This window comes from Pelobates fuscus, chromosome 5, assembly GCF_036172605.1.
Source record: "Pelobates fuscus isolate aPelFus1 chromosome 5, aPelFus1.pri, whole genome shotgun sequence".
NCBI lineage: Eukaryota > Metazoa > Chordata > Amphibia > Anura > Pelobatidae > Pelobates > Pelobates fuscus.
In genome coordinates this window covers 123,499,626-123,571,714 of record NC_086321.1, presented here as the reverse complement: position 1 = coordinate 123,571,714, position 72,089 = coordinate 123,499,626, and the positions used below count along the sequence as shown (strand labels likewise).

The 72,089-nt window shown below is 40.6% G+C and overlaps 2 protein-coding genes across 4 annotated transcripts; one reads left to right on the top strand and one right to left on the bottom strand.

Moving 5' to 3' along the window:
- Positions 1-14,908: 14,908 nt before the first annotated feature.
- Positions 14,909-18,737, bottom strand: RPL6 (ribosomal protein L6). The gene is made up of 6 exons (XM_063454219.1): positions 18,564-18,737; positions 18,371-18,469; positions 17,945-18,088; positions 16,996-17,044; positions 16,206-16,390; positions 14,909-15,101 (listed from the first exon to the last, which is right to left on the bottom strand). The coding sequence occupies exons 1-6, from the start codon at positions 18,711-18,713 to the stop codon at positions 14,949-14,951; spliced, it is 780 nt and encodes a 259-aa protein (XP_063310289.1). The 5' UTR covers positions 18,714-18,737; the 3' UTR covers positions 14,909-14,948.
- Positions 18,738-19,835: 1,098 nt separating this feature from the next.
- On the top strand, positions 19,836-69,288 carry PTPN11 (protein tyrosine phosphatase non-receptor type 11). Of its 3 annotated transcripts, none has more exons than XM_063454218.1 (16): positions 19,836-20,147; positions 40,831-40,953; positions 41,792-41,986; positions 42,115-42,307; positions 44,613-44,729; positions 44,833-44,946; positions 47,007-47,103; positions 49,648-49,727; positions 50,020-50,178; positions 50,291-50,422; positions 50,778-50,932; positions 51,569-51,636; positions 59,395-59,546; positions 64,994-65,118; positions 65,649-65,747; positions 67,441-69,288. In XM_063454218.1, exons 1-15 carry the CDS (start codon positions 20,134-20,136, stop codon positions 65,713-65,715), a joined length of 1,791 nt encoding a protein of 596 aa, XP_063310288.1. In that variant the 5' UTR covers positions 19,836-20,133; the 3' UTR covers positions 65,716-65,747; positions 67,441-69,288. The 3 variants fall into 3 exon arrangements, with proteins under 3 accessions (XP_063310288.1, XP_063310286.1, XP_063310287.1); XM_063454216.1 differs by having other exon boundaries at positions 49,990-50,178; XM_063454217.1 differs by lacking the exon at positions 19,836-20,147 and adding an exon at positions 20,191-20,206 and having other exon boundaries at positions 49,990-50,178.
- Positions 69,289-72,089: the final 2,801 nt, after the last annotated feature.

Here is a 72,089-nt window from a genome sequence, read left to right as displayed (position 1 = left end):
CGGATCGATCTCTTCTTAGCCAATGCAGTGGGGATGCCCAGGATAGTCGACTCGAGAGTCGGTAACATCTCATGGTCAGACCACGCCGACGTGACCATCACTTTGGGCAGCCTCTGCGTGGCCTCTCCATGGAATTGGAGGTTAAACATGTCCTTATTACAGGACCCCGCCTTGAGGGAACAGATCCGACTGGAAATTCTTGAATATTTTGACACGAACGATACCCCGGATGTTCCTGCGACCACAATCTGGGCAGCTCACAAAGCTGTCATCAGGGGATCTCTCATAAAGCTGGCTACCAGACGAAAGAAACTGAAACATTTTCGATTGGAAAATCTGCTGGAACGGCTGAGGACCCTTGAACTGAAACACCAAACGGCCCCTGATACGGTGACCTACGAACGATTGGAGGTGGTTAAGAGGGATATCCGGACTTTGCTGTTAGACGATGCGGCGCGCTCCATGGTATGGTCGAGGCGGTCTTTTTACGAAAAATCCAATAAAATGGACTCGCTCCTTGCCAGGACTCTGCGTCCCAGACAGGAACGTTCTCATATAACAGCCATAAGACACCCAGATGGCACGACCAAAACGAGGCCCGACGAGATCGCTCGGGTGTTTGAAAACTTCTATAAGCAATTATACAACCATACGCCGGATCAGCAGACATGTGATGAAAGTGAGGAAAGGACCATACTCGAATACCTCAATAAACTTGGGATGACTAAACTCAAGAGGGAGGCAGTGAGTACTCTTGCGGCTGATATATCCGAGGAGGAAGTATGTAAAGCCATTTCCACCTTGAAAAGCAATAAGGCACCGGGACCTAATGGTTTCGATGGCTCCTATTACAAAATATTTAAGGAAGAACTAGTGCCTCCACTGACCAGGCTCTTTACCGATCTCAGGCAGGGAGGCCGGCTGGATCCGACCATGGCCCTCGCAACAATCGTACTGATACCCAAACCCGATAAGGACCCACTCGTACCGGAAAACTACAGGCCTATCTCGCTGATCAACCATGATCTTAAGATCTTGGCGAAAATACAAGCAGACAGACTGAATCCGTTACTGACCTCTCTGGTCCACGCCGACCAAGTGGGCTTCATTTCGGACAGACAGCTGTTTGAGAACACTCGGAGAAATATATCGATCTGATCTGGCAGCAAGTGACCTCAAAAATACCGACGCTGGTGGTCGCTATCGACGTAGAAAAGGCTTTTGATAGGGTGCGGTGGCAATTTCTGTTCACGGTGCTGAAACACCTGGGGTTCCCGGACGAATTCATAACAACCACGAAGGCCATGTACCACAACGTACAGGCACAAGTGCGGATCACAGGAGCCCCTATGACGCCATTTCGGCTGTTTAACGGAACAAGACAGGGTTGCCCACTCTCCCCCCTCCTATTTGTGCTGGCGCTGGAACCTCTGCTCCAAGCTATAAGGCACCATCCAAACATACGGGGAGCACGGGTCAGAGATAGTGATTTCATCGTATCGGCGTACGCCGATGACATCCTCCTTACCATTACCAACCCTCTGGATTCAATGGCTGCTCTACAAGAAGTCATCAGTGAGTATGGCGCGACGTTGGGTTATAAGGCAAGACCAGTGCAATGCCGATTCATTTGCCAGATACCGCCGTTCACCGCATTCGAGAGACCTACGGCCTTAAAATAGAAAGAGACGCTTTGAAGTATTTGGGTATACAACTTACGGCTGACCCTCTACGCCTATACCCAGCTAATTATGACCCCATGCTTCGAACATTGACCAGAGACTTGGAGAAGTGGACGGACAAGCCTATTTCCTGGATCGGACGGATTAACTCGGTTAAAATGAACGTCCTCCCACGTATCCTGTTTTTATTCCAAGCCTTGCCGATCCGAGTTACAAAAACCCAACTGATACCGTTACAAAGATCGATCGGTGCATTTATATGGCAGAATAGGAGACATAGGATATCTAGCCAGGTCCTCTACAGACGTAAGGATAGAGGGGGACTGGGCCTACCAAACATCTATTTCTACTATCTTGCAGCCCAGTTGACACAGGTTGCGATGTGGCACTCGTCGACAGAGGAGAGGCGATGGGTGGAAATAGAATCCAAGATGACGGGGTGGGACGTCCCCCACTTTACCATGTGGGTCCCGAAGGAATACAGGCCTCCGATACGGGCACTTTGCCCGTCCATCCAAAATTCACTCCGCATTTGGGACGAGAACAATCGCAAATACGGACTGGCATCTTCCCCCTCCCCCTTAACCCCGATACTCCGGAATAGGGAATTTCCACCGGGTATGGCTCCTAGAGATTTTCGGAATCTGGAGGGAATAGGGTTACGGCGGATTCACCAACTTTACCACAATGGGCAGATAGTCCTATTTGACGACCTTCAACGTGATTCCCACTTAACACCAACAGACTTTTTTCGCTATCTTCAGATTCGTGACTTCGCTAAAAAAACCCACATAAAGGGAGCTGCGCATACAGGGTTGACTTTCTATGAGAAGCTATGCCGAGCGGGATCCGTCCCTAAGGGTATGATAACACTCTTGTACGCCCACCTTAGCACGGAGAACAAAGAATGGGCCCGTCTGGCCTACGCCGACCAGTGGGAGGCGGATCTGGGGGAAGTTCTGGAAGGAGTGGACTGGCAGGACATATGGGAAGCTAACAAGAATTCCTCCGTCTGCGTCACTCTCCAAGAACAAACATGGAAGACCATGTTCCGCTGGTATACCACCCCTGTCAAACTATATAAGATGCACAAACTGGATACAGATGATTGCTGGAGGGGATGTGGTAACCGGGGTACATATCTCCACATGTGGAGGGATTGTCCGAAACTACGTAGCTTCTGGAAGGCAGTTGAAGACCTATTGACACAGACCTTTCACAAACCCCTACTACTAGATCCGTGGGTATACTTACTGAACAGACCCCTTGACGGATGGACCAAACGGGAGCAGACTTTGGTACACAAACTAACCCTTGGGGCTAGACGTACTATTGCCACAGCTTGGCTCTCTCCTGAAGGTGCGGAGATCTCAGGCGTGATATCAAGGATCTGAGACTGCCGATTGATGGACGATCTGACAGCACGGGTGAAGGGTACGACAGAGAAGTTCATAAAACTTTGGGAGCCCTGGGATAATAGTGTAGCAGGATCTGCGTAAATAGACCATATCCGCCAGGAAGATGGGGTATGGGGGGCCCTTGTGTTTTTTCCCGGTCCCGCGATACCCCTGGCTGGTTGTCCCGCTCTCGCCGCGTCCCGGTTCCGACACCTCACCTCTTCCTCACTTCTCTCTCCCTGCACTTTTTACTCTTTCTTCTACAACCACACGTTTCTCGGTTTCCGGGGGTAGGGCTTTCTTTTTATCGTAGGTCTTATTCTCTTTGGTTCCTCATTTTGCCTGTCTAACCAACATCTCAGGTGCGATCAGTGTGATAAGGGAAGGTGGAGACCTGGTATTCTCCGGATACCTTTTTCCTGACAGGTCCCTTATAGGACAAATTGTGAATGCCTGAGACTTATACACAGAAAGGAGGAGGATGAGTGCCCAAGTGTAATTAATACATAACTTTTAATAAAGCCCTTAAAATCAAAGTGGGAATCACCACCAACAGTGTAACAAACTTGGTAAAAGAGGAACTGTTCCAACGTTTTCAGTATCCTCAGAACAAAAATCTATTTGCGCAAAAGACAGATATTTACCCAAATCGGAGATATGAGTAAGATTGTATGCATAAGCCCTCAAATTAACGGCAGCAGTGCAGTTATTTATTCATAATGACATATCTGCAATGATACTTAATTTGATCCTAATATGGTATAATAAACTGATGTGGGTATAGCCACCGTAGAGGTAATCAAAGTTATGAACATTAGTAAATGAGGGACTGTGCAGACGTTTACAGTGTCCTCAATGAAGAAATCTATTTGCGCAAAAGACAGATATTTACCCAAATCGGAGATATGAGTAAGATTGTATGCATAAGCCCTCAAATTAACGGCAGCAGTGCAGTTATTTATTCATAATGACATATCTGCAATGATACTTAATTTGATCCTAATATGGTATAATAAACTGATGTGGGTATAGCCACCGTAGAGGTAATCAAAGTTATGAACATTAGTAAATGAGGGACTGTGCAGACGTTTACAGTGTCCTCAATGAAGAAAACTATTAGCGCAAAAGCAGTGTTGCCCAGTAGATAACTGTTTATAGGATAGTGTGCTCGTACCTATACGTTTTTGCTGCACAAACAGTTAATCATACATATTGTCATAGAGGCTATACGCTTATGGCTGCACAAATAATAACTCATACATATTGTCATAGAGGCCGAAGATGCACGGGGACAGCGTGATCTTATTAAATAGGTAGTAATGAAAGGCTGAGACCTCCTACACGGAGATCGCTAATCTGCCCACAGCTTGTATATAACCCCTTAGTTGACAATGTATCGATATGCTAACAGAGTTCGTATAGCACAGCCTAAATAGGTAGTAATGAAAGGCTGAGACCTCCTACACGGAGATCGCTAATCTGCCCACAGCTTGTATATAACCCCTTAGTTAACAATGTATCAATATGCTAACAGCGTTCGTATAACACAGCCTTGGATGGTGCCTGGTAAAAGCCTTCTATGTTCAGAATATGTCGGGGATCAATCACGGTCATAAGTGAACCCAAACAGCAACAATTGTTAGAAGTATGAGTAGTAATTAGCTTTTAGTATAATGTTTAAGTTCGATGTGTGGATCGCCACCGTAATAGTAGAACGTAAAGTACGGGAGGAACTGTTCAAAAGTTTTCAGTGTGCTCCGTATAAAAGTCTATTGCGCAAATACGATTTTTGCTCAAATCACTAGGCGGCCTTAGATGGTGCCCAGTAGAACATCTTATAAATAAATGAATATATACCGGGAAAGGTCACGATTGACGCAAATTCCCAGTGACAACAGTTATAAGTGCATAAAATAAACAGACTAACAGCTAAGTGAGAGGGACATGTATACAGAACCAGCAGGGTAGCCTGTAGATAGTGAGATGGTACGGCTAGTTTGTAACCGGAAGAACTTGGCCGTGGGTTCTTGTCCCTACAACAAGCAGCTGGAAGTCAACTCGAGAGCCAGATGCCACATAGACCGTGGTGCGGAAAGGTAAGATGTAGCAATAAATGGCAGCGGCAGTGGATCATCGAGAAGCCCCTGACGCGCGCGTTTCGCCCGCAGCTCATCAGAGGGGAGCCGATGTGCGGGAACTGAACCAATATTTAAAGGTGAGTAACGAGGATTCATTGGTGGAGTCCCCAGATACGTCATAAGTGATTAGCCTATCATGATCCGGCTACGGCGTGATGTAGCTGAAATGGTCCGACTACGGAATAATGTAACTGAAATGGGGTTAGAAACCAATTAACCCCTTGGAGGAAACACTAATAAGAAACATAGGAGCACGGAACAAGACAACATTTATGCCCCGAGAGACAAATGAACCCGGGCATATAGTTGTTGTGGCTTATCCTATATATTTGATAGTCCATTCTGTGTATAAGTATAGAGAATGAACAATATTACTGCTTGTATCATATAAAACAGATGCCCATAATATGTATCGGTTATAGCTGTCAGGCACATAATAGCTAATAAGACGAACTGTAGTGTACAGAACTTCCAACCTAAGCAAAAGATTGGGGTGTGGAGGCCCAAGCAAACTTAGTGGATAAATGGGGTAAAATTAAATTCTTCGTTCATACCCCGTGGGGTTAAGGTTCTGAACTCATAGATCCATTTGGATTCTTTTTGGAGGAGAGTTAAATTAAAATTCCCTTTCCTAGAATTCAGAGTGATTTTCTCTAGGGCTTGGAAGGACAAATGGTTGGAATTGCCATCGTGGAAGTGGCGAACATGGTTCGCTACAGGAGTACTTAGATTGGGATTTGTGACGGAGTTGACATGCTGGAGGATACGTCTCCTAAATTCTTGATACGTTTTCCCAATGTATTGGGTACCACATGAACATGTTATCACATAGACGACCCGAGTGGTGCTACAGTTGATAAAATGTTTTACTTTGTATTCTTTAGAAGTTTGGCTGCATCTTACTACTTTTGAGGTTTTAATAAATTGGCACGCCTTACAGTGGCCACATTTATGAGTCCCCATTGGAGCAGTCAGCCAATTTTTTGAAGGGGTTTTTCTTTCCAAATGGCTGTGTACCAATAGGTCTCTTAAGTTCCTTGATCTACGTGCCGTGATGTTTGGGTAAGGAACTAAGTTGGTATCTAGATCTTTATCATATTGCAAGATAGGCCAGTGTCGAGTAAAGATGTCCTTAATAGGTTGCCAATTAGCGTCAAACGTTCCAATGCATCTGATCATTTTGTTAGTGGAGGTTGGTCTAGTTGACCTGAGGCTGGTACTTCTATCTTGTGTAAAAGCTCTTTGGAAAGCTTTTTTAAGGATCCGGTTAGGATATCCTTTATTTTTAAACCGGATTCGTAGTTTGTTGGCCTCAGATCGAAAGGACTCATCGCTGGAGCAGTTTCTTCTTGCTCGCAAGTACTGGCCATATGGGATCCCGGCCTTGAGTCGGTGCGGATGAAAACTTTGCCAATGTAGGAGGCTGTTTGATGCAGTACTTTTCCTAAAGAGCTCTGTGTCAACTGTTCCATCTAGATGGAGTAGAAGCCTAAGATCTAGGAATTCCAACTGTGTCGCATGGATTACATATGTCAGTTTGAGTCCAATTTGATTGTCATTCAACTCATTAACCATGTTAGTGAAAGTTGGAATAGAGCCAGTCCAGAACAACAGGATATCGTCGATGTATCTAATCCACTTGTGGATATACTGATGATATTGGCAGATATCTTTAAGTGTTGTCTCTTCCCACCACCCTAAATATAAGTTCGCATAGCTGGGAGCACAAGCTGTGCCCATCGCTGTGCCAACTAGTTGCAAGTAGTAGGTGCTGTCAAAAACAAAATAATTATGGGTTAAGATGAACTCCAAGATTTCTAGTATGAATTTGATTTGATCAGAGTTAAATTTACTGGATTTGAGTAGAAAATAGGATGTGGCATGCAAGCCTATTTCATGTGGGATGTTGTTGAATAACGATACAACATCCAAACTTGCAAGTAGAGTGTAGGGAGGAACCACTAGGTTTTCCAACATTAATAGCGCTTGTTTGGTGTCCTGAACGTGTGATTCTAAATTGATGACAAAGGGATGAAGTAGTTTCTCAATGACCTTGCTTGCTTTTTCCGTCAGGGAGTTGTTACCGGAAATAATTGGTCTGCCAGGAGGATTAGTGAGACATTTGTGGACCTTCGGAAGGCAGTAGAAAGTTGAGATGGTTGGATAGTTGTTGGGAATCATAAATTGGAATTCTTCCTTCGTAATTATGTTCATTTCTAATGCTCTAGTTAGCATAGTTCTTAGTTCTGTAAGGAACACGCTGGTTGGATCCTGAGAGAGTACTCTGTATTGGTTAGTATCTTTCAGGTGTTCCATACACATGTCCAGATACATTGTTTGATCCATCAGCACTATATTTCCTCCTTTGTCGGACGGTTTTATAATTAGGTCTTTGTTGCCAGTGAGTTCCCTCAATGCTTCCCGTTCTACTCTGGTCAAGTTGTCCCTGATTTTCTCAGGTGGTGGAAGTGATTCCACACATTTGGTCGTCATCTGGACAAATAAGTCCACACTTGATACTTCTTTGAAGTTAGGGGTATACCAGCTCAGAGGTTTGCAGTTAGTAAGAGGCTGTTTGTCATCTTGTTCTTCAAGGAGGGACACCATTGTTTTGAGGTCTTGATATTCTTCAATAAATTTGATTGGCGGAGTTTCACTTTTTTGGGTATAGAACATGTGGACCCATATTGGAGAGGAGGGGATTTGACCAAAAAGCTCTCTCAAAGAGAGACTTTTTGGATCAATAAATTAAAAACACTCCAACCCCTTGGCCTAAATTTAGATATCGATTTATGGAGTTTTTTTGAAGACTAAATGCACCATCAATTTCATATTCTGTTTCTGTGGAATGCTTGGGAATCATTGCACTTTTCTCTCATTCAAAAATCAAGGATTTTTATTTTATTATATATATATATATTTCATTTTTCATTTTTATTCCTAATTCTATTTTTAATTCTATTTTTATTTTTATTTCTATTTTTAATTTTATTTTTATTTTATATATTTTTTATTTTTATTTTTATTTTATTTTCATTTTTATTTTTATTTTTCATTGTTTATTTTTATTTTCATTTTAATTTTAATTTTTAATTTTTATTTTATTTTATTTTATTTTACTTTATTTCTTATTCTATTTTTTATTTATTTTCTTTTTTATTTTTATTTTTATTTATATTTATTTTTATTTTTAATATAACTTAACATTTTTTCGATTATGGTTATTTAGAGACACATATACCTTTTTCCTATAAGAAGAAAGAGACAAAGGTGCAATGGAAATGGGTTTCACCAACTACAGTATCATCTATATAAGCATAATGTATATTATATTATAATTGTATGAGATGTTAAGTTATAGATTCCTTTATATAGCTTTGGGTATATAAAACATATTTTTTTAGTATGAGTTATATGAATTGTATATATATGTAAAACAAGTATAAAACATATGTCTCTATATAGATTTGCATTTTTAATTTGTGAAAATGGGTTACACACTCAGAGATTTATAAACTCAGACCGTATTGTAAATATATATTTTCCGTTTTTTACTTCACATTTACTTTGTGAAGGTAGTGCCATCCAGAGAACTCTTTTAACTGTTTCCCTTTCCCCCTCCCCGTTTTGTCCACCCACTTGTATATACTTTGAGTCAGTGTAATAGAACCAGTGAAATAGACCAACGATCGCGACCCACTTCCGGGTCCGTGAAACGCACGCAACGTACGCGATGACGTCATCCGGTTCCGTGAAACGCAAAGTGGAACGCACGCAACGTACGCGATGACGTCATCCGGTTCCATGCCGCGAAAATGAAAATTGAACACCAGCTGAAAGATCTTCAACACTGAATGGGGATGTATAAAAGGACTGTGGGAGGGATATATTTATTTCTGCTATTGTATTTTACTGCACTTTATTGACACCAAGTCCCTGAGGAAGTCCAAGCTAAGGACGAAACGCGTAGGATGCTTTATGGTGACATGCTGTTTGTTTTAAACTTGAATGTAAGTCATTAAATACTTTTTTTATTCATACTCTGGAAGTGCACTACATTCTTTGTATATATATTTTCCCTTTCTTGAGATATATACATCTATGGATTGATGAATTTGTGAGGAGGGACAACACTCTGGACACTGAAGGAAAAATATATCACTCAAGGCTGTTTTATCTCCACAAATTTGTGAGTGACCAATTATGAATACATAACAGTGCCAGTCTCCACACAGTTATACGCTATGTTGTTTTGTTTTATTTGTATTTAGCAGATTGTCCCCTATCCTATTTGCATATACCTATTGAAGACAAGAGGAAGTCTTCGGGGATCTACCTGGATACTCCACCTAAAATATTGGGGAAGTCCTGGTTTGCTTTTATTTATATTTTCTTTTCACTGGGTTGTGTTCACATATCTTGTTGTTTTTGTCTTGATATTCTTCGTAGGTGAGGCCCAACTCTTTGGCTGATTTGATGTCTTTTCTTTTATGTGTGACGCTCAAAGCCAATTCACCCAATCGAATTTGTTGGTAGTGGGAGATGGGACAAAGGACAGACCTTTGTTAAGCAGGGATTTGTGCTTGTTTTCTAGATTAAATGTGGATACATTTATGATCAGGTTATCATCCATTGTATTGTGGTTCATTGGTTTTTGTATCCCTCCTTGTTTATTTTGTACCCCCATCTTTTCCTGTCTCTGAGTTTGCCCCGTTGGGGTTGGGGCCAGTCCTGGTCTAAAAAAGACGCTCCTGTTTGAGAAGGTATAAAGGGGGTCGGTGTGTTGCTGGCTAAATCTGAGGTATGGGAGGGTTGGGTGTCTGGAAAAGATACCGTTTTATCGGCTGGTTTCAAAATACTTTTCCTTTGTTGGTAGTTGTAAGTGGTTCTAATGTTACTTCTTCCTCGCCTTTGGGAGCTAGAGTCAGAAGTAGACCAGTCACTTTCATCTGATGTAGAGTTATTTTTGCTGCTGAATCTCTTCCTGTAATTATATCTTGGCCTAAAGATAGTGCCCTCCTTGAAGTCCTTATGATCTCGTTGATACTTTGTGTTTTTTTTCCCTGATATGTTTCTTAAAGCTGTCCAAATTATTATTTAGTTTAGTCTCCATAGATTTAAAATCAGAATGAGTGTGAAAGGCTTTAATATTCTTAATTTCAGTTTGAAGGTTCTGATTGACAGTTTCAAGATGGGATTCTTCTAACTTGATTAGAAATTCCATTAATCTAATAGAACTGTCAATTAGAATATTGTTCCATTCTTGGATTTGAATATCGGTTTTAACTTTTTCTGGTCTTGAAATGTCGGACCTAAGCCCTCTGGGGACTAACTTGTCCTCGACATATTTGCGTAGGCTCGTAATTTCCCAATGTCCTTTAATCTGTTGTTTGTATAAATTTTGGATATCAAAGAAACTATCGTTGATATCATTTGTATTGTGTTTGATTAAGGGTTCAAGGGAAAAGACATTGTCAATGTCTATAGTGCTTAGATTAGGGTTAATGACATTACTCAGATAGGAGGTCATATCACAGTTTGGTGATTGTGTTGATTGCTTCCAAAAAGAATGGGTATTGAAACCCTGTATGCTTAGAAAGGAGAAAACAGAAGAAACCTGGAAGCCTGAAAGGGGCATTCACAGGCAAGGGGTTAACCCTAAGGGAACTACAAAAGTAGTATACACAGAAAGGAGGAGGATGAGTGCCCAAGTGTAATTAATACATAACTTTTAATAAAGCCCTTAAAATCAAAGTGGGAATCACCACCAACAGTGTAACAAACTTAAGAAAAACGTTACCTGCGCTTTCTCCTTAATCCCTATGTATATTTAGACAAATGGAGGTCATTTAGTTGCTCCAATGGCCATTGGAGGAATGCCCGCCTGCCAACGTCAAGGCAGACCCCCCTAAGCGGGTCCTAACACTGACCCTTCAGCCTGCTTCCTTTAGCTTCTGGCAAAGATATCTCTAATGAGACAGAAAGGGGTATTTTTTATATACACCCCTATACTTATTAACCCTTAATAGGGAACACATGGGATGGATAGCAGCATTGTAACCAGGCTGTGTGATGCAAAGTAAATACAAATACAAAAAGATAAGTCCTGCGCTTAAGCAGCAAGGACTACAACACACATCAGCCCCAATATATAGTAAAAACCAAAGAAAAGAAAAACGTTACCTGCGCTTTCTCCTTAATCCCTATGTATATTTAGACAAATGGAGGTCATTTAGTTGCTCCAATGGCCATTGGAGGAATGCCTGGTTACAATGCTGCTATCCATCCCATGTGTTCCCTATTAAGGGTTAATAAGTATAGGGGTGTATATATAAAAAATACCCCTTTCTGTCTCATTAGAGATATCTTTGCCAGAAGCTCAAGGAAGCAGGCTGAAGGGTCAGTGTTAGGACCCGCTTAGGGGGGTCTGCCTTGACGTTGGCAGGCGGGCATTCCTCCAATGGCCATTGGAGCAACTAAATGACCTCCATTTGTCTAAATATACATAGGGATTAAGGAGAAAGCGCAGGTAACGTTTTTCTTTTCTTTGGTTTTTACTATATATTGGGGCTGATGTGTGTTGTAGTCCTTGCTGCTTAAGCGCAGGACTTCTCTTTTTGTATTTGTATTTGTATTTACTTTGCATCACACAGCCTGGTTACAATGCTGCTATCCATCCCATGTGTTCCCTATTAAGGGTTAATAAGTATAGGGGTGTATATAAAAAAATACCCCTTTCTGTCTCATTAGAGATATCTTTGCCAGAAGCTCAAGGAAGCAGGCTGAAGGGTCAGTGTTAGGACCCGCTTAGGGGGGTCTGCCTTGACGTTGGCAGGCGGGCATTCCTCCAATGGCCATTGGAGCAACTAAATGACCTCCATTTGTCTAAATATACATAGGGATTAAGGAGAAAGCGCAGGTAACGTTTTTCTTTTCTTTGGTTTTTACTACATATTGGGGATGATGTGTGTTGTAGACCTTGCTGCTTAAGCGCAGGACTTCTCTTTTTGTAAGTGTAACAAACTTGGTAAAAGAGGAACTGTTCCAACGTTTTCAGTATCCTCAGAACAAAAATCTATTTGCGCAAAAGACAGATATTTACCCAAATCGGAGATATGAGTAAGATTGTATGCATAAGCCCTCAAATTAACGGCAGCAGTGCAGTTAATTATTCATAATGACATATCTGCAATGATACTTAATTTGATCCTAATATGGTATAATAAACTGATGTGGGTATAGCCACCGTAGAGGTAATCAAAGTTATGAACATTAGTAAATGAGGGACTGTGCAGACGATTACAGTGTCCTCAATGAAGAAAACTATTAGCGCAAAAGCAGTGTTGCCCAGTAGATAACTGTTTATAGGATAGTGTGCTCGTACCTATACGTTTTTGCTGCACAAACAGTTAATCATACATATTGTCATAGAGGCTATACGCTTATGGCTGCACAAATAATAACTCATACATATTGTCATAGAGGCCGAAGATGCACAGGGACAGCGTGATCTTATTAAATAGGTAGTAATGAAAGGCTGAGACCTCCTACACGGAGATCGCTAATCTGCCCACAGCTTGTATATAACCCCTTAGATAACAATGTATCAATATGCTAACAGCGTTCGTATAACACAGCCTTGGATGGTGCCTGGTAAAAGCCTTCTATGTTCAGAATATGTCGGGGATCAATCACGGTCATAAGTGAACCCCAACAGCAACAATTGTTAGAAGTATGATTAGTAATTAGCCTTTAGTATAATGTTAAGTTCCTAACCCCTTGCTTGTGAGTGCCTCTTTCAGGCTTCCAGGTTTCTCCTGTTTTCTCCTGCCTGAAACTTATAAACTACCTCCAATTAGAGTCAGTTGACTAAGATGACCTGTACGGGGAAGCTCGGGGTGGTTTTGCATTTGCTATAAGTTGACATCTTGTATCACCACCGTTGGCTACTGCTAACCGGACCTTTAATCGAATCGAAAGACAAAACGTATAGCATAATAGCAAATCCCCGATGGGGAGCAGGTGTCATGGAACTTAGGGATAGGCGTGTCTAGGGGACAGATGTCGACTAAGATTGTTTTCTTAAGATTGCTCTCTTACACTAAGGCTTCTGTGCAGGACACACAATCGTACCGTTCCTGTTCTGACACCCTCGGGCAACAGTGAGGAATTTAAATACTGATGCTGTATAAACAATATAAAACCCTCGATGGGGGGGCAAGTTGTATAGAATTTCCAAGGTGGCTTGTACTATGTGCTGTTTTTGCATTTACAAAACTGTTCGTGTGTATCTTGGCTTCTGCGCAAGCCTTCAAGTTGTATGATTCTTGCCTTAACTATCGTGTGCAAAAATAAATTTAAAAAAAAAAGTTACAGTCTAATAAATAACCCTCTGTGAAAGTACATCAACTACTTTATGTAGAAAGTAATTCCAGTCAACCAGATAAAAATGTGGCCTCAATTTTAACAGACAATTGACAGTACCTTCGCAAAATGAGTATTTCATGAAGATAAAATCTGAAATATATTCATACTGACTGTTTGAACAACCCAGTCAAAAGATATGAGACAAAATAGACTACGTTTGTAAAGAATTAAATTGCAGTGCTTACATTGCTGCCTAGTAACACCTATAGTGGCTGTCCCTCAGATGGCAACTAGAGGTGCTTCCTAGTCTACTGCAGCTTCATTGATTCAATGCATCTCCACAAGGAGGTGCAGCATTTTGCTAAAGAAAGCATTTGAGATCATTAAAATGCCAGGCTAGAGAGGTGAGTAAACACCTTTTTGCTGCTCAGAGGGGTGGGGGACAAACAGTTTAACACTAGTGTTTCTTTAACTTCAAATCTTGCAAATTAAAGGGACACTATAGTCACTAGAACTTCAGCTTAATGTTCTGATGTCTACTGCCTGACCATGAAGGCTAACAAAAATGCAATTTTTGAGAAAGGGCAGTGTTTAGAGTGCTGCCTAGGACTAGTGGCCTTGACTGCCAGTAAAGGTGCTTCCTGGGTCAGTGCTGCACAATGCTCGGCCTACAGACTGAAAGTTCCTCAGATACATGGATTCAAATTTTAAGATTGACAATATCATGATGCGCGGTTTAAAAATATTTAAATCATTGTTCAGCGTTCTTTCTCCACCCAAAAGTTTAATACATGTAGTGCCCACTCAGTCTCATTACTAGCCATTCACAAGATTTCACTGTCACACATCTGCTGCAGAGCAGTCTTTCAATCAGAACAGGTTTGCGATAGTGGTTAACAAGCAATGTCTCCTCCTAAAAAAATAGATTTATATCGATATCCATCTCTAGGAGCTCAAAAATCTATAAAGTGTACAGTTTTATAAATTTTACTCTGTACTCCCATTTTCATTGTCTACTTAACTTTCATTTGTTGAAATTACATGCTTTGTTAGGTCTCCATGTGTCCTAGAACATCAGCCCTTTCACCCATACAGAGTACATGCAAACTCAGCATTTCATCTCATCAATAGGATACTCTGCATTGAGTCACCACATGTTTGAACAAATGTTAATACAATTGAGGAAAAGTCCACGTATTACACATTCCAAATATACAGGTTGGGTGGGAACTTTCAATTAACATGTATTATACACAATCACAAGTAGATCGCCCTTGAAAATAAAAGGTCTTATCTATTGAAGTAAACGACAACACCATACAACTACAGTTTTACAATATTTTAATAGGTCTTTGTGAATCTGATTAGAAGACCAGTTTGTGAGGGTACATTCCATTTGACAAGAAAAATACTGAGTGCAGGTATCCACGCAGCTGGGGCTCTTTCTTGACCAATGGCAGGAGCTGGGAGTCCACGAATTTCTGATCTGCTTTGCGCTGTTGTGTGACTGCATATTTCTAAAAATAGAAGTTGCATATTAGTTCACTCTAAAAGTAGTCTGCCGACAATTACTTTATTATAGTAACCTACAGTACTTTCAAGAGCAAAGTGAAGACTTCACATATATCCTGGAGATTCAGGTCCATTGTTTCATACACCTGTGTTAAAAGTTTACTCCCAATGAGAGGAGTGCATTTTAGCTCACTATGAATCTGTTAGTGGCTATCATTTAGTGTTTATTCACTGAACACTTAACGATTGGAAAAAAAAAAATGAAAAAAAAATTCAGAATGTTTAGGCAAACAAAAAAATTGGAAAGTTTCTAACTATACTATATATAAAGCTTTGCTTTAATACACCTGTTCATTACATATTGCATACTGAAAGCTTACAGAAAGTTGATAAGGAATGGCATGCTTCTCAATTATTTGGAGCAACTGACAAAAAACTAAACAAAAAACAAACCCCTTTCAATAGAAGTCTGACTGTAAATTCAAAGGTATGGCAACCCAATGCACCCTAAAGTAGCCATTTTGCCCCAAATTATCCATTATGAGAAAACTAAAAGTGGTTTGAATTTATGAAGCACTATCAAATCAAATCTTTTAAAATGGTTCAATGAGATTTCTGGCCAACAAGGTGCTCCAAGGCTAGCCTACAATTAAAGGAGCCATGGACCCAAGCCACTATCTAGATTTGTTTAAAAAGGAGAACATAAGATATTTGAGAAGATCAGAGTTTTTCCAAATAAGCAACCAAGTACTAGGTTTCCAACACAATGTTTCAATAAAATGTAGCGAGATGGAAGAGTTTCATTTCCAAAATAATTTAGAACAGTAACTGAATATGCACACAATTAAAATGTATAGTTGTGATTACATTTATAAAAAGGCAAAAAACACAGTACCAAGTCTCAAAACAGAGTGTATTTTTGTAAAATATTTTCTTGGCAATTCGCCAACATGTGAATTTGAAACATTAACCTAAATATATACAAATTTCAAGTGTAGCTGAATCATCCACCCCTCCAAATAAAGCTAGTTTGGTGTAAAATTTGGATAATGGGAAAATAGAAACTAAAGACAAAGTGAATTAACCTAGACTTTGCGATAATGACTTACTTCCTTCTCTGTGTCAAAAATCTCTCCCTCCTGGTGCTTGGGTCTGCGCAGCCTCTTCTTCTTGAAGTAAGTATCATTCAAATGCTTTGGAATCTTAACAGTTGAGATATCAACTTTGGTGGAAGTGGCAATTACAAACTTTTGGTGAGCCCTACGCAGAGGCACTCTGTTGACAGCCAGTGGTCCTAAGTTAATGGTGAAAAGAAAGCTTACATTAGAATGTATTAGCCTTACTAAATTTCAAACTTTAAATCCACAGCTCTTTAATTTGTTCTCTAGAGGTAGAAAGTGCACATCAAATTTTTACATGCTGATGAATCAGTTACTCTCATTATGGCAATGCAAATGTGTGTTAGAACAAAAAACACACCACACACAACCAAGACATTAACTGGGATTAATTTTGTACCCCCCATTATTCAAGCAAATCTGAAAATACTGGATTTGAAATCAAAATTCACCTTTCATAACAAATATGCCAGTTTCTAAGTCATAATATGTAATCTATATATTGCACTAGCCATACAGCTATTACATTAACAAGTTACTTTCCCGTTATTTGTTAGGGCTTCAAAGACTACCATAAATGGTACTGTAAATGTCAACTATTATCAGGTGATGTCGAATTGTTTACTTCCTAGAATGCCCATCGGATGGGAGGGATAGTAATCCAGTAGCTATGAATCCTTTATAAAAAATACATGGCTTAATTTCAAGCCCTGAACTACTAGCCAGACTTTGAAACAGACAAACTGATAATTTCAATAACCTTCAAATGCTCATAACTTACCTGTTACCAGCAAAAGGCCAGATTGAAGCTGCTTCAGGAAGACCACACGCTGCAATTTAAGAAACTGTTTTAAAATACACTACTATACAGATCTACTTAAGGACAAATCTACTTTCCTTTAATAACTATTCCTAAACTTCTGTATTGGGAAAAAAAAAAAAAAAAAACACAAAAGACATTGGTACATAATTTTACTGGATCACCGGAAGTATTAACAACTTAAAAGGTTACTCGAAGCTACACAGCCACCACAGCCTGCTGTAGTGGTTATGATGCCAGGAATATCCTGGCCTTGTTCCCCACCATGGAGCAATGCCCCATGGTGGTCAACATTCATCGTCTGAGAAAGCCAGCCGATTCAACCTCAGCCAGTGGCTCATTGTGTTAAATAGAATTAGCACAAGAGACATTAACCAGGCTGCCTCGTGACACCCTTATTACGCTTCTGGAGTTGGAGTTACACATCTGGCAGCAGAAAGATTAAACTCCAGAGTTTCTCAGTTAAGTGAGATTTAAAATTGATGGTCAAAATAGCCATGCTTTCAATTCAACTACTAATTTCCCACTAGAAACGCTGCACATAAAGTCTCCAGGCACCATGACCACTTTATACCACTGGAGCTTTCGTGATTCTTAGAGAAACCATACCAGATATATCTTAGAGAAATCCTTTAATGACAGATGGTATGCAGATTTCTACACTCCGTCCAGGCAAGTATTTTGCCATAAGAGACTTAAATGAGAAAAGCAGACATACAACCCAGTTTTATTCAAGTCTAGCTGAATTCTAACTATAAACCACATCAACTCCTGCAGTATGACAATTATAATTTCTTTTTAAATCAGTATCTCTTGCATGCACCATTCCATTTCTTGTGAAATGTGACACTGCTAGAAAGAAGGTGCATTTGATTGCATGTTAGGCTTTGTGAACCCCATCACACCATACCTTTCCTCGGTGACGTCCGTTTAGAAGGATAAGCACAGTCCCAGGAGTAATTGAAGAGCGCAGATTGCGCTTGTGCTTACTGAAAGGTTTCTTTCCGTGGCTCAGAAGTTTGCGTGGAACATCTTCAGTTGGATAGTAACGGGGCTGCAAAAAGAAGTTTAACACATACAGTCAAGAAACTTTCTATAAATAAAAATAAAATACTCAATATAATCTTTGCATTGCTTCTCATTAACAGAGTAACCTTAAGAGGTATACCAAATCACAACAACAGTCATTTAAAACAACGGCTACAGAGAATGAAGCTCAAACCCCACTTGAAGTTACCTTACACAATATAGATTAAATAGAAACTCTCAGGACCATAATTATGCCAATTTTTGTTATACAATAAACCCATAAATTGGTTTGGTGTACATTGCTTACCATTTTGCGGAGCTTGGTCACACGTGTGCCACCATTCTTATCACCTCCAACTGTCTTTTTTACAGTGGCTGGAGCCTTCTCCTTTTTCTTCTTTTCAATCTACGTAAAGCAAAAAAAAAGAAAGATCAGGGAAAATAAAAATGCAACCAACATCATTATAACACAAGAACTTGCCAATACAAAAGTCAATTACCTTTGTTTCTGGGGCCTTGTACTTGCGCTTGTAGAGGGCTTTCCTGGCATACATGACAGAACGGGAATACTTCCCAATTCCGCGTACCAGCACCGGATTTCGGCTGGCATGGTGCCTGTTGACTTTCTTCACAGCCTCCTCTCCTGCCATCTACAGTTACCCAGGACAATAAAAAGAAAATTAAAACACTACACAATGCATAATACTTTTGAAACATTAGTTTAAGTGCAAGAGCACACAGTCTCAGAAAGTGAATTACAAAAACAGATCAGGTTAAATACACACATTTAAAGATTAGAATGTTTCCAAACAGAAAGACTCAAACTTTTAAAGTAAACCAGCAACTTTACTGATCGTCAATAGTGACAGTGATTATATTCCATAGTCTTCCCGTTACACAGCACCTGTGCTGCAGGAGTGTCAGTCAGAGCTGCACACGCTTTAATGGCAGAACAGACTTTAGGTGTACATGGCGCTGTCAATAGACTATATTTACTAAATAAATCAAACAAAACGTTCTACAGTCAGAGCAACCTCCCTCCTATGAGCAGAGAGAACAGGGAGATGTTTGCATTTAATGCCAATACCGCAGCCCTGCTTCAAGCCGCCTGCCAGTCTAGCGGGATACAGAGCAGTCAATGGCCGCGGCGGCCTGGGCCCACTAACACAAAACTCGGATAAACCGCCAGCCCTCGGGACTAACTGAGCAATATGAAGCCAATCCGACAGCGGGTAAAGTCCAGCACGAAGCCGGGCACACGCCAGGCCCGAGCTCGGCATACAGAGCAAGGATTACAGCGGATTCAAATCAAACCCTGGATCCCCGGCCAGAAATGTCCGCCATGCCTACCTCTGCCGTAAGGAAAAAGGAACTACATCCGGGGAACGCAGGTATAAAAACCGGCACGCTGCGTCACATCCGCCGAAATGGCTGTCGGGAGTTGTAGTCCTTGGGGGGGGGGGGCATTCTATTCGAATAGCAATACAAGCCACGGGCCTGGTATATCTGTCACAACAAGAGCGCCGTTACAGTCCGCCGTGACCGCTAGTTCAGTAAACAGGATCGGAATTTAAAAAAAACAAAAAAGAAAATAAAGAGATCCCGGGACACAGTCTAAACCGGAAGTGACGCCATGTTTTCCCCCAGGCCTGTGTCAATGTATTAGTTGTGTGGGTATAGGTGCTGCGGGTAGCGATAGTTAGCCCCGGGCTCGCTGACATGTCTCCTGGGAAACCGCGACACAATCTCTGAGTTAAAAAAAAAAAAGTGTTTTCGTAAAATAATAATAACAATTCCCGGAGAGCTCCCCTTTCTCTTCCTTGCGGCGCTCTGTGATGACGTAATCGGCGGCCGCCCGGGTGGTGCTGCTGCTGATCCTGCTGGAGGCCTCTATGGTCTTTACCTCCCGAGTTAAAACACTGAGTAGAGCGGACACGCCGGCCGGCACAGACACTATAGAGGGCGGCCGGAGACGGTCACTGCTGGAGGGTCCAGGAGGCAGAGAGGAAGCGGCAGGACAGGGAGGAGGAGGAGGAGGAGGAGGACAGAGCCGGGAGCCGAGCCCATACAATGACATCCAGGAGGTGAGCCAGAGAGAGAGCTAGTAACCCCCTATTACCCCCCATACAATGACATCCAGGAGGTGAGCCAGAGAGAGCGTGTAAGGGAGCAGAGCAGGAAGATGACAGCAGCCCCACTGGACCTCAGGGAAAGCCGATCCAATTAAGCTCTCCCAGAGGTTGGGAGGCTGGGTAGACACATTAAAATAAAAATTAAAAACTTGTGTGTGAGAAAATGTCTGAGTGTTGCAGTGTGTATGTGTCTGTCACTGAGTGTGTGTCTGTCAGTGTTTATTTTTCAGTGAGTGTGTGTGCCTGTTACTGAGTTTGTGTCTTAAAGGACCACTCTAGTGCCAGGAAAACATACTCGTTTTCCTGGCACTAGAGTGCCCTGAGGGTGCCCCCACCCTCAGGGACCCCCTCCCGCCCGGCTCTGGAAAGGGGAAAAGGGGTAAAACTTACCTTTTTTCAGCACTGGGCGGGGAGCTCTCCTCCTCCTCTCCGCCCCGTCGGCTGAATGTGCACGCGCGGCAAGAGCTGCGCGCGCATTCAGCCGGTCGCATAGGAAAGCATTTACAATGCTTTCCTATGGACGCTTGCGTGCTCTCACTGTGATTTTTACAGTGAGAATCACGCAAGCGCCTCTAGCGGCTGTCAATGAGACAGCCACTAGATGATTAGGGGGAAGGCTTAACCAATTTATAAACAGCAGTTTCTCTGAAACTGCTATGTTTATAAAAAAATGGGTTAACCCTAGCTGGACCTGGCACCCAGACCACTTCATTAAGCTTAAGTGGTCTGGGTGCATAGAGTGGTCCTTTAAAGGGTGTGTCAAAAAAATCAGTGTGTGTGTCTGTCTGTTTGTCAGTGAATGTGTCTGCCTAGGTGACTGACCCCCTCCAATCACATGTGAAAGGTGTTTTTACTCACCTTTTTTCCACACCTTGCCGGTCTCGCCGCAAGCTAGCTCCACCTCCATATTTGATATCATCGATCTTGATGATGGAAAGCATTGGGAGGCTACTGCGCATTTTTGGCAAAATGGCATGCGGCACCAATCAAAATCTCCTTATAGAGATGAATTGAAGTATTGCTTCTCGGCGGGGAGCATTAAGCGTCTCCATGCGAGCGTGGAGATGCTGAATGTAGGGCTACACACGGTGCACAGCCCCAGGACTCACCTCTATGGCTGTCTGATTGACTGTCACTACAAGTGTTACTACGCAGCCATGTAAACACTATATTTTCTCTAAAAATGCAGTGTTTACATTGAAAAGTGTGCAGGGACAGGCTATAGACACCAGAACAACTAAATTAACCTGTAGTGGTTCTGGTGACTATAGTGTCTCCTTAAGTATTATATTTTTGACTTTGAAAAACCTGGTTTCTAACTTTATCTAGCTCCTAGAGTCGAAGCATATTTGTCAAGCCCTGCATTAAGGATTGGGTTATGGACAGTATTAGTGGAAAATGTATACATTGTACTCAAGAATAGCAGCAAAATACAAATATGTAGTGTTTGCAGTAGTGAGACATGCTCTGTTTTTCTCTTTTGTTTGATTGAAGTTTATTTATAATGATGTAAAAGAATTACAGATACATAGTAATGCTGTTATACGAAAGTAAAAATACAATAGTATAAAGAAACATGACTGCATTCTCCTGCTCTGTTAATCAAACTTTAATTACACACTAGAGGCTTCTGCACATGCTAGCAGGCTATTAACAGAGCAGTAAGTTAACAAATAGTCATGTTTCATACACATTTATAAATTATTATTATTACTGGTATTTATATAGCGCCAGTATATTCCGTAGTGCTTTACAATATTCTCAAAGGGGGAGATTTAACAATAAATGAGACCCTTACAAAAACTTACATGAACAATAGGTTGAAGAGGGCCCTGCTCAAACTAGCTTACAGTCTATAGGAGCTGGGGTGTAAAACCCAACAGGACAGGAGGTAGCAACCAAACAAGGTGTAGTGAAGCAGAGCTGGAGGAGAGAATAGAGTGCTGCCCTTCAGGAGAGAGCCAGGGGCAGGTATGTGAGGTAGAGGTAACTCTGGGAGGCCATAAGCTTTCCTAAAGAGATGGGTTTTGAGGCACTTTTTAAATGATTGAAGACTAGGGGAGAGCTTGATGGTGGTAGGCAGGCTATTCCAAAGGAAAGGAGCCACCTGCGAGAAGTCCTGCAAACGTGAGTTGCCTGTACGGGTGCGAGCAGCAAGCAGGAGAAGTTCATGGGCAGAACGGAGAGAAAGAGAAGGTGCATACCTGTGGATCAGTAAAGAAATATAGGAGGGGCTAGAATTGGTCAGTGCTTTATAGGTGTGGATTAGTACCTTGAATTGACTCCTGTAGGATACAGAAAGCCAATAAAAGGACTGACAGAGGGGAGAGGTGTGAGAGGAGCGACAGGAGAGGAATATCAGTCTAGCTGCAGCATTCGTTACAGACTGTAGTGGGGTAATACGACTTATGGGAAGACCCATTAGGAGAGGGTTACAATAATCCATGCGAGAGATTACTAGAGCATGGATAAGCTCCTTAGTAGCATCTTGTGTAAGAAAGGGGCGCATGCGGGCTATGTTTTAAGGTGGAATACAGGATTTGGTAATAGACTGGATGTGAGGCCAGAATCAAGTATAACGCCAAGACAGTGCGCTTGCAAGGATGTACTGATTTGGGTACCACTCACTTGAAGGCAGAACGAAAGAGGGGGATCAGTATTAGGAGGAGGAAAGACAAGGAGTTCAGTTTTAGAGAGATTGAGTTTCAAAAAGCAGGAGGACATCCAATCAGAAATGGAAGAAAGCAAGCAGTGACACGGTGCAGGACGACAGGGAAGAGGTCCGGGGAGGAGTGGTATATCTGTGTCATCAGCGTACAGGTGATATTGGAATCCAATTGAGCTAATACGTTTGCCAAGAGAGGCAGTATAAAGAGAAAATAGAAGGGGACCAAGTACAGCGCCATGGGGGACTCCAACAGGACAAAGGGAGGAGGTATCATTAGAAAAGGAGACACTGAATAAGCATTGGGAGAGATAGGGTGAAAACCAAGAGAGGACAATGTCATAGAGACCGAGTGATTGAAGAGTTTGGAGAAGGAGAACATGGTCAACAGTGTCAAAGGCAGCAGAGAGGTCAAGAAGAATTAGTATAGAGTACTGCCCTTTGGATTTAGCTGCGATTTGGTCGTTAATGACTTTGATAAGAGCAGTCTCAATAGAGTGGAGGGGGCGGAAACCAGACTGAAGAGGGTCAAGGAGAGGGTTGGAATTAAAGGCAAGTCTTTCCAGAAGATTTGAGGAAAAAAAGAGCAGGGATATGGGACGATAGTTAGAAGGGGAGGACGGGTCAAGAGATGTTTTTTTTTTTTTAAGATAGGGTACTACAATAGCAGGGACAACACCAGAAGAGAAAAAGCAGTTGAAGATGTGTGTTAAGGAAGGCACAAGACAAGAGGAGGGATCTGATAAGGTGAGATGGGATAGGATCAAGCAAGCAAGTGGTGGGTCGAGAGCAAAGGGGAAGGGCGTGTTCTCCTAAAGGTGCATGTTTGGAGTGGGGTTGCAGCTTCCAGGGCAGAGGTGAGGGTAGTATTATATGAGGAGATAGCTAGTGAGGGACAGGAGAAATTAGGGATGGATAGAAGTTGGGAATCAATATTAGCTGATAGCTGCTGGAGGTCAATATAATTCAGATTTCTTTTTAGTTGAAGGGGGTTAGGTTGAGGATGATGGGGTAGGGGGCTATTGAGTACAAATGATAAGAGGTGGTGATCTGAGAGAGGAAATTGAGTGTTACAGAGATTAGAGATTGTACATTCATGAGTGAAAATACGATCAAGGGTATTACCAACTACATGGGTGGAAATTGTGATAACCCAAGAGAGGAGGAAATTGAAGGCAGTTTTGAGGCTACTGAGGACAAGGATAGGTTAATGGGAATGTTGAAGTCCCCAAGAATTAGGGATGGAATATTAGAGAAGAGTAAGTAGGGAAGCCAAGCAGCAAAGTGGTCAAGGAAGAGGAGAGGGAAACCAGGGGGATGATAGATAACGGCAATGTTAGCAGAGATGGGTTTAAAAAGGCGAATTTAATGAAATTCAAATAAGGAGAAATAGAGGGGGGGGGGGGGAGGAGGGGGGAAGGAGGTGGTAAAAGAGCAGTGAGGTGAGAGCAGAAACCATACACCATCACCTTTGCTTTCAGTGTCTTGAGTTGTGGGACAATTGAAGACCACCAAAGGATAGAGAGAGAGGGAGAGAGAGCCATGTCTCAGTTAAGGCTAGTAAGTCTAGGGAACAAGAGATGAAAAGGTTGTGCACAGCAGTAGATTTAGTAACACTGCAAGCAGAGTGTGCATTCCAGAGGGCAGTATGGAAGGAGGATTTAAAGGAAGAGTGACATGAGATTATTGTGATTCCCGGAGTTAGCACATGGTGTGTTTGCAGAGGTGGGACTGGGATTTGCAGAGACATCACCAGCTGCTAGGAGCAGAAGGATAGAGAGTAATAGAAGGTGGGAGTACGGTTTAAAAGTTTTGTGAGAGGGTATGTATTTAGAGGTTTTAGAAAGGGTTGGTGGAGATAGACTAAAAAGGTATAAGTAGAGTGTATGGGATGAAAAGAGAGGGAAAGGAAGTAAAGTGGGAGCAATGAAAATGGTGTGAGCAGAGGGATAAATAGATTTAGCTAATTAGAGAGGTGAGAGTTAGAGTAAAGAAAATAAGGGAGAGCATTCTCTAAGGAGAATACATGTTGATTTACTTACTGTATTCTGTTATATAATAGGCTCTGTTATTATCTAATTTATAAGATGGTCAGAATTAAAACATAAACAAACAAAACATTAGCATGTAGTTTACTTATTTTCTGACAGATGGCACGTATGTGCACAACAGTATGTTTCTCTCCAGCAAGCCAGCTGTTTCTACATATGAATGATATGATACTGCAAGCAGAAATTTCTATATAAAGAATAAGTAAGCATACTCAATCGAGGGATAACAGCAATGATAAGCACTCCAGAAATATTGTTTCTTTAGAAAAAATGTTGGACATGATAACGAGTTAATAAAAGTGTGAAAACATTATGTGTATCAATAAAGCGTTAGGCCAAGGCCTAACTTGTTTCTCTGAGCTATATTAACAACTTTATGTTAAACTTATTTGTCAACCCCCAGTTTTTGGGAATAGTTTTTTTATGCTTAAAGGACCACTATAGGCACCCAGACCACTTCAGCTTAATGAAGTGGTCTGGGTGCCAGGTCCATCTAGGGTTAACCCTGACTGCTGTAAACATAGCAGTTTCAGAGAAACTGCTATGTTTACATTAGGGTTAATCCAGCCTCTAGTGGCTGTCTCATTGACAGCCGCTAGAGGCGCTTCCGTGTGTCTCACTCTGATTTTCACAGTGAGAAGACGCCAGCGTCCATAGGAAAGCAGTGAGAATGCTTTCCTATGGACTGACTGAATGTGCGCGCGGCCCTTTTAACCCCTTCCTCCCCCTGCAGCCTGGGGGGAGGGGGGCCATGAGGGTGGGGGGGGGGGGGACCTATTATAGTGTTCCTTTAAAATGGTGACTTATATGCTGGCAGAGTTGGTACATTGTATTATAATTATACACTTGTGGCTATAATTGTGGAAACCTATGGAGAGTTAGGTGGGGTCCAGATCAGTAATTGTCATAAGATATGCAGTTGTTGCATGGCTAAGTGACTTATGTTTTAACATTAAAACACTTGTATTTTTAGAAAAAATTGGACTAGATCTAAGGACAACTGCTTCGGGCACAGGTGGCAAATACTTTTCACAAAACACTCCTGACATAAAATGCAATACCAGACAACACAATCTTTCAGATTCTTGTAATTTTACGTGAGTTTGTCAGCAAGAAAAACGTAGTGGCTGCCTGCATATGGCACAGCTGCATAAAGTTTTATGTGACAAATTATTTTGTAAAAGTGAATAAAATTATTTTGCATTATAAAACCTTGAAGGTGCTTTTATCAATTTCATATTTATTAGTCTTACATTTTTATCTTCTCCTTTTCTATTCCTATTAAAAGGACACATTTTGGGTTGTGTTAATTGCATATGCTGTATTTACCGTAGGTTTTATGTACAAAAGTGTTTCCTTGAGAGAATTGTGACAGATTTAGTGTTTGATGATGTGTGACATATGCTCTATGTATATGTGTATATTCAATACTGTTTCTGAATTAAATGCTGGTAAATAAATGTAATTTATCTTTGTAGGTGTTTTGATCATTTGGAAACTAACACCATACATTTGATGTTCTTAAAGGGAAACTGTTGCTTCCCTGGAAATCACACCATTGATCAAATCATTGAATATCACCTATAACTTGGTTAAACCTTTTTTTTTTTTTTTTTATAAAGCATTTTCGTTTAAATTTATATTAAAAATTTAGCACATAACCTCATAATGCAGGACCGACAAGGCAACACCATCCTAATGTAGTGGTTCTGGTGTCAATAGCCTGGCCCTGCAGGCTTTTTAACCCCTTCAGGACGGAGTCAATAGTGCACGTTCTGATCAAAACAAAACGTAAACAAAAACTGGAATTTGCGCTATGTGTCTGTTCACCCGTAGTTCCCCTCTTTCAAATTATATGCACCCACACTTATTATATATCATTTTGTTCAGGAGAAACAGGGCTTTAATCTATCATTAACTATTCATATATGGAACATCATTTATTATGAATAAAAGTAAAAAAAATGTGAGAAAATAAGATTTTTTTTTAAATTTGCATTTCCGTCTGACATTTTAACTGTGAATGTCATAATACTGTTAGGTTTTACTGCAAAAAAAATGCACATATTTGTAATCAGCGATGTCTCACGAGTACAACAGTACCCCCCATTAACAGGTTTTATGTTGTTTTGGAAAGTTACAGGGTCAAATATAGAACATTACATTTTCAAATTGAAATTTGCCAGATTGGTAATGTTACCTTTGAGACGGTGTGGTAGCCCAGGAATGAGAATTACCCCCATAATGGCATACCATTTGAAAAAGTAGACAAGCCAAGGTATTGAAAGTGGGGTATGTTTAGTCTTTTTTAGTAGCCACTTAGTCACAAACACTGGCCAAAGTTAGCGTTCATATTTGTTTTTGTGTTAAAAAAGCAAAAAACGAATATTTGGCCAGTGTTTGTGACTAAGTGGCTACTAAGAAAGACTGGACATACCCCACTTGCAATACCTCGGGTTGTCTACTTTTGCAAATGGTATGCCATCATGGGGGTAATTCTCATTCCTGGGCTACCATACGCTCTCAAAGGCAACATAACCAATCTGGCAAATTTCAATGTGAAAAAAATGAAATGCAAGCCTTATATGTGACTCTCTAACGTTCCAAAACACCATAAAACCTGTACATGGGGGGTACTGTTATTCTTGGGAGACTTCACTAAACACAAATATTAGTGTTTTAAAACAGTAAAACATATTACAACAATAATATAGACCATAAAAGTGCAGTTCGCTTGTAAAAAATGCAAAAAACGTCACTTTTACTTAAAATATCATCGTTGTAATACAATTTACCAGTTTGAAACACGAATATTTGAGTTCAGCGAAGTCTCCCGGGTAAAACAGTACCCCCTATGTACAGGTTTTATGGTGTCTTGGAGAGTTACAGGGTCAAATATAGTGCTTGCAAATTAAATTCTCTGCACTTTCTCCCTGTGTTGTCATGCATGTCAATCAAATTTTAATTAATCAAATCACATAATTACGTTAAAAGATTATTTAAATATACATGTAGAATTTTAATATATATGCATTTATAGGTATTTAAATTCTACGTGTATACTGATGTAATCTTTTATGTAATTATATGTATTTATCTATATATATATATTTGCGGTTATTTGCATTTTATATATAGATAGATATATACAGAATGTCATTCTAAGTGTATTTTGTTACCGATATATATATATATTAATAACAAAATACAGTTAGAATGAAATTACCTATGCATATATAATTTATATTAAATTTTGTTTCAATATTTTATTTATTTATTTTATTATTTAATTTATTTATTATTTTAATTATACGTATTTATATATAATATATATATGTACATCTATTATATATATAATATATATACATATTATATATATGTAATGTCATTCTAAGTGTATTTTAATATTAATATATATACTTATATTAATATTAAAATACACTTTGTATGACGTTACATATATATAATATGTATATATATTATATATATAATATATATACATATTATATATATATATAAAAATGCATTAATTTTATTTTTACACATGTCTAATTATTTTTTTTAATTCTTCCCACCAGCAGGGGGACTGTCTGATATTTCAAACAGTCCCCCTGCTGGCATATCCACAGCCAGCTATAGGGGGCCATGTGATCGCTCTTTGAGAGCGATCACATGGCCCCCGGGGGCCTCATTTGCCGTGGGAGGGCTGCCTGGGCTGTGAGGCAGTCCTCCCGAAGCGGATCGCGGCGGAGGTAAGTATAACTTACCTCCTGGGGCTGCAAGCCGTTACGGCGTGCTATGCCGTCATAACGGCGTTAAAGCCCACTTAACCCGTGACGGCATAGCACGCCGTAACGGCGTTAAGGGGTTAATGTAAACACTGCCTTTTCATGCTGTCTAATCAGCATCTTGATATGCCACACCTGTGAGGTGAATGGATTATCTCGGCAAAGGAGAAGTGCTCACTAACACAGATTTAGACAGCTTTGTGAACAATATTTTAGAGATATAGGCCTTTTGTGTACATAGAATAAGTCTTAGATCTTTGAGTTCAGCTCATGAAAAATGAGGGGAAAAACAAAAGTGTTGCGTTTATAATTTTGTTCAGTGTATATGTCTGACAGGCACTAGCAAGTTTTGAAATTGTAAAATGTAAATCGTTGCATTTCTGAGAAACGCCAGTGTTTTCATCATCGACAAAAGTGCAGGGGCAACATCTTTGCCCCCAAATCATTTCATTAAAGTGGCTCTGTCTCCATCTACGGTCTTTACATAATTTGCTATCTTCCCCCCTGTGGTGACTACTCAGCTGGCATTGTAGTGGCCATGGGGTGGATGGAAAGTATCTGAACCAGGCCCTTGTGGCCACCATCACCATCTTCTTCCTTCCTTGTCTTCTTGAGCTGCCAGGATCCGACATCAGCGTTCTACTCTCATGTATGCACTAGAGGATAACACTGAAGTCTTTGGAGGTTCCCGCAAACTGTAGGATCCTCCATGGACAAAGCCTTTTTCCCCTCAAATGTCACTGGTGATTTTTGAGGGCTTGTTAAACGTTAGCGCTGCCTTTTGTCAAGAGTATGAAAAATACTAATACAAAGTAAGTCCCTACTTTGCCATAGTATATTTTGACTGGGTTGGAATTTCAGTAAAATTGTTGTGCTCAAAGTTTTCTGGGAAAAACATGTTGTAACTTAAATTTTTTTATTATTAAAACACATTTTTCCACCCCTGTATGAACCGTAGGAACATTTTATTGTTGTATGGTATCATAATAAGGAGGTGCTTTTCAGTGTGATATAATTATGATGATGATAACTTACATTTAGCAAATACTGGCATTTGATAACAAAAACTGTAACTTGAATACATATTGCTAATTAAATTAAAAATAAAGTGTTTTTTGTCTACACTAAAAAAGTGGAGAAGTGTTAACATACATTCTAGCAGCAAATAAGTTGCTTCAGTGTTGCGACTGCACTGATAAATAATACTTCGATTTCTAGGTCCTACAAAAATCAGTCTTCCTGATGATTTCACTTTTTGCCACTTGAGGGAGCCAAATATAATGCAATTACAACATAAAACCGCTCTTTAGTTGAATCTCTGTGTCTAATCTAGTTTTCACTTAAAATGGAAAGAATCTTGTAAAAGATGCACTCCATGTAAGTTCTAAACATGTCTTTGATAGATTTATACCTGTTTTACTTTATTTCTTTTAAATGTAAAGGTGGATTTAAAAAAAAAATAAAAAATATATATATATACCGTATATACTCGAGTATAAGCCGACCCGAATATAAGCCGAGGCCCCTAATTTTACCCCAAAAAACTGGGAAAACTTATTGACTCGAGTATAAGACTAGGGTGGGAAAAGCAGCAGCTACTGGTAACTTTCTAAATAAAATTAGATCCTAAAAAAAATTATATTAATTGAATATTTATTTACAGTGTGTGTATATAATGAATGCAGTGTGTGTGTGTATGAGTGCAGTGTGTGTATGAATGCAGTGTGTGTGTGTGATGCAGAGCCAGTGTGTGTGTTGCAGAGCCTTGGTGGGGGGTGGGCATTTTTATTATTATTATTTTTTTAATTATTTTAATATTATTTTTAAAATATTATTTTTTTATTATTTTTAAAATATTATTTTATCTTATTATTATTATTTATTTTTTTCATCCTCCCTCCCTGCTTGATACATGGCAAGGAGGGGGGCTCTCACTCCCTGGTGGTCCAGTGGCATTGGCAGTTCAGTGGAGGGGGGCTGGCAGAGAGCGCTTACCTCTCCTGCAGCTCCCTCCTCCTCCGTGCCAGTCCGGTCAGCTCCCTCTGCCAGCTCACAGTGTAAGTCTCGCGGCCGCACTATGACCCCGCGTCTCTCGCGAGACTTACACTGTGAGCTGACAGGGGAGCTGATCGGACCGGCGCGGAGGAGGAGGGAGCTGACAGGAGCTGCAGGAGAGGTAAGTAAACGCACACAGCCCCCTGTCTGTATTATGGCAACGTAAATTGCCATAATACAGACATTGACTCGAGTATAAGTCGAGTTGGGGTTTTTCAGCACAAAAAATGTGCTGAAAAACTCGACTTATACTCGAGTATATAAGGTATATATTTTTGAGTCTGAATTAAAAGACCACTAAAAGCAGCCACAACACTTCATCACAGTGCCACATCACTTTAAACCTGCATTGTAGAATATTGCAGTTTTGTAGAAACTGTAATGTTTCCATTGCAGAGTTAAAGCGGCACTGTCATGCCGAACTTACCTTTCCTCAATCTCTTCCTCTTCTCCCCCTCTCTCAGGATCTGTTATTCTTTTCTTCCTGTCTTCTTTAGTTTTCTTTAAAACCATAAGACAAAGTAGGGACTCTTTGTCTTATGGGATTCCTCCGCTTGACCAGCTCTGACCAGCGGAGGAGCAAAGTGTGCTTCATTTCCGCTGGTCAGAGCAATTTTCCCATGATCCCTAGCTTTCCTCCCAGTTCCCACAATACTTCCTGTCAGTATTGCCGAAAGTCCTGTCACTTAGACAGAACGCCGGCAAAACTGCCGAATTGCATCCTAACAGAATGAGCACCGTTTCTCCATTGGTGTTAGGATGCAATTCGGTACTTTGTTCGGATCGGAATTTCATTCAAATGAATGAAACTCCGATCCTATTCATTGCTGTGGCTGCATCTTGCAGCCGCTTAGTAGATAACTCCCTAATTCCCACGGTATCAGGGAGCTATCTACTAAAAGGCTGAAAGACCTAAATTGGTCTTTCAGCCAAATTTACTAACACCAAGTAAAAATGACTTGGTATTAGTAAATAATATGCCCCTACTCGCTATACCGCGAGTAGGGGCATGTCTAGTAAGCAGTGAGCAGCTTCACTGTAGAAAAAAAATAAAAAAAATATTGCCCCCCACCCCTAAATGACGGGTGGGGGCCGTAAAGTAAAATAAGGGAGGGAGACCTATTGTCCCCCCCCCCCCCCGGCCCCCACCCCTGAGCGGTGGGTGGGGGCCATAAAGATAATGAGGACCTACTGTCCTCCCCCCCGGCCCCCACCCCTGGGCGGCGGGTGGGGGCCATAATAGTAGTAGGGGGGGGGGGACCTACTGTCCTCCCCCCCCCGGCCCCCACCCCTGGCCGGCGGGTGGGGGCCATAATAGTAATAAAGGGGGGGGGGACCTACTGTCCTCCCCCCCGGCCCCCACCCCTGGGCGGCGGGTGGGGGCCATAATAGTAATAAGGGGGGGGGGGACCTACTGTCCTCCACCCCTCGGCCCCCACCCCTGGGCGGCGGGTGGGGGCCATAATAGTAATAGGGGGGGGGGACCTACTGTCCTCCCCCCCTCGGCCCCCACCCCTGGGCGGCGGGTGGGGGCCATAATAGTAATAAGGGGGGGGGACCTACTGTCCTCCAGCCCCCGGCCCCCACCCCTGGGCGGCGGGTGGGGGCCCTAATGGAAAAAAGGGGGGGGGACCTACTGTCCTCCCCCCCGGCCCCCACCCCTGGGCGGCGGGTGGGGGCCATAATAGTAATAAGGGGGGGGGATCTACTGTCCTCCCCCCCCCGGCCCCCACCCCTGGGCGGCGGGTGGGGGCCATAACGATAATGGGGGGGGACCTACTGTCCTCCCCCCGCCCCCACCCCTGGGCGGCGGGTGGGGGCACTAAGTAAATTCCCCCCCCCCCCCATCAAGGTGACTAGGGGTGCCCAAGCCCCTAGTCACCCACCCCCCACCCAAATAAAAAATGCCCCTACCTACCCCCCTCACCCTAAAAAATAGTGAGGGGGGAATAAAATTGCTAACCTGTAAAGTAAAATTAAACTTACCATTCGACGTCTTCTTTTTTCTAAAATCTTCATTTTTCAGCCCCAAAAAAGGCCAAATAAAAAAACATCATAGCCGTCGAACTAAAAATAAAATAAAAAACCCGAGCGCAAAAAAAAAACCCGACGAAAAAGAAAAAACCCGAGCGCACAAAAAAATAATCCATCTTCACCCATGGAGGGCTCCGCGCAGACTGAGCTCCGCAGGGTGGGGCAAGGCTTATAAAGCCTTGCCCCGCCCTGCAATTAGCCTAAGAACACTCTGATTGGTGGGTTTAAGCCAATCAGAGTGCTCTTTGTCATTTTACAAGCGTGGGAAAGTTCTTTGGAATTTTCCCACGCTTGTAAAATGACACAGAGCACTGTGATTGGATGGCTTGAAATCCATCCAATCACAGTGCTCTGTGTCATTTTACAAGCGTGGGAAAATTCCAAAGAACTTTCCCACGCTTGTAAAATGACACAGAGCACTGTGATTGGATGGATTTCAAGCCATCCAATCACAGTGCTCTGTGTCATTTTACAAGCGTGGGAAAATTCCAAAGAACTTTCCCACCCTTGTAAAATGACACAGAGCACTGTGATTGGATGGCTTGAAATCCATCCAATCACAGTGCTCTGTGTCATTTTACAAGCGTGGGAAAATTCCAAAGAACTTTCCCACGCTTGTAAAATGACAAAGAGCACTCTGATTGGCTTAAACCCACCAATCAGAGTGTTCTTAGGCTAATTGCAGGGCGGGGCAAGGCTTTATAAGCCTTGCCCCGCCCTGCGGAGCTCAGTCTGCGCGGAGCCCTCCATGGGTGAAGATGGATTATTTTTTTGTGCGCTCGGGTTTTTTCTTTTTCGTCGGGTTTTTTTTTTTTGCGCTCGGGTTTTTTATTTTATTTTTAGTTCGACGGCTATGATGGTTTTTTATTTGGCCTTTTTTGGGGCTGAAAAATGAAGATTTTAGAAAAAAGAAGACGTCGAATGGTAAGTTTAATTATACTTTACAGGTTAGCAATTTTATTCCCCCCTCACTATTTTTTAGGGTGAGGGGGGTAGGTAGGGGCATTTTTTATTTGGGTGGGGGGTGGGTGACTAGGGGCTTGGGCACCCCTAGTCACCTTGATGGGGGGGGGGGGGGGAATTTACTTAGTGCCCCCACCCGCCGCCCAGGGGTGGGGGCGGGGGGAGGACAGTAGGTCCCCCCCCATTATCGTTATGGCCCCCACCCGCCGCCCAGGGGTGGGGGCCGGGGGGGGGGAAGGACAGTAGATCCCCCCCCCCCTTATTACTATTATGGCCCCCACCCGCCGCCCAGGGGTGGGGGCCGGGGGGAGGACAGTAGGTCCCCCCCCCCTTTTTTCCATTAGGGCCCCCACCCGCCGCCCAGGGGTGGGGGCCGGGGGCTGGAGGACAGTAGGTCCCCCCCCCCCTTATTACTATTATGGCCCCCACCCGCCGCCCAGGGGTGGGGGCCGGGGGGGAGGACAGTAGGTCCCCCCCCTATTACTATTATGGCCCCCACCCGCCGCCCAGGGGTGGGGGCCGGGGGGTGGAGGACAGTAGGTCCCCCCCCCTTATTACTATTATGGCCCCCACCCGCCGCCCAGGGGTGGGGGCCTGAGGGGAGGACAGTAGGTCCCCCCTCATTCCCATTATGGCCCCCACCCGCCGTCCAGGGGTGGGGGCCGGCGGGGGAGGACAGTAGGCCCCCCGTCCCCCCCTTATTACCCTTTTTTTTTTTTTTTTTTTTTTTTACAGTGAGCAGCCACAGGCTGCTCACTGTTTAGTGGACATGCCCCTACTCGCGATATAGCGAGTAGGGGCATTGGGGAGATTTTAAGCTCCCTTGTGCTATTATGGGGGTCATATTGACCCCCATAGAGTGAGGGGGGGACCTGGGGGGCTTATGAAGTGGTGGGGAGCACTGCTCCCTGCCGCTTCTATAGTTACATATTACAAGGAGGGAGCTGCACGCCGGTAGCTCCCTCCTTGTAATAAACTGAACGAACAAACTAACACTGATACACAGTGTTAGTTTGTTCGTCTGATTTTTTCTATTCATTCATTCGTCTGTCTGATGAATGAATGAATAGGTGAAATTCCCGTTCGCATGTCCAGGTGTTTCACTGGGCATGTGCGGGAATCTCAGGGCTATCTAGTGTGGGCAGATGACGTGTCCCACAGGGACTTCACCTACCCACACAAAGATGGCGGCGCCCTGAATAAAGATCGGGCAGAAAATAAAGAATAAAAAATAGGTAATGTGGGGGGCATAGGGGCATTTGGGGATGACTAGGGGGTCGATTGGATGTAGTTGAGGCGGGAGGGGGGTTAAAAAAAAAACGGAATTCGGCATGACAGTGCCGCTTTAAATACACCTCTAGTGGCTGTCTGTCTTCTTATAAGAAGCAAGTCAGACTTGGTTCTTAATCAAATGCTGCACATAGAAAGGAGCACATTACGTGGATTTGCTGCACTTGCACTGTAGCCACCCAATGGCATAATCATGATGGCCGATAAGATCTCAGCTAGGGAAGTGGAATGACTGCGGCATTGCGAGGTGATTACATTTACTTTTTTCCCTACTTAATCAATCTTGACGATCTCAGCCAATCCAATGCTTTCCCATAGGATTGGGAGGCTGTTGCGAAGGCGTGGCAAAACAAGCACTACACCAATCAACCCCTCATAGACATGCATTTTTTTTATGGTGAGCGTTAGGTGCTGTACACTGTGCAGCACTGGACTAGGAAGAATCTCTAGTGACCGTCTGAGTACCTGCAACTAGAGTAATGACAGCAACTAGCCAGTAATGTAAATGTTTACAGTGCTAACACTGCAGGCTATAGACACCAGAACCACCACATTAAGCTGTAGTGGTTCTGATGACTATATTGTCCCTTTAACCCCTTAAGGACACATGACATGTGTGACATGTCATGATTCCCTTTTATTTCAGAAGTTTGGTCCTTAAGGGGTTAAGGTTTAGATATCTTGAGGTCAGTATATTTTTGTGGATTTAGCTGTAGCTCTAGTAAAGGGAATATGAATAAGACCAATTTGGCTGATACTTGAGAGAGAGCGTTTGAGAAAGACCCAACAAAGTGGGGAATTCCTAAGATATTGCCATTAATTGAAGCCACTATATCAAGGTAAAATACAAACTTTATTAATTGAAATAAAACCTATATAAACAACCCACCAAATAAGCTTCTGTGGTTAGTAGACTATACCTATTGAATAATGAGATATGATTTAGAGAGATATATAGAGTGTAGCTGTATTATAAATACTAAAAGTATTCCTATATTGGAAGTAAACTAGGAACAAACGGATGAAGGAGAGAATATGAATACATCTTTTAACTAAACCTACCATAAGAGAATGAGACAGACACACTGCATCTAAGTTGTAGCCACCTAGTATAACTGATGAGATGTTACAAAAATGTGATGTTATGTAATCAAGCTCAATCAGTGAAACTAGAAAATACCACTTAGAACTCCCATTAAATTGCAAAAAGGGACAATTAACTGACTATACAGATTGCTTGAAGGTAGCATTTGGTATGAAAGCAATATTTGAATATAAAACAGGAAGTAGTATTGGAGTAAGAATTAAAGTTTAGAAAAAAGGCAACATTGAAGTGTAGTTAATACAGGTATGAAGTATTCCCTGCCTTTATATTCTAAAGATAAATTCTATACTCCTAATAATAATATGCTACCCTCCTACTGCTTCAAGGCAGTCCGTAAGTTGTTTCAATATAAAGCAGGGAGTGGTAAAAGGTTAGGATTAGAGTTTAGAACAAAGGCAACATTGACGTGTAGTTCAAATAAATATGGAGAATAACCTGCATCTAATTTCTAAAGGTATATACTATACTCTTAATAATAATATGTTAACCACCTACTCAGTAGTGTATCCTGGTTTTGTGCTGCCCTAGGTATGACAAAACTCAGGCACCCCCCCATCCCCTGCGCCACCCACTCTGCCCAGCCTTCTAAATACACACAGACACACGCACACACATTCACTGACAGACACGCATACACTAGCTAACAAACATACACGCTCACTAACAGACACATAGTCACTAGCAGACACACACATTCACTAACAGACACGCAGACACACTCCCTAAGAGACACACTCCCTAAGAGACACACTCCCTAAGAGACACACTCCCTAAGAGACACACTCCCTAAGAGACACACTCCCTAAGAGACACACTCCCTGACACAGACACACTCCCTGACACAGACACACTCCCTGACACAGACACACTAACAGACAAACACACACTCACTCACATTAACACAGCTCCCTTGCACGCCGCAGAGTGATGCCGGGAGCCGAAATATGATGTCATATTCTGGCACCAGGTGACCGGCATCACTCTGCGGCGTGCAAGGGAGCTGAGCAGAGAGCTCAGGGGAAAGTGCTCTCTTGCCAGCGCCGCCCGGATTTTTAGTTAGCCGCAAGGCTAACAAGACATTTGCCTTGGGCATTTTGGGGCGGCTTTTTTTGCCGCCCTCTGTAAAATGCCGCCCAAGGCAAATGCCTTGTTTGCCTCGCAGCTAATACGTCCCTGCCCCTACTGCTTCCAGGCAGTCCCCAGTATGACTAACAAGCCCTTTTTCCGTAGAGTAAAAAGGTAGCCAAAGTGCCCAACCACAGAGTAAGGTGAACTAAAACAGATGCACATTAGTGCATATCGCCTAAAAAGTGCCATCGACTTGACACGCGTTTCGGCGCAAGCTGCACCTTTCTCATGAGACTCGAGATCCTACCTTTGGGAGAACTGGGGTCCAGTAGGGCTAGTCTCTAATATTCCTGCAGTTCATGCTCTGCACCCTCGCATGTCCTCTGTAGTGATTCCGGGACAATAGTGATATCATATTCCTGCTTCCGGCATCCCAGCACGTGGGGGAGCAGAGCATGAACTGCAGGAAGATTACTCCTCCCTCGCTGCCTTCTTCCTGCCTCAGCGGTGTTCTGTCATATTACCAGCTGCCTCTAATGATCTCCAGTGCAGGCCACCTCCTTGCTCCCTCAACTGGCCACCTCCGCTGATGGTATGTGCCAGGACAAAATCTCTAGTCGTTATTGCGACCTGGCGTCTGGGATCTGTCGAGCCCTGGCTTATATTCTAAATGAAGAGAATTAGATACATTGTTGAATTTCTCATCTTTTCTGTATGCTTTCCCTATTGTGATCACCAGTTACAAAGGACAGAATTTCTGTTTGAGTTTAACAGCAATTTGTAACAGTTAACAGTGATTTGTAAAATATGTGACAGTTTAATTTCATTTTACACAGTTTTGGAAGAAACCGTTATTGGCTTGCTGGGAGAAGGGCAATGGAGGACAGAATTCAGTCAGAATGTGCAGAAAGTTGACATTTACTATAAGTTTATTGAGGAAGCCTCAATGACCGCTAAAGGGATTTTCCTCAGCGTTCAGCAAAGCAGGCAGTTGTTTAAAGGCAGAGAATGTCCCTCGTGCAACATTATTGACTCCCTGCAATGCACGAAACTGACTCCTTGTGTAAAACTAGGTCATCATCCGTATTTGCTAGACTAGATGGAGGAAAAGCCTTATTGTCTTGTATTCTGTACAGAAACTCTCATGTAACAGAGTATTTCATTTTTAATAATTGCCCCAAAACTGTATATGATTTGCATTCTCTGTTGTCAGTAGACTTGTTTTATTTGTATTTTGAATTTACAGAACAAACCACATACTCTGTCTCTGTCATATTAGATTAACTAGGAATGGCTAATTTACAAATTCTTATTTGCTAATTGCTAGTGCAGGTGGCTGTGCAATTTACTGAGTTTTCTTACAGCAAGAGATGGAAGATTAAAAATGACCCATTGTTTAGTGTGTGTATGTGTGATGTTTTCTGTCTGTATGTGGAATGTGCGTGAGTTTGTGTGTGTTTATGTGTGTGTGATATAGCTGGCTGTGTGTTTATGATGATTGCTGACTGTATTCAATGGTTTTGTGATCTCTGCCCTATTTGCCCCCCTCTTGCAAAGCTCTATGCAGAGATGGAGGCTACAGTTCAGATCAATGCGCAACCGGCGGCATTCCCAGCTTGCACTTTTGACTCAATAGTGATTTCTATTGTCGGCACCCACCATAGGTGCTCTCTGTCCTGCCTCTGGTTCCTCACGTTTCCTGTAGGAGCCCTGCCGCATGCAGATGGCAGAGCTAAAGGCAGGAAAAAGGATGCCTTGCGCCTGGAACTGCATTGCATGAACCCAGCATTGGGCGATAGGAATTCCATACCCCTTTATGCATAAATTTTATTGCTTATTTCATGGTGAAATAATTTATTTTATTTATCAAGACAACACACAACTCTAACTAACAAATGTATAGAGATTGGAGCGAGCATCACAACAAGGCTGCAGATAAAAGTAAGGATAGCAATGTCATAACAAAGTGAACAAGGCGATAGAATCCTACAGAATATAGTCCTCACAACAAGTAAAACATCCAGGGTGGATCTTCAAGAGTAATTACACAATATAGCCCCCATCTCTCAGCTAAAAATTAATACTATAACAATAGTTATTTAAAACTAAAATCCAGATAAGAGCAAAAAGGTATATAGAGAAAGTATGGTGTAAGAAAATAATTCACATGCTGTGCAGAGAACCAAATAAAAAAAAATCCGGTTTACTTACCCTAAAAATTAAACACCATGTTTAAATGCAATATCTAAGATCATGACGTTGAAAAAGCAACACTGTCACTGTCTTACATGGTGAGAGTGAGATTTACTTACTGGAATCGTCCCCCGTGTACGCAGCAATTTTGTTCAGTCGGCTCTGACATCACTGCTTACATCTCGCACATGCGTGAGTGTATAGCATTGAGGTCTATGGAGGGCCTCACAATATCTTCCCTAGACACAGCCAATTCCCTGCAGCCGTCACTGATGGCTGGAGTGATTGACACTTGGACTCCGCCCTGAACCTAAGAAATTGAGGCGGAGGAGAAATACAGAGGCAAAGGAGTCCCTACTTTATTTCTGTATATTTCTTGACTGGGTTGTAATTTCAGTGACAGGCAAATTTGAAAATGTGAAAGATTTCTTCATAACTAAGAAGGTATTCCAAATTGGAAGAAACAGACTCTCCAACACATGCACAAAGATACAAACTAACAGATACATTCCCAGACATACGCACAGAGATACACACTAATACAGATACATGCTTACGGATACACATGCTCAGTTACATGTATTCATTTTAAAACAAGCAGAGAAACACACATACACAGTGCCATACACAGACAAAAATTCCAATACAGCTGTACACTTCTAGACACAATCCCAGGCACTGCCACACTCTAATACCTATTGCTCCCCACACACACACACTGATGCACAGTGACAAAAACGTATTTACTGATACTTATTTAATGACATACACAGAAATAAATTGTTATAAACATATTTTTAGACATTCCTTTTTCCTTGAGTGGCCTACCTGGATTCTAATGGGAGCTGGCTGCTGCAGGTCACTGTCTCCACTCTCCCACAACCGGCTCTATTGGTTCCACGAGGAAATCCCATGTAATCACATCATCTTATCCCAGAACTGCAGTGCAACAGAACGTACCATGCTGGTTTGGGGAGATAGTTCTATCGTGTCAGCTGGACCACGTGGTGCTAAAGGGCCCCAAAGGGACTTTGGTGCTTTACCGGGACCCTGAAAAGATTATGAGCTATATTGGCAACTCTGCCTGTGTGTAAATTTAATTGCAGCATGAACTGAAGAAACAATCATTTGCGTTATTCTTCTTTAATCTATGCAACTGCTAAGTGTGGATTCTAGGGTAACCCAGGCTGGGTGAAAAGAAACAGCAATTGTACCCAGGTGTTTTTACCCAGGCTTATTTAGCTGTGATAACACAATGAGTTTACTTTACTTTTTTTTTCTATTTCTATTCTTTGTTGTAAGGCATACATTATCCATGTGATAGAATGGGATATAATATGCATCAATGATGTTTCCAAGTTGATAAATAGTTTGAAAATTAGAAATCTTTCCTTTCATAGTTCTTTAATTTCTTCCCTTTTAGATGGTTCCACCCAAATATCACAGGTGTTGAAGCAGAAAATCTCCTGTTAACACGTGGCGTTGATGGGAGTTTCTTGGCTCGTCCCAGTAAGAGTAACCCAGGGGATTTTACACTTTCAGTGAGGTTTGTACCTTTAATCCTGCCCTTTTTATTATGTTTGTCTTTTTTAAATTTGATATTTTGTAAATGACATTGCTCTGACGCAGTGTGGTACATTCATATGCTACATCCATTCCCCTTTACACCGCAGCACCATACTATAATTCCACTCACTTGCTATGTTTCACCCAGTTTGGACACATTTTATCCCCATGCCAAAATTTCAAGTCCTACACTGCTAAATTGGCTTAAAAGTTACCTGGCCACTGTAATCTTGGAGGGTGCATGGGTGAATTTATACCTGACAGGACTGTATTTTCACTAGCAAATGACTTGTGCGTAAGTGGCAATGTTAAGCTTTGCCAATAATTTAAATTCCTGTTTACATTTGATTTCTCACTTGCTTTGTCATAGGCATGTTTCGTCATGCATCCAGCTTCTTGCAAAATCACAATTATACCAGACTCTGTCAGAGTAGTGCAGATATCTAAATAGTGGGTGGCCATGATACCTGCATCTTCTGCCAGGAGAGTTCCTGCACCAAATTTTGTTTTTCACTAGTGCAGATATCTGCCTGGAAAATAAAGTAGTTCTGGAGGATATTGTGTTAAAGGTACACTCCATCGAAAAAGAACAAAACCGTTTTTTCTCTGTTTCGTAGATAACCCCTCCAAAGTAACTTGCATGTGTTTTGTTTTGCATGTTCTCTTGGGGGTTTATGAAAAAGAAAAGCTTACTAAATTTGCAGTTTTGGCACATTTATTTTGCTGTTTAAAATCTTTCATTGTGCAGTAAAAGGGTACTGTGTGCCTTGGCTGGATTATGGAGAGTGAAAAGAATATTTCCTATTTTGTTATTGCAGACGAAACGGAGCTGTAACTCATATAAAGATCCAGAACACTGGAGACTACTATGACTTGTATGGAGGGGAGAAGTTTGCTACACTGGCTGAACTTGTCCAGTATTACATGGAACATCATGGGCAACTTAAGGAAAAGAATGGGGATGTTATTGAGTTGAAATATCCACTAAATTGTGCAGATCCCACGTCTGAGAGGTTAGTGATGTTGTTTTCTTCAGCAATGTTCATGGTGTTATTTGAATATTCTCCAGACATAAAGGGACACACATTCATGTTCATCAACATCTGAAAGTCTACTTTACCACTGATCTGTTTCATTCCAGGTGGTTCCATGGGCATCTTTCTGGAAAAGAAGCTGAAAAGCTACTAACAGAAAAGGGTAAGCATGGAAGTTTCCTGGTGCGGGAAAGCCAAAGTCATCCTGGAGACTTTGTCCTATCTGTACGCACGGGAGATGACAAAGGAGAAAGCAACGATGGCAAGTCCAAAGTGACCCATGTCATGATCCGATGCCAGGTAAACCTATTTATTTGTATGTGCTTAATCTTGTATTGTTAATTCATGACCAATCTTTTTTTGGCCTCATGTATTTAATGAGTAGGAAAAAAAACAACAACCTAGATTTCTGTTGCTGTCCCTGGCACCTGAAGCTTATTAAAGGACTACTAAAGTAACACAGGCCACTTCATTTCAATGAAGTGACTTGGGTTAATTGGTTCTAGTTTTTAACCTTGCAATGTAAAACACTGTAGTTTCTTAAAAAACTGCAATGTTTTCATTGCAGAGTTAAATCCACCTCTAGTGGCTGTCTTTCCCATTTATTGTCCACTTGTCAGATTTGGTTGACTGTCATTGGCTTTAACTGTGCATTCTAACACAAGCTGTGTGGAACACTGATAAATGATGGAGGTAACCTTTGAGTAACTTTTTTTTTTTTTATATATATAAAATATATCTTTACTGTGGCAGTAAGTGTATAGGTTATTACAAATCTGCATTTTATTGAGTCATGTAAATAGTTTTCTGGCAAAAACAAACAAACATTGTTTGCATTAAAAATATTAGTGTATCATTTCTTTGAAAATGTGATTGATGCACATCTAGCACCTCATTGTAGTAAAAAAAATGCAATTTTGCAAATAGTTTGCTATATCCACAAAATGTATATTATTGGAAATGGTATAATTTTAATATTCAACTCATTAGTTCACCCATGAAAGAAATATTAAGGAAAGTTATTTTGTTAATAAAAAAAAATCTATCTATCATTATATAAATAAAGGGATATCCCTTTTTTGGTAATGTTTTCAGGTCTGAAATATTACCATGCAAGCAATATGGTTATTGGTAATTAACCTGGTGACATTTTTAGCAATGCAGCTTCATATAAAATGTCAGCACAGTGTAAAATACCTATATACCGTAGTACCTTATAGTCATGCTAAACTATTGTACTGGGTTTTTAAAGATGCCCTTTACAAATAATCCATATTCCATTCTGATTGGCACAGTACACCCCTCTCTTCTTCTCACTCCCTATTTGTTAAAATGTGTGAATAAAGTTTGTAATTCAATTTTTTTTTGTAGGATGAGGGCACTGTCCAGTTACTTTGTAGTCTTGTCAATGGACAAAATTAAAAAAAATCTGAGAAATCTATTTCTCTAAAGTTCTAGAGTTAAAAGTAGGGCAAACAAGACTAAAACTATTGTTTTGCAATACAAACTAAAAGTAAAAATGTATACCCCGTTTTAGTAGCGAAGAGGTTACTTGAGGCATGATAAAATAAACACATTTATTTTCAACATTAACAAAACTCAATGTCATTGTTTGCAGAAAACAACATAAATTTTATTTCTGTCTGCACAACATGATGTGGGCAGGTAATAAATAAGTATCACATAAATTGCAATTTATATGAAGATTGGATGCACCTGCTCTGTGACTGATTCCCAAATTTCATGTGTCACCATTACCGCCCTGAGTATATATTTATTTTATGTGTGTAATCCATCAATTTGTCTGTTCTTTATATCCTTGGTGTTATTCTATAAGTATGTTTCAGATTACATTTGGAGGGGCTGTTAACCCTTCAATGTCTCTTCAGGATAGCCTTAAAGCATGTTTACTGTCTGAATAGACCAATAACATAAGAATCTGTTTTCTAGATATTGTACACCTGTTTGAGAATTACTTAGGGGCCTACCTTTTTATCACATTTTGCTCTCATCAAAATTTTTTATACTTGCCACTGTCAAAATTATTTAGAACAGCGAAAGAAAGCCAGTGTTTGTACTGAAGAGCTCTCAATTGAACCATTTGTTGTCTGCAGCTTTTCATTGGTCAAATCCTCCCTTGCACGCAAAACTGTATTGTAAACCTTAGGTAATTGAAAAGGGAAAAATTACAATCCTGCCCGTGCTTATTTGCACGTACCACCTGGAATTCTGGGATAGTGAATGCAAATAAATTTGAAGCAGCTCTGTCGTGGCATAGTTTTCATGAAGATACATTTTTATTTATTTATCACTGAAATTCCAACACGGTCAAAGATACTCCTAGACGAAATAAAGATTACTTTGTTTTACATACGTGTGACAAATGCACAACAAGTGTGTGGCTGAATTTTAATGAGCTTTCAATTGACATAATTTTCCATTTTCCAATGACATGCAGTGTCAAAATAAAATGACATGGATCTTTTAAAGTGCATGCTATTTTATCTTTCGTCTATGTGCTGTCTTTTTTAAACTTTATTTTTCTATCAGTAATCACTTTAAATTGCATGTTTACATGGAACATAACTTTTTTCTCATTTTCCAGGATCTGAAATATGATGTTGGTGGGGGAGAGAAGTTTGACTCTCTGACAGATCTTGTGGAACATTATAAGAAAAACCCTATGGTGGAGACGCTTGGGACAGTATTACAGCTGAAACAGGTAGGAGACAGAAGAAAGAAAAATAGTTATAGCCATCTGATGGTTTCACTGCCAATGGGAAGTAGGTATAATCAATTAATGTTGCTTTCTTTCTTAACGGCAGCCCTTGAATACAACACGTATCAACGCTGCAGAAATTGAAAGTCGGGTAAAGGAACTGAGCAAGCCAGCAGAGACTGCAGATAAATTTAAGCAGGGCTTTTGGGAAGAATTTGAGGTACATTTGCATTGTTTTCTCCCCTTTTCTCCTTTATCAGTCTATTTACTGCTCTGAGAGTTGCGATTAGCTCTGAGGTTGCAGACTTTATATTTATATGGTAACAAAAAAAATTAAAACCTGTTTCTGTAGGACATGCAAGCTAAACTCTATCCGGCAAAATAACTCAGTAGTTAGTTCTCTACTTGCAGAATATTAGGATTTTATGATGGTTTTTATCCCAGCTATTTTCAGCCTTTCAACCTGCGAAGGTCAATAAATATAGTATGATTGCGTTGGGTAATAGCATCCATGTCCAGTACATTTTTCTTGAAGAAAAAAACTAAATAAGCACCCCCCAACTCCCCCCCCCCCCCTAAAGAACTACAACTAATTAAATCACTCTATACCTTCACTAGTTAAATATTCTGATACTGGCATCTTAGAGTTGCTTTAATCCATTCCTTGCCTCAAAGACCAACTTGCACATATTTGGCTTTTCATTGGTGGAGTATAAATGAATTCTGTTATCTAAGCAAAGGAGCAGTGATGAGCTGCTTCTCTTTAAAGCATTTTATTGCATCTCTCCCTTTTAATGGCACATTTCCCTTCTGTCTTTTCCTACACACTCTGTGGCATTGCAGTATTCTCTGCAAGATAGAGCTGCCCTCCCTATATAATGCCTAACACTGCAGTGCTTGATGCAGAATGTAGTGCTGCATAATGACAGCGGCTGAAGGAAAAGGCCAAAACGAATGACTGTGCAGGAGTGAGGAACTCCACTACCGATGCCATAAAAGTGCCCAGATAACTGCTCACTGCAGACCTTTGGATGTAATGCTTCTTAGACTGCAAGCCACTTGGAACAAAAATCACGATGCCTAAAATTATTGTTGTTGTTATTGCCAGTATTGTGTACACTATACACATTTATATGGCAATTAAATCATGGCAATTAAATCAGAAAATAAACTCTTTCCTTTTTTTTTGCTGGAGGGGCCCAGAAATGCATTTTTTGTGCTATAGAATTAATGAGTCTAGTAATGAAAACCTGTTCAGTGTATTGCCAGTAGCACACAATGAAAAGCTTCCTTCTGAATGTTGGAATGGAATCCCTTGACAAATTGATCCTGAAGGTTAATTTTATTCCTGTACGCAATCATTCAGCACTTAATAGGAGTCAGACAGGAAGATATAATCCCTTGTGCAAACAGGTATATCAAGCAGACCTCTTTCTGTCATATATTCAGTGTCCCAGAAAAAGTTTGCATTTCGGTGAAGCTGACTGCATTAACTTAAAAAAAAAAAAAATTCCCCACTGATTTATATGCAGTGATAAAGTTTGCTCTGTTAGTAAAAGACATGCATAGACATCCTCTATTTAAATAATGTGAAAGGGAGTGGGTGTTACATACAAATAAAAATAAAATCTTGACACTAATAAAAAATATTCTGATGTTTGATCTTGATTTTGTATTTTTGATGTGATTTGTTAGCCACTGAATACATTTATTTTATCCCTGTTTGTTTAGAACCATGTAGCCAAATATAATCTCTCCAAATGTTGTAGGACTATAAAACCCATGATGCCCTCCCAGCCTCTCAAGGCTTCATGGGACTTGTAGTTATTAAATAGCTATGGGTAAATTTTGACCATGCCTAGCTTATAGAGTGACGATTACAGGCACAGCACCTTGAGAAATTAATGGATTACATGTAACAGCATGTCTTTTTTTCCAATGCTATTTTCATTTGGTATTGTCACTGCTTTTTGTTGGTCATGGTTACTAAGTAGATCCTGGAATAAGCTTTAGATATATAATTGGGTATTTCGTTTTACAACCCCCCTGAACAGTTTCCTATTTGGAACTGCTGTGTTACTTACAAGAGGGCTGTATATTTTAAGAACACATTAACAGCAGACCTCATTGTGTCTCTGACAGACCGATAATTGCTCAGTCTGGGGATTAGTTCTGCGACAGGTGGAGAGAAAGTGGACAGCATCTGCTTTAACTGACAAAAGATAAATGTATCCCAGGCCTTTTTTATGTGAGATGGTTTGTGTTGCAACTATTTTCCAGACATTGCAACAGCAGGAGTGCAAACTTCTGTACAGCCGCAAAGAGGGACAGAGGCCTGAAAACAAAAACAAGAACCGTTACAAGAATATCTTACCCTGTGAGTATGACATGGTAGTAAACAGCCCCACAGTCTGACTACTAATTTATAGTGCTTTTAAAAGGCCCACCGTGTAAAAGGCTTTTTATGAAACGGTATCTTCTTATTTCGCCACATACTATAAGGTCTGTAGGACAAATTCTGGTTCTCCTACCAACAAACACAATGGTTCCCCCTCAAGTTTCTTTGGGGCCATACTCCAGGACAAGGGGATACTTTTTTTTCATCCCCTTAGGAATCTACATAGATCCACTTATGCTGTTTCAGTGGTTATGCTCTATATGCTTTGTATTTTGAACTGTTATTAGGATACACAGGGTCCAGTCTAAATTGCACTGTTTGTTGCTAATTGACAGTTTGTCACATGGTGAGAAAAGGAGTAGGTCTGACTAGTTTGTAACCTCTTCGCTCAAGATCTGTTCCCATGCAAGGAGCATACAAAAAAGATAAGAGTGAGCTGCGGCTAAGGCAGTCACTCAGACTGACAGCCATGCACTTACCAATTTACACTGGTAACTTAAAGGGTTACTTCAAGTACCATAAGCACTTCAGTGATTTGAAGTGGTTATTGTGTTTTGAGTTGGTATGCGTTTCACTGTGAAACGCTGCACAATACAGAGACTTACTCCTTAGCGGCCTAGGTTTATCTCTACCACTGGCAGTGTCATTATCCATCGTTCCAGGCTGGCTAATGTCAATTCTGTGCAAAATTTGCATCTGACCACTGCATGCACAGCATACTTTCCCGCCAGTTCTCCCCTCAGTTCGTCCTCCTTCTCCCTATTGCTAACAAGGGCACACAAAACAATGTGGCAGTGGTAAAGGAACATATACACATACATAGTTAGTTCCTTGTTTTCCTTATTCATTTTCGATTACTGGTCCTCCATAAATCATTGCATTGCTATTGAAATTACCTGAAATTCAGCGGATGGTTAGACACCTCACTGCAGCTTGATCTGCTCTCACTGAAGTCATCAGGATTGATGACTTGTATCCAATAAACTGCTTCTCATAGAGAATTATTGCAGACATGCTCACATGCGTGTCAGTTGCAGCGATCTGCCAGTCTATTGTTTCTCTATAAGAAGTATTAAATCCAGTGCTTTTTATAGAGAAGCATAGGATGCAAACATAGAATTCAGCGTCAACATTTGCATGCAGATGCCAGATGTAAAGTGAATCCATTTATTGAATCTGTTTTAGTCCCGATCTATGGGCATTGCAAAGTATAAATTGTGCTAGGTCTCACAAATGGCACGGTTTACAACAGCAAAACAGTAGGGGCAGCATCTATTCCCCAAAATCACAAAGTGAAATTATTTTGGTGCTGAAACCGTCGCTTTAAAAAAAAGGCGAAAAAATAATGTCACGGTTTAAATATCGTTGAACTTCACTATAAGATATATGGTTCTGAATATTCCTAATGAAATCAATTCTAATAATTCAAAGCTGTGCTGGAGGTGTAATCGTGAAGTGGGTTGTTCTAAGCATATTTGGTGGGACTGTGTAATGATCAGACCATTATGGATTAGGGCTCCCAAAGAAATTTCCCATTTGGTTCAGGAAGACTTGCATCTCAGTTTTATGGCAGCTCTTTTTCATTTTTATCTATCTAGATTTCCTTCCAAAAAGATATCTAATAATACAACTGTTAATGGCCATAAAAGTAGTTTTGTCAAGACACTGGCTACAACAAATCTGGCTACAAAGGGGATTTAATGGCCGTAAAAGTAGTTTTATCAAGACACTGGCTACAACGAATCTGGCTACAAAGGGGATTTATTTTCAATCAGGAGAAGGTTCGGTTTTGGGTAAGGGAAATAAGCCATCATACTCAAACTTACAATCTCCATTTATATATTGGCTTTGGTCTTCTAAGTTAAATCTGTCAACATAATATTCTTTCAGTCCGCAAATTACCCTTTGACTCGATTTAGATCGGCTGAAACAAGAAAAAACAAAAAAAGCTCACATAAATACAACATCTGGTGTCCGTTGTACTACTGGTGGTCCACACTAAAAATGTACATAGTCTCTATGTCTGTATATGGAATACTATCTATCACATATTGCAATATGTTATATCTAATCATTGTATGTATGTAGATTATGTTGTCTTTTTGTATTGTGAAAAAGAAAAACAATATTTTCTAATAAATATTAAAAGAATGAAATATTTTCTAACAAAAAAAATAAAAAGAAATGCAAATCCATTGATCGACAGCATATTCCATTGAGGGAATGATGTCAATTTCTATCTCACCTTTACAGTATGAAAAACAGAATTTTTAAGTATAAAACCCTACTGTTTGTTGCATCTGATTACAATACACCTTCCTATCTGCCATTCAGAATGCGGTCTGACAAACTCAAGCGTCCACTCATTGTATGGAGTCATCAGACCAGACTGCCTCTGTGCACATGTAGGGAGAAAAGAATAATTCTCCCGTCGCCAACTACATTATGCTAACACATTATAGCAACAAACATCATTTAAAATGAACACATAAATCATTTATTTTATTTTTTTGTTTGTTGTAGTTGATCACACAAGGGTTGTTCTTCATGATGGAGATCCCAATGAACAGGTGTCTGATTACATCAATGCCAATACAATTATGGTGAGAACACACCTGAAATTTTTATAAAATCCAATAGTTTTTGTGAAATCTATCTATCTATCCATCTATCTATAATCCATCTATCTAATCTGTCTAATCCATCTATTCTAGTCTCTCTGATCTATCTATCTAATCTATCTATCTAATCTATCTATCTAATCTCCAGTCTTGTATGCATTGACATTCAGAAAATGTATTGTAAAAATGATCAATTGTATTTTCCCGACATGATTATTGAGTTTTAAAATGTTGGTTAATTTAGGATCCACTTCTCTATAATGCATCATTGCAGCCTGAATTTGAAACAAAGTGCAACAACATGAAACCCAAGAAACGGTATATAGCTACTCAGGGTTGCTTGCAAAATACAGTTAACGACTTCTGGAGAATGGTGTTTCAGGAAAATTCCAGAGTCATTGTAATGACTACAAAAGAGGTAGAGAGAGGAAAGGTGAGTCTAGTGGATGATATTCTGGATTTAGTTTTCTAACCATTTGTGTGTCTATATAAACATCATCGTTTAGTGTTTAAATGTAACTATTTTATATTTTGAATTGTCACAGAGTAAATGTGTGAAGTACTGGCCTGAGGAGTTTGCATTAAAGGAATACGGCGTTATGCGTGTGAGAAATGTAAAAGAAACTCCAGCTCATGATTATATATTGAGAGAACTTAAACTTTCAAAAGTTGGGCAAGTGAGTATTGTCTTAATATTAGGGTTTTCATGGAACAATAAGGTTTAGTATGGTAAGCTGCTGTGGGGCAGTTGTCCTAAAATTAATGGAAAGTTTTTTTCTGATATCTAAACTTTTAGAACTCCCCAATAGCATTGTTTTGCATAACTTTTGTTTTATGACTGCTTTCGCTGATGTGTAATTCAACTGTTTGTACAGGAAGGTGTTGATTTTAGAACTTTAAGGGGTCACTTACGTATCACAGTGCTTTTTCTTACCGGTACTTCGAATTTATTTATGAAATGTTTTCACTCCGCTCTGAATTTGTCAGCTTTCATTTATGTTAAAAGGAAAATGGTTTTCTTGTCCTGTTAAGGGTAACACAGAGAGGACTGTTTGGCAATACCATTTCAAAACCTGGCCTGATCATGGAGTTCCTACTGACCCTGGCGGTGTATTGGACTTTTTAGAAGAAGTCCATCATAAACAAGACAATATTGCAGAACCTGGGCCTGTCGTAGTTCACTGCAGGTAAGGCCTGCCTTTACAATTGCAGACAGCTGTTCTCATTAATATAATTTGAGGTAGAGCACAGGTAACAGATTGTGCACGAAGTTCCACAGCGATATGAACAAATAAAGCTTTGCAGTTTATTAACTAGGAGATGGTCAATTACATATTGCTCTCTTCTCTCCCCTTAAGAGAAAAGGGAAATGTAACGCTCTCTTGCACAGGTCTACACCATGTTACCTGGACCTTTTCGTTTGAGAACTAGTGTTTTAGCAAGAAATCCATATTTGCTTCACAGATAAAAAAAAGTAAAATAAAAGCAAGGATTTACTGCATATTTAATGTTAGTGAATACAATACACACACAAAAAAAAATTGTCCTCCCCTCGTTTCATCTCATGTAGTTTTTAACTACTGATTGTTGTAGAGGTGTAAATAATGCAAAAAAAACAAACACCTTTTTTTATATATGATTCCCTGTATAAATGTGACTGTTTTTGCTCTTTCGCAAACTGTAGTCCTTAGAACCAGAAGACCATTTCAATATAACTTATGTGTTTGTGGAGGATTTTATTGATATACAGCAGTGAAATGTAATTTGTTGTTTGACATTGACCTCTCTGTTGCTCACTGTGATTTCATCATCTTTATTAACAGTGCAGGGATCGGGCGGACAGGCACTTTTATTGTCATTGATATTCTTATTGATGTCATCAGAGAAAAAGGTGAGTAGAAATCTGGAGATTTGAGTAGTGAAGCTGAAACACATTATGCATCGCTGTAGTTGACATGGTTCATTTCTCATATTCATTGATTGAAGGGATGATGCAGTTTTTCAAGGGCTATAAATCACTCTCAGCATCTTTTTAGTTTGCAAGCATTTGAGTCATTGTATGGCATACAAACCGATTGAAATAATGCGTCTTATGTAATGACGGTATGCTAGTCTAAATTTCTTACACGTTGTTTGTAATAGGTATACAGCAATACTGCAACAACCCTGAATTATGTGACATTTTCTATTACCATATATTGTGGAAATTCTTGCTGCAGGCTGAGAGCACTTTGCTGAGTGTTTCTTTCAGCAGATATACATAGTACCAGCTTGGCAAAGTTGATAGGTCACATCATGTTGCCATTTCATTGCCACATTAATATATTCTCAGGCAGTTCTGTCTATTTTTCTTACCATCACTCTGTTCCAAGTGTTCTATATATAATTATTTTTATTTAACTTTTTTTTTTTTTTAAATAATGTAGCGTCATTTTTATTTTTAAGTTATGTGTAGTGTGTGTGTGTGTGTATATATATATATATATACACATACACACACTACACACTGATATTTGTGTGGATGAATTCACATGCACGCACCTTTAACCTATATATAACAGTTAGTATAACTATATATCAGAACTGTGCAGCATACCCATTCATTGTTAAATACACTGTGAATTCCATAGCTGTGTCCTTTGTGTTCTGAATAATAGCAACATTAAAATAGCCAGATTTAATTTGATAGAAAATAGAGAGATATGTAGTAAATTCATGCTTTAAGGACTTTATCTTCAATGGCAGCCAGCCACAATGTCTTAAAAATGAATTCATTATTTTTATTTCATCTGCCAGTTTTTTGCCTTGCCTTGAGACATGGACATGTTAGTTTTTTTTATTTTTTTATTTTTTTTTATTTTTTTAAAATTCTTTATTTTTGTTGTGCATATATATATAACAGGCAAGTCGGAGGTGCCCCAATAGCAATCCTCCAGCTGTTCCCACGCTCAACATGCGGGGCGCAAGATGAACAAGCACATTTTATAATAACAATGATAACTCGTATAAACTGTTGCTCGCATAGGTAGCTATGTGTTAAATTTAGGCTAGTTCTATGCGTGGCTATGCCTCTAACAACTTAACAGTATTGGCTTACAGTATATATTAGGAAAATAATCTAAAGCATTGTGATTAGGCATTAACGATTCTGGCATACAACGTTAAAAGTAGGCAATAAGCATGCTTTGATTAGCACTAGGTCAGAGTTGGTTACATCACTTTAGTGCTGGTAATGCGTCGGCTATACACCATATGTCTAAACAGTTGTCTCGTTAACTAATTCTTTGGTACATGGGTATAACTCCTCGCTGTTCTTTGGGTGTGTGTTAGGTTAATAGTAGCTAGTGGTCAACGATTGTAGCTACAGGCTAAAACAAGATTAAAACAAGTGGGCACAGTCAATGCTTGATAGTGTGAGGTTAATCACGTTATTGTCAGCTTTTGTATGAGTAAAAATAGTAACATCAAGGCTTGCCCTGCCTCAGCGGCCGTGAGCAACCACCCGTGTCAAAGAAGAAAATCTGTGTATCATGTTGTACGTTAGGCAGTTTCAAATATATAACATATATAAGCAATCAATTGTTATGACATATGAAATAGACTGTTATTAAAACGTTATAGCAAGCAATGTGATAAGTACTCTATGGTCATGCAGGTATCACCAGGGTCAGATCGAAAGTCCTGCCTCCTGATCAGCCGATCCCTGTCAGCGGTGGTGATGGTAGTTGGTAGGTTATGTTGCTCCGTGTGTGCGGCTGATGCAGGGAAGCAATACCCTTGGGGACCCCCACCACGGGCGGGCAATCAGCGTGGGAAGTAGGCATGTCCAATTTAGTGAGTCCATTCTGCGGGGCCCTCTGCTGCGAGGCCATGGATTACCGGTGTTGCCATTGCGACTTCGCCTCCGGCGGCGTGTTCCCTGCCTGCGCGGCCGTTGTCGGGTTAGTGGCTTGAAGGCTGTAGTCCCGCCCGGTGCGGAGCGCTCCTTCTCTCTGCTCTCGCCTCCTCTCCTGCACCCTGCCTGCATGTAGCGTGGAGCTTTGCTTGTTTCCCCATGAGGATGTCGCGGCTTACTCGATCCCGGCAGGGTTTGCTGGGGTGTGTGCAATCGCTTGTACAGATTGCGCCAGAACAGGGTGAAGGCAGCCGCAATACGTTGCAGAGTCGCATCTTGGGTCTCCGGCTCTGTTGCGGGCGCGCTGTGTGGCTTGCAAGGTGTATCTGCTGCCGCCATTTTGGGTGCTCCACGTGCTCTGCTGCCAATGTGTTGGGGCAGAGCAAGCTGAGTGATCTGCCTGTGGCTGCCCCTCTTGTTATTTGTTGTGGACCGAGATGACCCCCGTCGGTCCAGAGGGGGGGGGGTAGGAGATGGTGACCCCAAGGAATCCATGGCCAGGTCAGTCAGCGCAGGGAGCGGCCGTCTCCCCGCTGCCCCATCTCCGGCAGGCCTCAGGGCATGCTGTCGGGTCCCCGGGGGGTTACAAGCTTCGTTTTGGTGTCTGGTGGTTCCCCCGGGTATCCCCGTCATTGTAACTCTGCTCCAGTGGGCGATCGTGCCGTTTTTTGGGGGAATTGCCCCCCGAAAATGTCGATTGGAGCAGGAGCTGAAGTACAGCACGACTGCTCAGTCTGGATGTCAGGCTCCGCCCCCCCATGGACATGTTAGTTAAATGTTATTTTACCAAGATTTTGAGTTTGCTTTTTTACTCCTTCATTTTATTGTTATTTTTCTTTATTCTGCATTTTGAGGGCACTTTACACCCTCCCTGAAGTCTTATCTCTTGGATAGGGAATACAACTAAACTAAAGAGTTAGTGATCACTATACACTTGATAGTTTTTATAATTTCTAATTTTAAGGGTATCCTCTGTTTATAAACTATAGGTTTCATGTAATAGCATACCTTAATGATGTGTCATTTAATCTAATACAACTGTATGTCAGCAGGGTTTTGTAATTAATTCCAGATCTCATTGTTGGGGTCCAGAACTGCCATCCCATCAAGGTTACCTGCCTTCCTATCCGTTTAAAAAAATACAGTGCAAGTTTCCTGTCAAGGCAAAGAAAATTAAAATGGTTCTCCAGATGCATGCATTCTATTGGAGTATTTATTTATTAATGCAGTCCTTCATGATGCTTAGACATATTTTATTAAAGTTCATCTTTAATTATACAGAAACATGATTCTAAAAACACATGTGAAGGACCGACCAGTCCATAATTATTGCAGGAACTAGGAGAAATACACTAATAGTAATTAGGCTGAAATTGGGTGTAGACATTCTAGATTTTGAAAAGCCACAGAGGGACTGCACTGACTAGTTAAGACAGTAAAAAGCATGGTGAAGTAATGGATACATCAAGGCAAGCAACATTAAAAGAGTAGTTAAGGCAGGAGAGCCACAGGTCAGGAAGCTGGGAGCTAGATGTCAAAACATCAAGTAAAGTGAAGATAATGATCTTAAACTAGAAATTGGGCTCTAAAGAAATGCATAGGCTACATGAACTATAGCACTGGAGTGCTGAGAGTTGCATTACTCTTGTGTCTATTTAACTGCCTTTTGATGCACACCGAGTATGAAAACAACATAGGAATTGTGCATTCCTGCCATTACTTTTGTATTGTGCAGATAATATACAATATTGAGAATTCACTTGTCATTGGCATTCACAGGTCAGGAGGCTGCACTGACTTTGTGCAGGTAGAAGAGATGGCAGGTCTATGTCCTAACCCACTTCCACACTCTTATCAAAATCCTGGTGCAACCAGACCTGGGGTTGGCTACCCCATCTGTGATAGTCGAACAAAATTTTGTTCCAGGCACTCAAGGATCAGATAAACAGTGCAATGTTTCATTCTCCAGTAGGCCTTTTTCAAGCTCTTGTGAAAGAACACTTGGGAATTGAAACGTTGCACCTGCTGTTTATCTGATCCTCGAGTGCCTGGAACACAATTTTTTTAAACACACTTTCAAGGATGTGTTTCAGACTGATGAGAATTTACTTATACAAGATTATTTACTACAAACTAAGCAAACTGAAATCCCAGTGGTACAATTTAGTCTAAAATTGCAAAAATCTTTTTCATGTTTGCTATTTCATCCTATTTTTTTTTTTTACCATTTGGATTTAATTTTGCGGCAATTCGTAACTCTGCTTGACTAGCAGGCGGCCATCTTTAAATTAGCTATTAAAATAAAAATGGCATAAAATGGCAATCACATACATGTCTGAAACTTGCAGAATTTAGTGTGTGCCATGCAGAATTAGTATGTGCCATGTATATGAATACTGATCTTTTATAAATTTGACTAGCTAACTTTTCTTGCTACAGAAGAGTATTAAAGCTGCTTGCATTTGTTGTTTTGCTTTTCTTTTGTATAGTTTAAGTTTGACAGTGATTAAACGGCACTATTAGGTTTGAACATTCATGTTTGCAGTTTAATAAGTCAACCAGATTGATTATATACATCAAATTGTTTATACAACTATCATTTTTTTTTTTATTTTTTTTATTTATTTTAGTTGTGCAGAAAATTAACAAGTATAAACAATGTGCCACAATAGCACGCATTCAGGTAACATCTGTGGATCATATTGGGCATTGAGTGGATTGCACATTTTTATTTTTACAGAGAAGTGAAGGTTCTATTAACAACTGTCAGACTGATATTTCTGCCTAGTCTTCCACTTGGCGTTAAAGGGACACTCCAGGCATCCAGACCACTTCGGCTCATTGGAGTGGTCTGGGTGGCAACTCCCACTACCCTTAACCCTGCAAGTGTAATTATTGCAGTTTTTTTTAAACTGCAATAATTACCTTGCAGGGTTAAGTCCTCCCCTAGTGGCTGTCTATTAGACAGCCACTAGAGGACACTTCCTGCTTCATAGCACAGGTTTTCTGTGCTAGAGCGTCGCTGGACGTCCTCACGCTGTATGAGGACCTCCAGCGTCGCTCTATTCCCCATAGGGAAGCATTGAAATTCATTTTCAATGCTTTCCTATGGGGTGCGCTAATGCGCATGCGCGGCATTGCCGCGCATGCGCATTAGGTCTCCTCGGCCGGCGGGCGAGATCAGTCTCGCCCACCGGCCGACGTATGCAGAAGGAGGAGCGGCGGGGGAGGAGGAAGCAGCGACGTGGGACCTGTCGCTGCCCCTGGTAAGTCACTGAAGGGGTTTTCACCCCTTCAGCAACTGGGGATTGGGGGGTGGGAGGGAGAGGGACCCTCCAGTGCCAGGAAAACGGATTGTTTTCCTGGCACTGGAGTTTCCCTTTAACTAGTAGTATAAACTCTTTATGGTTTTGTGCGGAGAGAAGAAGCATTGGCAGACAGTGTCATTGGTAGATCTCTCATTGTGGGTGTATGGAGAAAGCAAGGTGATCTGAAGTTCTATAGCACAGTTTAAGTAATCGTGGTGCTCTCATGGGTCACAAATGGTTTACGTCCAGTAGGGGTGTAAGAAGACTAGCGGTCTACATGCGTGTAGTGAAGTGCCCTTCTGGGTGGGGGGGGGAGGGGTTTGTCTTCATTCAGTCTGTGTTAATTTGGGGCACTGGGCGTGCGCTGTGCGTATATTGGGTTAACCTGCGGATAGGAGTATGTGCATTAAATATGAAAGTAGGGCCTTTTCAGAGATTCTCATCAGGGAACACAGCCGTGGGGGTTAAATGGTGTCGGTTAGTATACAGTGTTGTCGGCCTCTAGGGGAGGATGTCTCATCTCCAGTCAGCCCCCCAAGCTCCCGAGGGGAGCGCGGCACCTCCAGTCCCGACCTGTGCCAGAACGTTGTGCCAGAGTTGTGTGTCCAATGTCAGTTTATGGGAAACCAGGAGATTATCTGTAGGTACACGGGGAAAAGGGGGTGTGGTCATTGGTCATGGTCGCTCGTTCCTTTCCCGTCTACATAAATGTTACTCCTAGGCCTGTCCGATGAGATAGGCCTTGCATAGAATTTAAAATAACAATAGAGTAAAGAGGCGAAAATAGAGAAAAAACAAAACCGAATATATAACATAAAGTAACATATGAACGGTTGATTAGTGCATTTAAACGTTAGCTGTTGGAGTGGTCACCAGTCCTAGTGGGTTGGTAACAGCTGGTCTCAGCCGGGTGTCCGTGGCTAATCAGGTGGTCACCGCCACATAGGCATCTGGCCTCGTTTCCCGGGACACAAAAGGGAGTACTGTGTCCAGATTCCAGGTGTGGGCTTCCGGGACCGCGGTGAGCAGTGTGGCTGATTTCAGAGCATCCCTAGACAGTCCCAAGGCTGGCAACAAGTCTCTCCCTTACTTCAAGTCCCGCATAGGGTGTGTTGTGGTGCCATGTTGGACCTCTAAAGTGTGTTGTAATCTCCACCGGTACAGGATGCCTTTGTCTCGGAGCAGGGTTGTGAAGGCCTGTAGCGATCTTCTCCAAGCCATGGTGTATCCTGATAAGTCTGTGTAGAACGATAGCTGCATACCTTCAAAGGCGTAGGGTGAGTGGTTCCGGACAGCTCCCAAAACCGCTGATCTAACTTTGCTGCTCTGGAATTTCACCAGGAGGTCTCGTGGTGCTGAGCTCTGTGCTTTCGTCGATTTTTGCAGACGGAACACCCTCTCAAGGCCCACCTGTTTTGCCTGCCTGGGTGGCAGTAGTGCTGCGAGGAGGCGCCGCAGTAGGTGTGGTGTCTCCGTCTCCGGAGTCTCTTCCGGTATACCTCTTATCTTGAGGTTTAGGCTGCGCCTTTGGTCCTCTGCCACCGCCATCTTCTGATCCGTTTTGGCTTGGTGTGCCTGTAGATCCATTACAGCCTTCTGGAGTTGCGTTGTTTGGTGGGTGTTTTTGCGGGTATCGCTTTCTAGGACCTCCATGCGGTTCGTTAGGCCTCGAACCTCTTGTCGGATTTGGGCCATATCGGCCTGTAGGTTCCGTCTGAGTTCTGCAAGGAGCCCTCTCATTATAGCCGTCGTTACCGGGGCAGAGTCCGGTGGAGAGCTGGAGGGTATGGTGGTTTGCGGCTCCGCTGTATTCCCCTCTGATAGTCCCATGCAGTAATCCTCCGATATTTCTGTGTCTGCGTCTGAGCAGTCGGCCATCTTGGGCCCCGCTCCACTCCGGGCCTGGCGCCACAGGTCGCCGATATTCATGCCCATATGCGGTTTTTCGGATTTTTGTTTTTCTTCCCCATGACTTGTGGGTCAGGGCTTGGAGTGATTCTCCGGCGGTTTGGGGTGGTGGAATCCCAATTTTACGGCTATTAAGGCGTTCGTCGGTTCGGAGCTTCAGTAACATGCGGCCGCTCGGTTCAGTGGCTTGGCTCCGCCCCCCACAACTATCATTTTTACAATAGCCCTTTCCACAGAAGGAAGCTTTGCTGATAGAGTTAGGGTGCAGTGAACTTCCCTTAATTGAGTAGAGACATTGTTGAAGTTACTGAATCAAACTGGGGAATAACTAAGCTGTTCTGTGATTACTGAATTTACCAAAGGATCTAGTTTGCAGCAGATAGCACTTCTGGTGTATTCTGACCATCGAGAAATTCAAGGTATCTAAATATGGGAGTTTACTGATTAAACAAACCTCTGCATTTTACATTGAACACTAGCTTCACATTGACATATGCTTGCTATTTTATTGAATTGTATTTTTTTTTTCTTCAATTAGGTGTGGATTGTGACATAGATGTTCCTAAGACAATTCAGATGGTAAGATCTCAGAGGTCAGGAATGGTCCAGACAGAAGCACAATACAGATTTATATACATGGCAGTACAGCATTACATAGAAACTTTGCAACGCAGAATTGAAGAAGAGCAGGTACGTTCTTTTATTCTGATGGATTTCTATTGGAATTAATTGATATTCATGTTGGAAAATGTGCAGGTTTAATGCAGTACACATATATAGAGCAGGTTGTGAGGTACTGTGAAAAAAAAACCAACTACATTTCAGAAAGAAAGCAAAGGAATACATGTAGCGCATACAGAATCCAATCTAGTGATGATTGTAAGATTGTTTTAGCCTTAAAGTTGGTGTCATGGTATTGCACAAGGAAAAAATGGTTAGCACTGGAATTTATATTTATTGAATTAAATGTTTGTGATAGTAGAAGTAAAAGATTACTATTATAAGGAAGATTGTCCCTTTTTAACGTCTTAATGCTGCAACCAATTAATGGATTCTTGGAGTAACAAAAATGTTATCAAAATTGCAGTATGTTGTATTGATAAACTAATTTCACTGTTCCATCAAAAAGAAATTAAAACTTTTTACAACCATGTAAGTTTTTAAGGGGCACTCAAAGCACAAAATTACTTTAGCTTAATGAAGTATCATACTCATGGAGTCTCAAATCACTTTTGATTATTTATCCCTAGCCATACCTCCCCTGGATGTGACTACACACTGTGTCTTATCTCCTGGTTTGTTGCCTGCAGCAGTGTCCTGTGTGTGATTAAAGTTCACTTAACAGAGCAGGTGTTAATAACTTCTAAAGTAAACACACTGTGCTCTGATTAAAAGCTAAACATTTTTATAGAGGCTGCAGCCAGGGGAACATGTGGTTAGGGCTGCATAAACAAAGTAATTTAACTCCTAAAATGAAAAAATTAAGCAGAGAGATTGTGCAGGATTGTGATCAATAAACCAAAATTACTTCATTAAGCTCAATTTGTTTTGGAGCTTAGTTTATCTGTTTAAATGTACTGGAGTAGTATATATTTTGGACTATGACTTTCATTTTTCATATATAAAAAGGTTTCAGACGTTATTCGTTATTCAGATTTTGGTTCTGATCTCCATATTGCTTACCTGTCTGTGACAGAGGAGCATAGAACATAAGCTCACCTGGCATTTCAAAGTAGAAAGTGTATGTCTAAATCAAGATCTTGCTTTAATGGCCATTGTCAAAAAATATTGTTTACACCAAAATGTTAGCAGTCATTTCGTGCCATATGTGTAGCGAAGATATTTACCTAGATAACTGCTTACTTAAAGTGCTGATGGTTAAATCCTGACAGGACTATGTAATATCTGTATATTCGACTGTCAATAATAAAGACAAATAAGTCAATGGGACCTGATGGAATACACCCAAAGTTATTAAAAGAGCTTTGTGGTGTACTAGCAAAACCATTAACAGATTTATTTAACCAATCTTTAACAGGAGTAGTCCCAGAAGATTGGAAGTTAGCAAATGCTGTGCCCATTCACAAGAAAGGTAGTAGGGAGGAGTCTGGCAGCTATAGGCCAGTAATCCTTACTTCGGTAATGGGGAAAGTAATGGAAACCATGTTAAAGAATAGGATTGTTGAACATCTAAAATCACATGGATTTCAAGATCTGAGACAGCATGGGTTTACTTCAGGGAGATCATGCCAAACTAATCTTATTGATTTTTTTGATTGGGTAACTAAAATAATAGATCAGGGTGGTGCAGCAGACATTGCTTACCTAGATTTCAGTAAGGCTTTTGACACGTAGAAGGCTTATCAATAAGCTGCAAATCTTTAAGTTTGGATTTCAATATTGTTGAATGGGTAAGGCAGTGGCTGAGTGACTGGCAACAGAGCGTTGTATTCAATGGAGTATATTCGAAGCATGGTCTTGTCACCAGTTGGGTATCTCAGGGATCTGTACTTGGACCCATTCACTTTAATATTTTTATTAGTGATATTGCAGAAGGTCTTGATGGTAAGGTATGTCTTTTTGCTGATGATACTAAGATATGTGACAGGGTTGATGTTCCAGGAGGGATAAGCCACATGGCAAATGATTTAGGTAAACTAGAAAAATGGTCAGAGTTGTGGCAACTGACATTTAATGTGGATAAGTGCAAGATAATGCATATTGGACGTAAAAACCCAAGGGCAGAGTACAGAATATTTGATAGAGTCCTAACCTCAACATCTGAGGAAATGGGGTGATTTAGGGGTGATTATTTCTGATGACTTAAAGGTAGGCAGACAATGTAATAGAGCAGTAGGAAATGCTAGCAGAATGATTGGTTGTATAGGGAGAGGTATTAGCAGTAGAAAGAGGGAAGTGCTCATGCCATTGTACATAACACTGGTGAGACCTCACTTGGAGTATTGCACACAGTACTGGAGACCGTATGTCCAGAAGGATATTGATACTTTAGAGAGATTTCAGAGAAGGACTACTAAACTGGTTCATGGATTGCAGGATAAATCTTACAAGGAAAGGTTAAAGGATCTTTACATGTATAGCTTGGAGGAAAGACGAGACAAGGGGGATATGATAGAAACATTTAAATACATAAAGGGAATCAACACAGTAAAGGAGGAGACTATATTTAAAAGAAGAAAAGCTATCACAACAAGAGGACAGTGTCTTAAAGGACCACTCTAGTGCCAGGAAAGCATACTCGTTTTCCTGGCACTAGAGTGCCCTGAGGGTGCCCCCACCCTCAGGGACCCCCTCCCGCCCGGCTCTGGAAATGGGAAAGGGGTAAAAACTTACCTTTTTCCAGCGCTGGGCGGGGAGCTCTCCTCCTCCGATCCTCCTCCTCTCCTCCCCGTCGGCTGAATGCGCACGCGCGGCAAGAGCTGCGCGCGCATTCAGCCGGTCACATAGGAAAGCATTCACAATGCTTTCCTATGGACGCTGGCGTGCTCTCACTGTGAAAATCACAGTGAGAAGCACGCAAGCGCCTCTAGCGGCTGTCAATGAGACAGCCACTAGAGGACATAGGGGGAAGGCTTAACCCATTCATAAACATAGCAGTTTCTCTGAAACTGCTATGTTTATGAAAAAATGGGTTAACCCTAGAAGGACCTGGCACCCAGACCACTTCATTAAGCTGAAGTGGTCTGGGTGCCTAGAGTGGTCCTTTAAATTAGAGGGGCAAAGGTTTAAAAATAATATCAGGAAGTATTTCTTTACTGAGAGGGTAGTGGATGCATGGAATAGTCTTCCAGCTAAAGTGGTAGAGGTTAACACAGTAAAGGAGTTTAAGCATGCGTGGGATAGGCATAAGGCTATCTATCCTAGCTATAAGATAAGGCCAGGGACTAATGAAAGTATTTAAAAAAAATGGGCAGACTAGATGGGCCGAATGGGTTTTTATCTGCCGTCACATTCATTGTTTCTATTTATAAACAAGAATAGGGCCCGAACACAGGGTACGACGCCTACCGGAGCACCCAACATATGTCAGCCCAACTAGCATGGAACCACACAGAGCTCCACAGGCGAGTACATACAGGCATCCGAACCCACACATCTGAACCCACCTGCAACACATATACACCTGCTCCCACACACACCGACACACAAGAGCCCGAACTAGGGAGCATCTTCACAATCTCACACTTGTAGTACACCAGGGGATTAACGTACATGTCACCATGCCTGTCACAACCTTGTAGACCCCGGGTATGTCATCCAACTTGCTTGCATTATAAAAATGTGCTTTCTACCTTGTCATATATGTTAACACCATTTCATTGTTCCGCTCAAATTGTCATACCATTGTTACCGTGTGATTCTGTTAACTTGCTAAACCAAGCACGCATAAATAAAGAATTAAAAAAAAAAAAAAAAAAAAAGAATAGGGCCCGACTGTGAAATGTCACATATCATAGCAACAAAATAAATCAAGTTCCTACGAATGACGCTAAATTCAGCATCCATGAAGGTCTGTTAATTTGTGAACAGACAAAGTTGCTCAATGAGAAATAAAACCACTTCTAACATCAATTTGTCATCAGATCAGGTCAGCAGTGGGAATACTAGGACACCTTGCAGCAATCCTGTCAGCAGGCTGGTGGGCAGAACATTCTATGCAAATTATAAAGCATGACATCTATTCAATTATTACCATACACAAGGCACTGCTGAAGATGATGGCTTTACAAAAATATTCTCAGCAGGTGTAAGAACTTTAATGGAAAATTATCACTACAGATTTATATAAATAATATATTTTATATAATATATCCTTCTACTGGCATGAGATCTATTGGCAATATATGTTCCCTACTGGCATTCAGAGATTTAATCCATGGAAATGCAGTCTAGATTTGTCTAGGCATGTTTTAAACTGAGAGAAACAGCGTGGATTTATTAAGCAAATACTAAAGCGTTAGAATTACAAACCTTTATTCCCAACGCTTTGGTGTCCCTGTCCCTAGATATATTGGTGTCCGATTAAAAATTATTTACTTGCCTTTTTACAGTGGCGAGGCTGCTTCTCTCTCTGCCTCCCACGAAGTCATGGAATTGACATGACCTCTTCTGTTGTCAGTCCATTCAGTCCGATACTTGATTTTCTCTAGGTTACGCATGCTGTCTCCTAATGGTGAAATATGCAGATCCAATATCTGGATGTAGTGTGAAGAACTTATGTGAAAAGTCTTTTAAACATCTAGGCAGTGTTAACATTGAACATTTTATATAAGATATCTTTCTTGTATTTCTTGAATACTTACATCAGTGAGGCATATGGGAGTAATGTTGTCCCGCAATAAAAAGAACCTCAAAGATGTTTTGCATCTCAACACTACAACTGCTAGGCTAGTAACCGGTTTGTCTGAATCAAACTCCTTTTAATCCATATCCGAACAAATCAATGCTTCTGGGATTTATACTTGGTGACTTATTCAATAAATAAGACTTCACAGGTAAATCCCAGTTGAATCAGTTTATTTAACAGTATTGTGACAAGACCAGGTGGTTGGCTTTTGGTACATATTCACCCTGTTGGATTGAGCTTGCTACATACAAAGTATATTGGGGAAATACAAAATGTGTACAAGGGGAATCTTTTGTTTTGCTGCAAGTTAATAAACCCTTTTTTAAGTATCTCTGTGAGAAATGCCTTCTTAATACAGGGTTGAGTTATAATCTGCCACTTTTGCTACAGAGAATGTAGAACAAGTGAAAGTTGGACTGTCTTTTGAAGGTGGTTATGCCTAAAATGTTTTACTGCCGTATAGATTAGAGGGGAGTTGATGCCCAGCATGGTTTTATTTTGTAAATAGTGGTCCTCAAGGAACACATGAGTAGCTATTGTTCGACAAAAACAATATGCTGGGCTGTCAAGACACCATAAATGGCAATATTAATTTATGTTCTATTAGCAGAAAAGCACTATAGGCAGGATTTCATACTAATACTAGTTTGAATGGGTTTCTCTTTATCACAGAGTGATTATATTACAGCTATGTGATTTAATAATGTATGCTGGTCAATGTTATAGTCTATGAACACTGATTGACTGAACTTTCCTCTACAATTTTCAGAAAAGTAAGCGAAAAGGACATGAATATACAAACATCAAATACTCCCTCTCTGAGCAGACAGCCGGGGACCAGAGCCCTTTGCCGCCTTGTACACCCACGCCTTTACCAACACCCACCCTTACTGAGTAAGTGAAACTGTGTTTGTAACTTTGAAATCATGCTTATGTTATTATCTGTTTATGTATATTTTGGGAAATGGCTGGGATTCCTATAACTAGCTGGTAACTCAGAATAATGACATCAGGTTTGCCATTTGTAACTTTCTCTTTATTATTGTTCACATATTTACCTTCTGGATAGGTTCACATATGGACCAGAGTAAAACCCAGCACATTCAGCTCGTGCAAGTTTGGTAACAGTGTAAGCAGTAGGTTTGCCTTATTATTCAAATAAAATTAGAATTTCCTGACTAGCACTGGCAAAATAATTGCTGTTGTTACTGAAGCTGCATGTACAGCTTCTTGCAAAGAGACTTTATGCAAGGAGACTTTCGCTAATTCAAATCTTTGTGCATCAATAAACCATTTTAATCAGCGTAGCGTGTCTTTTTTGAAGCATATGTTTTACCCTTGTGTGGGATAGTAAACTTGTATGGTGTGTCAATATTTTTCAGCTTTCTGTATATAGCATTTTTAATTCTTCTGTTCTGTTACAGAATGAGAGAAGATGCTGGCAGAGTATATGAAAACGTGGGGCTGATGCAGGCAAAAAGCTTCAGATGAATTGAAGCACAAAGCATTGATTGCAAAGACTGGTAATGCATTTAAAATACATATTCAGTATGCTGTGTGTGTGTTTATTTACATCGTATTGGGATGATGCATATTAAACAAAAAAGTCCCAAAACAGGATGGCATAATTCATTTTAAAGATTAAAGAACTAGGGGGCACAAAATTGCTTTTTAAAATAAAAGGGAAGATGGTACTACCAGAGAGGTGGAGCAGCGGCGGTGGAGACCAGCATGGTAAGGAGTGAAGGTATGAAAAACTCATCTTTTAAACCCTCACAAGGGGGAACGGAAAGCAAAATAGGATGGGTAGTCTATACATGTTTGTATACCTAATGGTATAGTGTTCTTTTAACCCCTTAAGGACTAAACTTCTGGAATAAAAGTGAATCATGACATGTCATGTGTCCTTAAGGGGTTAAAGTGAAGTATTTGTAAAGAATAACAGTCAGTGCACTGAAGTTTTTATTTTTATTTTTTATGATTATGATATTGGTGGTGTATATCTAGGGATTGTACATAGGGACCCCAAGAGTTAAAAATGTGGAGAACCTTCTGCTCTTTACTTTAGTAGGCTTTCGACCCAGTCTAATTTAAATACATGAGCTAATTTAGTTTAGCATAGTGCCAAGAGCTATAAATATATATATATATATATATATATATATCTATCTGCTTCTGTACATATATCGTAATTCTTCAGATTATTATGTCCCTTGTTGGTATCTGTATTTTTCTGTTGAACTTCAGTTGAAGAAATTATTCATATTCCTATTTTTCATAACCAAGCTCCCTTAACGACACATCCCCTTTTCAAGGTATAACTTCCCGGTAGCCATGAGTACTGCACTCAGTCACTGTTTGGACAGCAGTATGCCATGCAGCCTACAGTGTTGATGAACAGTTCACCTCATGCTCACTCATTTCAATTTTTAAATCATTTTTTTTATTTTTGGCTTAGTAAATAATTTTCATTTTTTTTTTGGCTCAGATTTTGTTTGTTTGCTTTATTGTGTTTGATTTTCCTTTTTGTTTTGTCATGTTGCAGGGTCTAGTTAACCTTCCTGAACCGTTTTCAGTCGTACTTTATTCATGTCCTGATTTTCTGAAGTGGGATTAGTGCAGGGGGAGGCTGTTAATTCAATGCGTGCTGAAATATTAGTTTGTATTGTTTTGAGACCACCCTATTGCACGGATATTGTAAGCAGTGCTTGATTCAGCCTCTTCATTTCTCTCTTTTGTCTGACTCCCATAAAGCCTACGTTGACTATGGTGCGTTACAAGGAGGGAATAATAAAATGCTTTGGTAGAGAAAGAGATGAAAATAAACAAACAAGGGGGATTATTGCAGTTCAGGAGTGAGAGACACACTTTTACCAATACTAATTAAGAGTGTTTTGAAGAAACTGTGGGGAGGTGGGTTGAATAGCACAGGAGTGTTCCGTTGCTCATTTACATAAATATACAGGACATGGTCCTCAATTTAATAAGCTTTCCAAATAATTCAATGCTGGTTTGTAAGTGATTTATCTACAATTCCCATATAGTTTAATAGTTATTTTTGTAGATAAATCATTTTTCTAACAACATTAAATCATTTGGAAAGTTTATTAAATTGAGGCATTTGTTTGTAGATCCATGCTTGGGTGCGGGAGTCATCTATTTAAAGTTTTGATATGGTCCTAATTTACTTATAATTTACTTTGTTTCTTCTTTTAGATTTGAATTCTGATAACAGGCGAGAGAATGTGAAGAACAGCGATGGGAAATGTGCCATCTGAGATTTAGAGGCTCTGCCCCTTTAAACATATGGTGTCATGTTCCTAAACCGCGAACAGAGTATACATCTAGACCATCTGAAAATCTTTTATGTCCTTTTTTGCATTGCCTAATTCGGACTTGTTCATTCTTCACAACAAGGCATTTTCATCTCTACAATGTAGACCCTTATTTTATAGAACCCTTCATGCAGACTGTTACTCTGACAGATGTATCCTCTTATCCTTCTCTTTAGAGAGCTCCCTGTTCTTAAGGTATTGTGAACCCTCTGGGTAAACCTAGCTGATTGGAATTATAAGGTATTAACATGAATGCACAGATAACTATGGGAATTTCTTTGTTCTTTCTGAACCACATGGACTGTGCCCAACAATATGACTATAACATTTTCCAGTTTTTAATCCAAACGCCTCTTTCTTTCCATTGTATAATGAACTATTGTGGAGATATCTCCACTTTTAGCAAATTACTTGTACTAAAAGGTGCTCTTTTTTTTTTTTTTTTTTCCTTTTTCTTTTGCCATAACAGTGATCTTATTTACTTGAGCAGGAAGCTAGCTAGGAAAAATTGTATGGACAGAATCTCTAAGCTTAGTGCCAATTCTAAAACTTCTACAAGACGTCACTGCTGTTGATCCCCAGATAATGTATTGATTGCAGCATGTTGAGTCTGATCATGAAGTGCAGGGAAGCAGAAAGCATTCAGATGCACTTTACAAATGGTTCAGTATTTTAACCCATTCTGCTCTGCAAGAGCTCACAAGTCATTAAATTCATATGTGATTCCGAAATGTATAACACTTCTCCGTTTGCTAGGACAGGTGGAGTCACTTTGATCGGTTTTAATGAGAAAGCGGAATGCCTTATATCCGCCGCTACTTACATCTGTGTTTCACCTTGAAATACAGTACTCGGTTCTCATTGCACTAGGCCATGTTCTTTGGTAGTAAGTGGTGTTTCTTGAAAGGCACCTGTTCTGTACCTTTTTCATGGCAGGACTTTCATTAACTTTTTCCTTAAAGTGCCTTTACAATTGCAACCTACCTGCAGCTTGTACACACTTCATTTTATGAGGCTTCTTCAAAGCCGATTGTACTCTGGGCCCTTTACAATGATTGCTGTCTGTGCAGCAGTGCTTCTTTACACTAATTCTGTTACACTATTTTACAGGTGCTTTTATTATACTTTATCCTCCTTTTATTCCATTTAACTCTGTACTCTTCATGTTGCTGCTTCTCTTAACCGCTCTGCCTCCGTATTCTGCTGTATAGATTTCTGATGTTTGCAGCTCCCATACCAAGAGACAAAATTCAGAGTGTTAGACACTTTCCCCTGAGTTTTCTTTCTGTAGAGCCCAGCTGAAAATACACAAGGATTTTACCGTTATGACGTGAAATATGAGACTCGCCCCTTTGCACAGTGTCACTAATGTCGTAAATTAAAAGTGTGAATGTCCCTTTTTTTTTTTTACAGTTGAAATTTTCTGATCTTAATTACACAAGCTCAACTAGTATTCTGTATACTTTATACAATGTTATTCAGGATCATTAATCATGCAGTTTTACCAAGCAAAACATAGTATTTAAGCCATAAACATGTCAAATGAATGTTAATGAGCAGGCTTATTAAAAGGGAAATTAGCATAACAAAAGGAACACTCAAAGAGTAATGCTTCTCTTTCATTAATGCTGTTGGTAATAGTGATTAAGTGCATTTCCGTGCTGATTGACTGTAAAACCATGGAGTTCTGTTTAAAATTCACCACAATTTAAAACCTGTATTCCATCTATCTGGATTTTGTGCAATTCCTTTCTGCATTGGGTTTGTGACTGAAGACATAATCCAGTATTATCCTGTGCTTCTTGCCCACTGCTATTGTATTACCAGTAAAGACATGTTGTGGTTCTTTGTAATTTCGTGGGAGTGGCAAAAGGCTATCGGTAAAAGTGACCAAGTGACCATATGTATCAACCGATGGTTGTTTTAGAAACAAAATACACACTACAGCCAACATAACTTACACCATCCCAGGGAGATGCCATTGTAAGGATTTTTCCATGATACAGTTAATGGACATTTTTTTTTTTTTATAGCTTGGCGAATTCCCTTTAAGTGCAACTGGTATTATGCCTATCGATAAAATGTCATGTCATTCATCTTATATAAAGGGGTTTTTCCCACTATTTCCTATTTTTGTTCTGCTTCCTTTGTACCATATTTCAAATTCAAATGTTCTAATGCAAAGGTTGCAAAAAGGTAGACCTCCAGCTATAATAGACCTACACTCAAATGAGGCTTTGCCCTGAATAGCAATTAATAAGCACCTTTACATGGGAAGGGGTATGGTGCATGGAGTCTTTGAACAGCAATTAATAAGCACCTCTACAATGCATTGTAGTGTTATGGTGCATGGAGTCTTTGAATAGCAGTTAATAAGTACCTTAACCTCTACAACTCAATGAAGTGGTATGGTGCATGGAGTCTTTGAACAGCAATTAATAAGCTCTTCTACAACTCAGTGTAGTGTTATGGTGCATGGAGTCTTTGATTAGCAGTTAATAAGTACCTTAACCTCTACAACTCAGTGTAGTGGTATGGTGCATGGAGTCTTTGAACAGCAATTAATAAGCACCTCTACAACGCATTGTAGTGTTATGGTGCATGGAGTCTTTGAACAGCAATTAATAAGCACTTCTACAACTCAGTGTAGTGTTATGGTGCATGGAGTCTTTGAACAGCAATTAATAAGCACTTCTACAACTCAGTGTAGTGTTATGGTGCATGGAGTCTTTGAATAGCAATTAATAAGCACTTCTACAACTCAGTGTAGTGTTATGGTGCATGGAGTCTTTGAATAGCAATTAATAAGCACTTCTACAACTCAGTGTAGTGGTATGGTGCCTTGGCACGGTTTCCCCCGGTGAGTGGTTTGTCAAACACCACGGTTCACGTCTTTATTATCTATCCAAATATGGGAGGTGAAGATAGATTGGGAGTGCAGAGCAAACCTGCCTCTAGCACTCAAGACCTATCGTTGCTGCTCAAAAATGGTTTGACACAAATCTATGGGGAAGTGCTCAAATGCATGAATCACAGTCATAAACTAAGCTGTGGTATTAATGGAGCTTGGAGTGTCCCTTAAAGCCAGCAAAACATCATTTGAGTAGGTCTAACTTTTTTGGCATATCTTTCTATTCCAATATAATGCTTAAATATATTTTAATATCTAAAATTATATCTGTGAAATTCTAATTTGAGTTCTTTAATGGATACAAACATTTTAATCACACGAAAACAGTATACTTTAGTGTTTATTTTTGATGTCTTAACCATGTAATTGTATTTGATTGGAAAACATCTGGGGCATGGGAGAAGTAAATCTGCTTTAAAAACAAAAAAAATAACCCTCCCCCTTTTATTTAATTTTTTGCTGAATTACATTTACTTTATTTTAAGGAAATGATGGCTTGTCAACAATAGTTAAAAACAAATAGATTTTTACTAAAAATCCAATTGCTTTCTTTTTACTTTTCATGGTATATTTTTTTAAACAAAAGAGTCAGTAATCTTCTGGGATTTCAACACGACGTCTGCTACTCTCAAACATAGTTGGCCAGCCGTTTTTAAAATTAAATTCTAAATGGCATTTTAGGTTAAGCACCTGGGATCTTCATTAAAGATGTGTCATTTTTAGACTTCATTCTAGTTTACAGGAAACCATGATGTAATAAAGCTCAGTGAGTTTTCATATAAGCTGGAGACATACATGGGTTATGTGAAATCGGCATACATGTTGTTTTGTCTCTTTTTTTTAAGGTAGATGAAGGAACAATATATAAAGATGTTGCACTTAATAAATGTACTCCATTAGCAATGTGTACTGTTTGTTATAGTGGGGACCTACCACCTGCACTACTTCTTCACATACATCTACATCTATTTTTGTGTACAGTGCCTAGAACTATTGCATTAAAGTTTTTAGAAGTTTTTGTTTAGGGATAAGCTTAATCCAAAGGGGAGAGAGAAATAATCATGTAAAATATGTGACAAGTACTTCACATGATATACAAGTAAAGTTAATCTCTAAAAAGTCTAATGCATACTTTTAAAGTGAACCTGTCACCTAGAGGTTGAATGGGAACATATCGATTCAATCTGTATATTATATTGGTGACATCAACAGTAAGTAAATTAATTTGAAGATACTTACAATCCTCCTCCTGCAGAATGGAATTTGAGGTGTTGCAGTTGCCTTTAGCTCATCATCAAAGTAACAAAAAAATGCAGAGATAAAATTTTATTCCCTACAAAGGGATCCACTTATATGCATACATACATATGTGGCACAACAGGGACACTTTAATCACCATACACAATTAAATATGTCTTTGAACTGCGCACAAATGGGACATTTTGAAGTTGCTGGTCCATCATGCTGTGAAATAGACATAAATAGGTACATAAATAGTTTTGGCATGCATCTGAACTGGTACAATTTTTAAAAATTAAGCATTTTCCTGTATTTTTGTTTTTCTCTTAAAAATTAATGTTTATGTTAATTTCACATTAAATTTCACATTGCTCGCTGCG

Excerpts from the sequence above, each read along its gene's own strand:
- RPL6 (XM_063454219.1), bottom strand. The coding sequence starts at position 18,713 with ATGGCAGGAGAGGAGGCTGTGAAGAAAGTCAACAGGCACCATGCCAGC. Across the intron at positions 17,045-17,944 it reads ACGGACGTCACCGAGGAAAG|CGTGTGGTCTTCCTGAAGCA; the intron begins GTATGGTGTGAT and ends CTTAAATTGCAG. Across the intron at positions 16,391-16,995 it reads TGGCCTTTTGCTGGTAACAG|GACCACTGGCTGTCAACAGA; the intron begins GTAAGTTATGAG and ends CCATTAACTTAG.
- PTPN11 (XM_063454216.1), top strand. Across the intron at positions 44,730-44,832 it reads CAGTATTACAGCTGAAACAG|CCCTTGAATACAACACGTAT; the intron begins GTAGGAGACAGA and ends TCTTAACGGCAG. Across the intron at positions 51,637-59,394 it reads TGATGTCATCAGAGAAAAAG|GTGTGGATTGTGACATAGAT; the intron begins GTGAGTAGAAAT and ends TTCTTCAATTAG.